This window comes from Diadema antillarum, unplaced genomic scaffold (genome assembly GCF_040938485.1).
Source record: "Diadema antillarum isolate AM-2024a unplaced genomic scaffold, OU_Dant_1.0 scf00000010, whole genome shotgun sequence".
Classification (NCBI taxonomy): domain Eukaryota; kingdom Metazoa; phylum Echinodermata; class Echinoidea; order Diadematoida; family Diadematidae; genus Diadema; species Diadema antillarum.
This window is the reverse complement of record NW_027270899.1, coordinates 2827403-2879486: the sequence shown is the minus strand read 5'-3', so window position 1 is coordinate 2879486 and position 52084 is coordinate 2827403. Positions and strand designations below refer to the sequence as shown.

Sequence of the window (52084 nt, the reverse complement as noted above, 5' to 3'; positions counted from 1 at the left end):
CTATGTAGTGCTAACCCACACAATAGTCATTTTGAGATAATCGCTGTTGAATGTTTGGAAAGTCCATACATTGAGCATTAAGAAAACATGAATGCATGCATTTTTTTTACCATCTTATTGGTTGAATTCAAATATGATATTTTCACGGAGGTTAGAGTGAAGGATAAGGATTATGAAAATGCATGTAACTCAATTTTGACAAAAGTGTGGGTTAGCACTATATTGCACTGACCCCCTCAATTGTTGAACACTTGAAATGAATGAAAACTATTGTTGTTCCTTTTTCCTTAGTGATGATAAAACCAATAGCATTCTCCTGCTCTTCTGTTCCCAGTTTGAGATCATAAAAGTTGTTTAGAACTTTGGCATCGATGTAGAAGATATCAGATCCTAGAGATTGGTATGTCCCCCGTCACAGGACCATTATTACTGGTTTCTGGGTCAAAACTCTTGGTGGATACCACCTTGAGAAAATCTCTTGATTTCTTGTGATGTGATGTGAATGAAAATTCTGATTTCATGAGGGGACGTGATTTCATTGAGATGAAGGATTCTGCTCTTCCATTGAAGAGATTGTGATAGTAGATAAAACAAATGGATGGAGTTAAAACTATGCCATCTGAATCATATTGTCGCAGTGAAGCAGAAATGACTTTCAGACATCACATTTGATTTTTGCGCAGACAAAATCAAAGATACATTGTATACTCTAAAATGACCTCTATTGCAGGCTGCACATTAACCCATTTTTTTCTACTGGTCTGACCTGTCTGTCTGATCAGTAGGTACCCAGTTTTTCCATCTTTTACTGGTCTATTCCTGAAAAAGTTACTGGTCTGACAGTGATTTTTACTGGTCCTGGACTGTTGGACCAGTGCCAGTATGCAGCGTTGTCTATTTACACTCAATGTTGACACACTACCAACTTTGCCCCACAACATGTGATTCAGTGGTATCCTGATGATGTTATTTCGATTGCAATGCACTGCATACAGACTTATAAGTACACAATTCTCATCTTAGCTGAGATTTGCATTGCATTAACACTTAATGAGTTTTAACAGGAGTGAATAGAAATGTCAGTAACCATTTGATGTGAAAATTTCTTTCAATCTACGGATATGTAGAGAAGGAGCTCTGGTTATATCATTTCATTCATTTCATTTCCTTTTCTTTTCATTTATCTAATTTCATTTATTTATCAATCATAAAAATATATAGAAAATCAACCTACACTGGCTGAAAATAACCTGAATACCTACGATAGATGATATACATGGACATGCCAGAAATGTAATATCCTCTGACGATGTCATATCTGTAACACCAGTTTTCTTTTTCAAATTCTCGTTTCTCCAGCTTGCAAGAAGAAAGAGGATGATGCGAAGAGTCCGTCACAGAGCAACCACATCAAGAAGCCACGCCTAGTCTTCACCGACCTCCAGCGGAGGACACTCCACGCTATCTTCAAAGAGAACAAGCGGCCGTCCAAAGAGATGCAGATGACGATAGCCCAGCAGCTGGGTCTCGAGCTCAGCACTGTCAGCAATTTCTTCATGAACGCCAGAAGGCGGAGCCAGGACAAGTGGCAAGACGAGATGGGCGGGGCCGGTGGGAACGTGGGCGGAGTCGGAGGCGGGCCAGGAGCAGGGCATCCAAATCAGGGCTCCATCACACCAAAGGCAGAGTACAAGGCCTAGCTGGGAGCTCCTTGAAGGAGACCATTGGACTACCAAAAAAGAGAGGGTGTGACACACCCAGTGGGGGTCATTCTACCAGTCCTTGGAGGTGGAGGATCAAAGAGTGGACTTGAAGAAGCATCGCCCATGGGGGTTTGAAGTGTAACAAGTGCACCCAATCTTAAGGGGTGTGATGCACGAATGTCAGGCTATAACCTCCTCATTCCACTGACATCGCTGTGTCAGGGTGTGGCAAAGCACCAAGGCTGAAGACGTTAATGGACGAGTTAAAATGGTGGAGGTATCTGGTTGCTATGGTTACTGACCCCACCCTTCTGCTCCACAACACTAAATGGACAAATTACACCATCAAATACAAAATGTATGCATCTACTGCTTCTCTTTCAGGAATCTTTAAGGGGCCACGTCAGGGCAAAGTCGTGTTGATGCCCCAGAGTTCATCCGCGTCTCAAAGAGAGCTACTACCAAAATAACGTACAAAACCAATATCCAAGATTCCATCCAGTTCCCTTGCCTACTACGGACTCACAAATAATGCCAGTATTCGCCCGTAAGTGGGCAATACCGTCAAATTTGCCATAATGTATTTCTAGAAGTTTGTCTGTATTTCAAACTGTGCTGCTTATTTGGACAACCATTAAGAAATTTCAGTGTGCAACGTCAATTTTATTTAAAAGCCTTATCTATACCCTTACAGAGTTTTGTTGTCTTCTTTTTGGCTGAAAGTACAATCAGGTTTCCAGTACTGTGTGAAATATCCGGAAGAGGCTGAAATGTTTAAACAGTGGTAATGTGTAACTTACTAAGGTTTAAAAGCGCCATAATAATATTCATTGGAATAGAAAAAAAAAAGAAAAAAGAATAGGGCATGAATCTTTTATATGAATTGACCAAATGTATTATCACCACACAGGTAGCTATTGAATATTAAGGTTATCTGTGTGCCAAACGACTGTATTGTGCTACCATCATCAGAACTTATATTTGTTTTGTTGATGTACTGCTTGCCTGTTTTAAATGTTCGTGAAATTGCATCCATTATTACGAAACTACTATTACATTTGACGGAGTAACCGGCCCAATTACTAGGAGGTTTCTATGACCTGTGCAAACAATGATTATACTGACTCTTGTCAATAGAGGGAGACATTTAAGATTGGTGGTGCAGGGGGACAGCGTGGAATGGGAAACGGGTCTGACTCTTGGGAATGACAGAAAGAGGAAATTGCAATAAATGTCTCGTTTTATCTAATTATTTCTTGTCTACCTCTATACACTGTACTGCTAATGAGATGGTAATGTATTCAAAATAGTTACAATGTCTTCAGAGGCTGAAGTAGAATGCTATTCATTTTTTTAAAACTGTTTTTTTGGTTGTTCATCCAGTTTGTACTAGTGGGCATTCCTTGGCAATGTAGCCACAGAAGAGAAAAGTAGACACACAAGATGAGATTTACAATTCAGGTGTGAACACTCCACATCCCTGTGACATTAAAGTCAGTGATATATGTATGGAGGCCCCATTCACACTCCATATATTGAGAGCATTAAAGCATCTCTGGAAAGTGTGCATTGCCTTCACCCTTTACAAAAAAAAAAAGAGTGGGCTGGTTGGTGATTTGCCATGACATGAGATTCAGGGTGTGAAAGTTTCCAGTTGCTGACATGGCTGCTTGGAGCAAAGAGTCTTCGGAGAAGAATTTTCATGCCTCGTGACTTTGCTAATTTGATGGCAAATTCTTTCTCTTCATTTCATTCAGTTCATACTTATAAATACATAAGATGGCCCAGTGGAATTTGTGCAGCATCTTGAAGGAGATTGATCCCTTGTAAAAACTAATTGGATGCTTAGCACATTAGAATTTGTGGGTGTGTGAATTTACCTCTTGAAAGCATTTGGAGTTGCAAGAGTTTGATTTAAATCTGAGCTCCAAGCAGGTAGTGGAATCATAGTAAATTATGAAAGCTCTCATATAATATTTTGTTACTTATTAATTTGAATGCTTAAGGCATCGCCCAGTTGCCTTAAGAAAAAAAAAATAGCACTTCAGTATTCACTGACATTTCATATCTTCACCTCATGTTAGTTATGTTGAAAGACAGAGTCAACTTATCTCCATTTATGAGAATATCATTTATTGTTAGAAATCACCCAGATTATGTGCCGAAAAAGGTAGAAAAATGTTAATGAAATATGATCACTTGATTTTTTTGAGTGCATTCTCTGTACTTCACATTCCACATTACTAGATGGGTGTAGAGATTTATCGGTTTTGTAAATAATAATTCATATCATTCTCTCTCTTTTTGCTTGACGAGGAGCCACCCGTCATTGAAATATTATTTATATGAATCCACGTACTATTCTTGTGTGCTGTGCAAACTTGTGTTACTGTAACACAAAGCAATGGGCAATCATTATCTTTAGAGAGATGTAGCTTGTGTATAGAATTTGGCCATTTGTTTGTTTTTATTCTTTTTTTGTTACTTCTATGACATTCCAGTCCATGGTATTTCTTGCTGGTTTTTGCCGTGCGTTTGATTATCTTAATGAATTATTGCCCATTGTACTCTTTGACAAAATGGTACTTTATTCAGTTTGTTTTTTCCTGAGTTTTTTTCACCATCATTCCTTTGTGTAGTTTTATGTCACAGCACATGAAATATACAATGTACATTCAGAATTCTCGGTTTTGCAGAATCAAACAAGGGACGACCTCCCACAAACATAACATTCCAAAATTGAAAGCCAAGGCATTTGTCGATACAGTAAATCTTGTAAGTTTGCCTCCTCCTTTTGCTGCAAGAAGGCAGTAAGTCCGTTGAGCCAGATTAAGTCAAGAACCAACCTTTTGAGATTTCCAGTAATTTTTCATCTTATTTACATATTTCCAGCAACTTCTTGCCCCATATACCCTTAAGGACTATGGCTTAAAAGAGGGGAAAAAACTACAGCTATGCCATTGTAACGTTTTGCATTCAATTTTTGTAAAATATGTGCAGGGTGTTAACAGAAATGTTATTGTACTCGGTGAAAACAGAGAAATCTTATCACATTTTTTTTTTCTTCATCCTCCATACTTTATTTTTGATGCTGTTACAAAATTGTTAAGCAGTTGGGAGTTAAGAAGTGTTTGGAATGTGGAGGCTGGCTTGTAAACTCCTCATCACTAAACTGGTCTGTTTCACTTACCTATTTATTGCACAGCGTTGCTTTTGTTTGTTTTTCATTATTTTGTAGAAATTTATTATTCAGAGACATTTTGCCATTGTTTAGAAACACTCTGGCATATTATTTGTAATGATTTGTACACTGTGTTGGAGAGGAGGAGTGTTTTTTGTGTTTGTTTGTCTTTTATACTTTTTTTGATGGATGCCACCCTCAGTTTCATTGAATTTTTGTGAAACTTCAAATTTTTCTTTAATTCTTTGTGCTCCTTGTTTCTTCTTCTGAGGGAAAAAGCAGTGAATTATTGTGCCATAGTTGTAGGATTGGGTAGCGAGTGACGAAACTAGAGCAATTTTAGCTGTCAGGTTGAGTAGAATGAGGTGATCTGGTAGAGTGTGAGGAGGAGAGATGAACACGTTTCCATACTCTGGTCTTTCATTTTTATTTGTTTCATTGAGATTGTTCTCTCAATCTTTATCAATCTCTGTTTTTTTTTCTCTAATAATTATGCAGATGACTGCATGATTTAATTCTATGTTCTTGGTATTTCATGTTTCCATGGGGATTAGATTGAGGATATGTTTGGGGATATCAAGCGCATCACACTGCTTTTTTCTTAAATAAACAAAGATTCCTTCTTGCGAAGAGGAAAAGCAGTGACTTTGAAATAAACCTTTGTGTGCTAATGATAGAAGGTAGACTCAAGAAGGGCATACTAGATAGTTTATCTGTATCAGATTCTCTGCTATTTTATTTTGTCGTGCAGTTTGCCAAGAAAAGAGTTACGTTTTCCGTCCCTGCTTAATCCAGGTATCGCAGATAAAACGACAATTATTTCTAAATAATACATCAGCATATCAAATTGTCAGGGTCAGCAAAAGGTACTACTGTATTACAGAAACAAGACAGGATTGTTAAAATGAAGCATTGCCCTTCTGAATATATTCTCACTTATATTTAAAATACAGAATTTCAAAATTGAGCATTTTCTTGAATTATTTTTCCTGTTAAGGCACATTTTTTTTTTCAAGTCCAGTTTAAACAGGAAATGGGTTTTGTTGATTGTTGAGTTAACTTTCACACTGGCCTATGAATGAAGGCTATGTACCATGCTGAAGTTGGGAATGGTCCCAGGCACTGTAATTTGTGTCAGGACAGCAATTCCCTACCGTTACCGCTCTGTTAACTAATACACAAAAAGTCAAGACCTACATCATTTTCACCACATTGTGAGTGACTGCAAAGTTCTGGTTGCATACTTGTTGCCCCCTCCTCCCAAAAATACAGAAAGCAACATTTACAACTTTTGATATTTCTTGAGGGATAATCGTAACATCTGATTTCTGTCCCATTTATCAGAATATACCTGTACTTGGGAAATACGTCTGTTTCTAGATTGTATTTCGTGCAGTCTTTTAATGCATATTCTAATTATTAGCTTTGTCAAGTGTTAACGTTTCCCCAACAAATCTTGGGCAAAAAACTGTGTCTGTTTCTGCCTGAGGAGTTAGTATGGTGGGAAAAAAAAAGGAGGAGGAGAATTTGAAGACAAAACATGAAGATGCCATATATTCTTAATCTGATGCAGGGTCAAATGAAAAGATATACGATGTTTTGACAATACAGCTTATCTTTTGATGTTGTCGTTCATTTATAAGATATATTGAGCTTTTAGTAAATTGTAAATAGATGTACAGTGGTTTAATGTGACAGGATTTTGTGTGCATCAATTTCTTTCCTTTATGTTTGTGCAATATTAACTGTGTAAATACACAAAATCAGTGCTTTCCCTTGTCTCATGGACTTGGTGTTGTTTGAATCAAAGTTATGTGGAGTCGCACCCAGGTTTAAATATGTATTTAATTTGCTGTTTTTGAGAGCTTTTGTTTCACTTCATTCTACCCAATGTCTGTTTCTTTCTGCTTGCTTTTTTAATCCAGCAGAGCAATGATACAATGAAAATTTGTCAGGACATTTTTGTTTGCAACCTCCCCCCCCTTGTCTCCCCCCCCCCCCCAGCAATATTCCATGAAACTTTATTTATAAGATTCTAAAGTTAGTGTCAGCAGATCTCAATTTACAGTAAAAGGAATGTATGATTGAATAAAGCCGGTGTATGGGTATCAGAACTGTTCTTACTTGATATCCAAATAAGTCACTTTTTTTTTTTTGCGAGTGCGAGTATGTCTGGCATTCTGAACAAGCTAGCAGGTAGTGAATTATAAATATACAAAAAGAACAGAAAATCACAAGCATTTGTGGTACAAGACTTGGTAGTCTGTATGCACAAGATGGATATCTTTGAGCCACTGCCGAAAGACTAGGGCACTGTTTTATGAAGATTTAAAATTGATTTATGATTTCTGTCATAAGTCTATGGCAGGCTGTGTGGTAAGGAAATTTATAATCGATTGTATCCTTTGATAAAACAGGGCCCAAATTTTGATTATTTTCTACATACACATGTAATACCATCAGAGTATTTGGATTGTCTCTTCTTGTCTCCCACATCCCAGCTTAAGTCTCAAACATTTATTGCCATATTCGCAGGAAGCAGATTCAAATTTGCGACCCATTTTTATTCTTGTGCCTTTAGCCACTATATTGCATTTGGTTTGAAATACAGCAAGGGCCATGATTGCATTGTATATCAGAATACTCTCTCTTTTCTTTTCTTGTTTTTTTTTTTCCAATAAAGGAAATGAATCTGTTTCATTCAAAGGGTTGCCATGTTTTAGACTTTGCTCACATTTTGCGAGTTTGCTTGGACAGTAGTCGGTGTGGTATTTGGATCTTTCTTTTCTTACAGTTTTCTTGGTTTTTTGATGAAATACTGTGTGTACTTTTTTTGCCGTTTTATGAAGAACTGATCTGTAAATTTTGAAATTTTTGAAGATGTTAATATATGAATTATGTATACGATACAGAATTTGGAGAGAAAAATACAAATAAATAACAAAAAAATATGTTTTGCTCTCAGGAAACCAGTTACTTCTCGTTTTGTTTTTTTCTTGAATTGATCTTATGTCACAAGTGTGTATGAGGTGAGTGGATAGCATTGTCTGTCTGGCTACCTAAGAAAAACAAAATGGTGTGCCTCATATATTTTCAATGACGTCATGCTTGACATTTTTTTTTTCCTTCGATGGCCCTTTCATCACGCTAATATCATATTTCATTTTTTTTTTTGTGGCCCAACAATGAAATTAGTGCCCCCCCCCCAAAAAAAAAAAAAGAGAGAGAAAAGTATGAGAAATAATTAGAAATGATTTCATAATACATCAAAATAATACAGTAAACCATGTTAAATTTGAAAATTGGCAGGGATAAGAAAATGCTTCTAATATCATGTAGACCTACTGTGACTAATAAGAAAGAAAACTATTAAGAGTTAAATATATCAGTAAAACATGAAAATAATGCAAAACTATGACAATCATGTGAACACATTAATAAATGTGCAGCCTTGAATATCTATACACTTTATGTACATGCATCAATACATGTACATAAAGAAACGGGCCCTTGAGGAAGTGAGAGAGAGAGAGAGAAAGAGAATGAAAGAGAAAATGAGAGTAACAACTTCCAAACTAGAAAAACACTCGGAGAGCACAGACCTCCGCCAAGCTGGTAGCCAGCAACACCACCTCACAGTCACACTACAGGATTTTCCCCCAAAATAGAACCATTTTGTTAAATACATCATTGCACGGCGCCTTGCCCAAGTAAAGCATGCTCTTTAGCGCACATATGTAAACCTCCAGTACTCACAGCTTGAACCCTCAGTTCGTTGACCTCCATCATGCCAAAAGATGAAAAATCCTTCAAAAATCTCTAAAAATTCCTGGATCACCGCCAACATTGAAAGAGATGTTCCTTGTTTCAATATTGACTTTTTACGCAAGTTTCACTTTGATCCGTACTCAACTTTTTGAGTTGTTTTGCAAACAGACAAACCAACGCCGATGAACACTTAACCTCCTCCTTCCTTGGCGGAGGTAATAAAAATCAAGATGATATAGCAACAACAGAAAAAGGAAGGAGGTAAATAGTTCGACGTACAGGGAGGACACAGCTTTTTCGATTGGTTGTAATCTTCATTAACAAAATATCATACCAGAGTTTGGTTACTTATAGATGTCAGTTTAGAATGTTGATGGACCCCAGAGCTTGACATTAACTTCTTCTTTTTTTCTCTCTCTCTTTCTCTGGTAGGCCATTTCGGCCGCTACCATCTTAAAGGACAAGTCCACCTTCATATACATAAGGATTGAGAGAATGCAGCAATATTAGTGGAACATATCAATGAAAGTTTGAGGAAAATTTGACAATCAGGTCAAAAGTTACGAATATTTTAAGTATCTGCGCAGTCACTGCTGGAAGAGAAGACTACTACAGTGTATGATGTCACATGCGTACAACTATATAAGGAAAATAAAAAGAAAATTTCACAAAACTTTACTCTTCGAATAAAGTGCACAGTTCTTCGACTTGCTACTGACGTATGTTAAGGGTAATATTATTCCCCCTGCCTTCTGAAAGAGAGAAGTCGAGTGTTCTTTTGTTATGCGAGAAAAATGGAAATATGTTGAATTTTCTTTATTCTTTCTTTGTATCGTTGTACTCATGTGACATCACAAGCTATAGTAGTCTTTTCATCCAGCCGTGACTGAGCAGAAACTTCATAACTTTTTAACGGATTGTCCGATTTTCCTGATGTGTTCTCCTAATATTGCTGCATTTACTCAACCCACATGTCTATGAAGGTGAACCTGTCCTTTAATTTAGTAATTAATTTGATAAAGTATAATAATATTGGTCCAAAACAGAAAGACATATACAAATCAATTTTAAATTTTAGCTGCCCAATCAGGCAATCAAAGCATACTGTAAAAGTGGAAATTTTGGCGGTGTCGAAATTTTTCGCACATTTCGCCCAATCAGAAGCTCGCGCGAAAATAAAAGCACGCAAATATTTTTGCGAGCCATATGTTCCAGTAGTTGATGTCTTGATTCCGCGGAATCAAAAACACGCGAAACTCTTCTACTCTGGCCAGGCGCGAAAAATTAGTCGCACGAAAATATCCACTTTTACAGTAACCCTTTTTGGAAAATTGGTGACTTGACGTCAAGTTTTTGTGGCCCTAGGCCACTGCTAATATCATGTTGCAGGTCTGCAAATGCCGCGGTCTCACAGAGTGGGGGTGGGAGTTGTCACTGGGTATGTCCTACTTGCTACGTGTACAATGACTACATGTTTTGAATGAGGCTACTACAGGGGATACTAGATAAGACACTGGATTTGTTGTTACAAGAACATTTTAATGGAGCAAATAAAAATGGAATCAAAATACAAATCAGCACAGCAAATATGATATTCACTAAACCGTCATAAAAGCTGAGGTGGAATTATGATAAGTTGTGCATAAAATCAAAATCTTAATCTGCTAGTATATTTGCTAAAGTTCTTTAAGCTTGGGGTTAGAAAAAAAAAATACAAGCAGAGGTTCCAGGACCAATTTCATGATTTTTAGAGTAACGCAATCAAAAATAGTAAATAAGAATGAGAGTAAATAAGAATGAGAGTGGTTAACAAAGAGCTTTTTTCTTCATTTTTTTGTTCTTTTTGAAATTTCATCAAAAGCCAATCTTATGTCAATGGTAAATGAATGGTACTAGTAAGTAATGAAATATAGCTTTATATTTCCAATATACCAAAAGGATATGAAACAGATGCTTTGCTAGCAATATGTTTAATTTCTTTCATTCATCAAACACACAAAACTGTGCAAAAAACAATTGAATTAAACACACTGATTTTAATCCTTGTTGGGTGTTGATCAGCAAATCTCTGGGATCACTGTCATCATTATGTCTTTAAATGTTTGAATTATTTTTGTTACACAAACATGGCACCATACAAATGCCGTGAATCATTATCACCATCACCACACATCATCACAAATAACCCAATTCATTTCTAAGCAAGCTCCCTAAAAACCTTTCTCTAGACTTAGATCTCCACTAGGAACTGTCGCATTTTCATACCTGTGTAAAGTTGTCTACATCACATTATGCTACATATCTGAGGAGATTAACTCTGAATGTGCCACGTTTGCATGCCTGCCTCAGTCGACGGCTTGCTAAGTATGCATATTTTGCTCATGAACACTACCCCGTCCAAAACCATCTATAAACTTGTACAAAACTGGCCAAATGGACAGTAAGACTGAAGCTTCACAGGTGATTTCATTCTTCGTGTTGGTAGCTTGCGTTGCCTGGTGATTGAATAGCAGTATTCTGTAGAGGTTTTTTAAGTAAATTCCAATTTTCTGTCACAGTCGTATATGCAAAAGCCATGCCTCCCTCCTGGACAATAAGGTAGGTTGCAAGAAAAATAATCATAGCTTAGTCATAAATGTTACATCACAGCAAAGCTTGGAATTTTCTCTACAACTCTATCCACATCATGTTTAGCATGAACCCTTCTGTAAAAAAAAAAGAAGAAAAAAAAAAGACAGTTCCATGACTCAGTAGAACAGAATGTTTTCTCCAAAGCACGAGTGCGTGGTGGTCTCAGGTAATGTGGCACATAGAGGGCTTACACCATGGCACACACAGAGCTAACCAAATACCTTGAAATCTCTTTGTAAGTTACAGGATGAAGATTGAACACATACAATGCAAGGCGATAAGGTTACTTTAGATGGAGGTGACATTTTCTTCATGTGGTCTAAAGAGGGCGCTACACTTACTTTGCAAACAAACCCTCAACACTCTACTTAAGCTAAACCTCTGAAGGCTTCATGGTGATAAACAATAATGATGACTGTACATGTATACTAGGAATGAGAAATACATTGTAGGTAAATGTGATTACACACGTCTTTACTTCTTAAAATACCATTTCATGACGAACAATAATTCTTCTTTCCTTTCTACCTGCTCTAAAACCAAATGTAAAAGCATTTTGAAATCCAGCTATACAGGGCTCTAAACTGAATAAATGATGTCTAGGCTTGCAATGGCAAACAATCTCGTCAAAAAGCAGTAAAGTAAATCAATGAATCGGAATGAAACTAACGACCCTTTGCAAGTCGTCCACTCCTCCGACGCTCAGTCCCCCGTCTGCTGCCCTCTTGTGTCCCTTGTTCCGCGACACCTCTCATCTCTTCTGGCTGCTGCTGACGAGGCCGCACCGTCTGTCGACTGGCTCGTTTCTGGCTCGCGCTGGGGGACGTGATGTTCCACACTCTTGGCTTGGGTGCCCTAATGATGGAAAGAAAGTAACGTTGACATTGGTACAAATTTGAAATCACGCTGGCAAGAGGAGCATGTGGTAATACAAGGAAACCTAGTTACAAGAAGGACGTATAAACCATGACAACTGACTTGTTGTATCTGGTTTTTCATTAACTGTTGTAAAATGAGCAATGATTGCATGCATTTTAATTTAACAAATTTCGCGAGAACCAAGATTTGCAAAATCAAAATGCATTTGAAAATTCTTATCTACACTGTACACATGGAATGTTAGAGGCAACTTCGGAAAATTTCATGCTGCAAAAATATCATGTTTTACAGTATATTTGGGTAACAAAACAGAAGTAGAAAGAGCTGGGACTTGCAAAGTCATCATATTATTTAAAAGGGTGTTGTTCTATTCTACATCTTTATGGCATTGTTCCACTGTAGCAGTAAACACAACAGACTTTGAATTGAACAGGTTTTATTAAAAATCATGTCTGGCAGCCAAAGGCTGAATTGCACATGTTTTACAATCATAGTTATAAAAACAGACAGATTATTACTTGGGCAGAAATAACAAACTGAAGCAGTAGCACAGCAGACAAGTGGTCCTTAAGTAAGTTTAACTCATCAGGGATGAGCCAATGTATCACATAGACACCTGAATGAATACACTTCGGACTAGTCTTTGACGCTAGCAGACCAAAAGTCTAGAACTCTATCCCACTGTGTACAAATAAAGTCAGCTAGTCATTCAAATGATGAAATGACGTATGACTTTTGCCACTTTTATAATGTTTCTATTGGAAAGAAATTCACTCAGGAAATTATGATATCTACTTGTGACAGTTATCATCTTTGCACAAAAGCATCCTTGAAAGATGGTGACAGATGCATAATCAAAATACACTCATGCAGATTTATTCCATAAACACAGAGAGATTTCAAAAGTTGTATTCTAGGCCAGCATACATGAGATTCAAGTAGGAAATCTTGCCGACAAAAAGAAGACAGAAGAAAAATGACTGACGCTGAACAACATTCCGCAGCAAACAGACCGCGAAGTATAGTATTACAGAACCTCGTTAACACAAGGTCAGGTAATGCCAGACACCTGATAAAGCAAAGCAATGTTGCAGGTCCCATTCCTTTTACACTCTTTTGTCTTTTTATCCCTGATACAACCAAAGGTACCTGGCATGATGAGAACATTACAGTGGTCCAAAGCGGCTCATTATAATGAGGCTCCCCTGTTGAACGCGCAGAACGCTGAATAAGAAAACAATACAAACTGACGAGCTGAGGAAATCACAAACAGAGACAAGACGATGATGGATGAGACAGACACACAAACACACGGACAGACAAACACACACATACAAACACACACACAAGTAGTCAAGGAGACAGACTGAAGTCTCAAACTCAAACCGACAAGCTGAGGAAATAACAAGCAGAGACAAGAAGACGATGAGGCAGACACATGCTCACAAAGACAGACAAACACACACACATGGAGTCAAAGAGATGTATCAAAGTTTCAAACTCACGGTTCGTCTGGGGAGAACATGAGGATCAGATTTTCTTTCTTGACTCGAACCTCACAATTGGACATCACCCGGGGTGTCCAGCTTTTGGTTCCTGGACCTAGAAAAACAAGACCAGGCCTTCTTTGTCATAAACTTGGTAAATAGCTCTAATTATTCAAATTCATGAAATTCTTCCATCAGAGTTCTTTGTTGTTGTCGTTTGTCATGGTTACTACTAAAACACTGATCAATTCAGTGCATATTTGCATCAATGTAGGGCAATTTTTTAATCAGTTGCAATAGCTCTAATTATCATACTAGAGATTATTAATCAATTATGACTGTTTGGCTGGCATAGTCCAACACTTTTCAACCTTTTTTTAACCCGAGGCCCACTTTGGCTTTTAAAATTTTTTCGAGGCCCAGTTACATGTAGATACCGTAGGCAACAGATGCTTTTTATTTATTTTTTGGTCACAATAGCTGCCCATCTGATAGAGTTTCATGGCCCACTGGTAGGCCGCAGCCCAACAGTTGAGAAGCTGGGGTTTAGTCTACAATATTACACTTCAGTAAAAGGCAACTCTGGTACTAAGTAATGTTTTATCATGAGAATTCATGGTAAACAAATAATGATGTTGTCAGGCAACATATCATAATAATAACTGAAATTAAAACTTCATTTCTTTTTCGTAAAACACAAACGAAGCAAATAAGAAGCGACGGTGAAAGTGAAGAAGAAAAAGAAGAAAATAGAGGAAGGAAAATATGATGAAAAAAGATAGAGAAGATAAAAATAAAGAAGATTAAGGAGAAGAAAAAAGATAGAGAAGATAAAAATAAAGAAGATTAAGGAGAAGAAAAAATGAAAACAAGGAAAAAGAAACAAAAAAATGAAAAAAGAGAAAGAAGAAGAAGAAGAAAAAGAAGAAGGGGGTAGGAGAAGAAATCCCTTCAACTCTTTATGTGCCACGTTCGCACATTCAACTCAGTAGACGGCGTGCCATCTTCGCATATTCTGCTCAAACGCACAAAGCCTCCCAAAACGATTGATAAATCGCCAACTACCACAGTACAATTACTCCTTTTCTCACTCTTCTGTTTGTCTCATATATAGCTTGTATTTCATTTGGTGATTGACTATCAGGCAGTGTTCCCTAATAGATCTGCATGTAAATTCTAAGTTTCTGTCACTGTGTTGAGTGCAAAAGTCATGCCTTTACAGTAATGTAGCTACTGGTCATTTCAAAGAAAAACAATCATCGATTTGTCATACAATTTTCATCAAAGCAAAGCATGGCATTTTCTCTACAATTTTGCTCACTACATGTTCAGGGTAACCAAAATCTATAAAAGTTACACAGACTTGAAAAAATAGAACATTTTCCCCAAAGCATGACTATACGTTGCTGTCTCTGTATAATGTGGAACACAGGGGGTTTACACCATGGCACATAAAGAGTTAAAATTGGAGATGAGGAGTATGTGTGACACGTACCAGACCCGGGGTCCTGTTCACCATAGACCCTGATCGGTAGGGAGGATGGTATGGGAGAGGGTGGGGGTATGGCACTGACATCCATGGGGGCGTGGAAGGTGATGTTTGCGATAGTTTTATCCGGGGTGCTGATGGCACGCTGGAGATCTGCAATGCTGTCCTGTGGATTCAAACACAGCATAAAGAATGACACCCTCACTGTTGATCAGTACTACTAATTATCCTGTTTTAACCCCTTGAGGACGAGTCACTACTAACAAGTGTATTCGGGCTAGTGTCTATGGGAAATGAGTATTGTAGCAAAATCAGCCCGTCCTCAACGGGTTAGAATTTATGCACAATCAGTCCATGCAGTGAGAGGATTATTTCTCCACTTCTGAGCTGACAACAGAAAGGTTGTCCTGTACATGTTCTTAGGTAACAAGGTATACCGCTACTACTGGTGTTCTCTTACCCCATCGAGGACTCCAGTATACATTCCAACATAGAACAAAGCTTAGTAAGCTTTGTTCTATGTTGGAAAGGGTATGGATACTGGAGTGCTTTCCCTTGCCAAGTGGCACGGATGTCTCACATTGTAACAACTTGTCAATGAATAGAGATGACCTCCCTAAATCCACCCCCACCCCCTACGAGATAAACTTTAATCTAGAACAGGGAAAACAAAACAGAAAGCATTACTCTCATACTCAGAAAATAAGTAAACTTAAGGGTTACATGTTCCTTTGAATAAAACAAAACACAGACAAATACGAGACTAAATATGACCAAACAAATTATCAAGACACCTTTTGACAAATTTTCAAAGAAGAAAACTACCGTAGATGTGAGTGACCTACTGACCTTTGAACTGTTGTCTTCATTGACCTCTACCAGCGGTGACCTGACCTTTGACCCCTCAGTCCTCTCTGAGCTCAACCTCACCCGACGCACTCGCTCCTCAATCAGTGGCATACCGCCCTCTGTTGGTAGAGGGCTGCCATTCTTGGGACTGCTGGGTCTGGGCTGCTGGGCACTGGCTGGGGTGCCCGGAGCCCCAGGACTGGCTGGGACCCTTTGGGGAGTTCGGCCGGTGGCCGATGCCAGTGCCTTGCGGGCCGAGTTCACTATGGCTTGAGCGGCAAGAAGCCTCTCTCTGTACAATGGACAAATACATGCAAAACATACAGTTACTGTACATAAGGGATATAAAAAGAATGCCCTGATAACATTAAAAAACCTGAGTCAGAAATTGAGAAGATAAATTTAAAAACAGAAACCTCATGCATCAAATGCTTTCAAACACAAACTATAATGTAATGTGGACATTTTTGCGGTGTTGAAACTTTTGCGCATCTCACGTAACCAGAAGCTAGCATGAAGATAAAAGCATGCCAATATTTCTGCTTGCCATATGTCCCAGTAGTTGTGATTTTGATTCCGCGGAATTAAAAAAACTTGAAACTCTTCTTATCCCACTGAGTGCGAAAATATCAACTTTTACAGTACATATAACAATTCACTGCAGACATACCACTACCTGCAAAGTAATTAGGGCTTATATATCTGTGCTTTGACTTGAAATACTTGAATGATGTTTACAATATAACAGAGAGCAATCATGTTGAGCCTTGGAATTCCACATTTGGAGATCAGCCTTGCTTCTACAGATATAGGATGGAGATATCACACTGTGGTTGAGCAGATGTTTAATGGGGCGTTTCTTCCGCCGATGACTAGGTGTCATGTTTGAGGTGTATGTTAAAGGGGTGATACAGCTTTCGTTGAGATGGGGTTTGAAGTTTCCAACGTCTTTTTATGATGATTTTTTTTGACATACTCTTAAATCTCTCATGAAATATGAAAGATCTAGAGCATATAATCATTAGAAGAATTCAAAGCTTATTTGATGAAATTGGTTTTGAAATGGCTGAAATATCCAAAACAAAGCAATCCTAATAAAAGGTGGGACCTAACTTCTATTAGGATCGCTTTGTTTTATTAATTTTTTTCTATTTCAGCCATTTCAAAATCGATTTTGATCAAATTTTGAATTGCTCCTAGAACGTTATGCATTTCAACATTTTAAAAAGTGCTTTTTAAGTGCATTGTATCTCACAAAAAGTTAAAAGCTGAATTCTCACCTCAACCAACACTATACCATCCCTTTAAACACTGTTTCAAACTCCAGTCCCAACTTACTTGGTGGGAGCGGTGCTGACTGCCGGGGTCCTTGGTGTGCGACGGACAACCCTCGGGGAGCAGCCGGCAACAGCCTTGGGAGACAGGAGGATGGGGGTCTGTAGGACCAGAGGTTGGAGGAGACAAGAGAGACAGTGAGCTAAGCTTGCTAGAATGACTGACTTATCAATAAATTAGTTATAGATAAAACTACAGTACTATGACATATACATACAAACATGTTCATTTTCTTTAATTATGCATATTTTTTTGTACATCAATATTAATGCAAGGTTGATGATATAATGCTTGTTGGTCATTTAGTGATTTAGGATAAACAAAATATAAAATCTCCTCATCATGATAATCCACACATTACATTACTGATTAAAGAAGTAACAGGTTTGGAAAGGGTAGTAGTTCATGATAATCAGAAAAGTCTAACGAAAAATAATAATACCTTCTCCCAAACGATACTACATACAGTACTTGTGATAAAAGAGAGAATGGAACATGGAGTGATAATGATTCTGTGAAAACTTTGATCCTAAAAAGCTCCAAAGATAAGCCTGGTATGACTGAAAAGAAGTGAGAAGATGAAGCTTTAACCCTAAAAAGACTGGCCCCTCGACATTTCGCGCGATTACTCTGCAACGCGCAATGCTCTCGCCGCGATGCTCTATGACTTTTGTCTTTCGAGTTTCCCGCACATTTTGACACCAAATTTGTGATGCCCGGGGTACGGTTCTGAAGTTACATAACTTTTTGTACATGCACGTGAGGCCGAAAATGGCTCAAAAATGTGATTTTGTGTACAAAGTCAATGCAAATTGAGTTTTTTCACAAGGTTCATATAAATATGCTTATTTTTACTCTCAATGGCTAAAATTTATTTGTTTTAGGAGTATTATGCTTCAAAAAGTGTCTGCCACAAATTTTGTTAAAAAAAACAAGAAAAACAAAAGGTCGAAAAAACAAAGAAATACATAAGAAATTCATAAAACAATAAAATAAATAAGAAATTAATTTTGATACCGAATTTTTTTTCAAGTGCATTTGCTAAGAATGCCACAAAGAATAATTAGACCAAAAATGAGCACTTTTCGAGCTTTATTTACTGATTTAGATCAAAGAGTCTGATTTCTTACATAAATTAGCATAATTAATCAAAATAAAATAAAAGAAGACTATTTTGTAAAATTTAAATATACGATCTTGTAGATTACATCGCACACTACCATTGTGCAAATTTCCGCGGCGATCGCGCGATCCACGGCCGAGATCTTAAGGGGGGGCCCTTTAGGGCCCCCCCCCCCCCCCCCAGTCTTTCGAGCTACCAAAATAGCCCAGTCTTTTTAGGGTTAAGTCCACAATCACAAACTACACAGACTTATATCTACATTCAACAAGCACAATATTTAGTGAATTTGGACTTGTAAGAAAAATTGTCACAGTGACTCAATTTGCAATACAGAACAACTATGGAGTTAGAAATAAGTATCATACTCATCCAGGAAAAAAGTTAGCAATCTCCCATGTTTGAGACAATAAACACTGCCATTTCTGTAATACAGAGGACAATATATTTCGCAGTTGATTATTTTGTGGATATAAGCTGACTGGTGAAAACTCAAAACACCTCATGAAGCATAGTGTATACGGTATTATATACCTCATATGTAGATTCCTCTCATCTGATTGGCTAAAAGTGGAGTCATGAAAATAGCTGTGCCCCATTTTTTATCAAAATGACGTCATGATTTACTGTGCCTGGGGCATAGAATCAACTGTGCCCTGTAAATAGGTTTGGAGACAGTTGCAACCTCGTACACATAGATCACTCATATGTACGCACCGATGATACGACCGCCGCGGTGTCGATCAGCATTGATTACGAGTGCTGTAAAAGAGACTAGAATCTATATTTTCAATATCCATATTTCAGAATCTATATTTTCGGTATATAAAACAAATAATGACTGCTTGATATTCGGGGCACAGTTAAAATTATGTAGGCCCTCGGTGATGTGAAAACCATAACCATGCCCTCAGCTTTGCTTCTGGCATAGTTACGGTTTTCACATCACCTGGGGCCCATAATTTTAACTGTGCCCCTCATAGCAGTCATTATATGTATACTGTAAAATCAGATTCATTCACAGCATGAAACTTTCGCAAATTGCCACTAGCATTCAATGCATTGTGTAGACATGAATTTTCACATGCATATTATTTTTGCAAATCTTGGCTCCTCTTGAAATCCCTAAAAAGTTTTGAGCATGAAAATTTTCTGGTTTTACAGCATATCACAAAGTGGCTGTAATTTGAAACCCTCCAAGACCTCCATAAAGCTCCACATACCATGACTCGGCCGGGCGTGGCTGGTTTCCCAGCACCCGGAGTACCCCCTGCCACGCCCGGAGAACCCCCTTGCGGCTGGTTACCCTCCGAGGACACAGGGTCTTTTGCTGCTTCCTCCCGCCGAGCTGCCTCCGCCTGCTGCTGTTCGTCAAACTTGCGCAGGTCGAATTCGATCTCAGACGCCAGCTGCCGATCAGCTGATAAGATGTCTAATAGACGTGAGGTAAGATTGTGAAGATCTTGAAAGATTGTGTGTCCCTTTTGCAACTATTAACATTAGTTTCCTTTCATATTACAGCTGGTATATTGTAGCGGGAGGTAATTAACCCGTTGAGGACAAGTCCTGAGTATACTCGGGCAAGTGTCTATTGGAAATGCGTGTTGTAGCAAAATCAAACCGTCCTCAACGGGTTAAGACCTTCCTTCAGAATGATAAACTGCAAACTTCTTTATGATGGAGGAGAAAATAATACTATTTATTTCCAATTCTTTTATTCAGACCTCTCTGTACAAAAAGTGCAGCATATTCTCTCTTACCAACTACCCCAGTTACTCCATAGTAACTGAGCATTAACTACTACACTACTACACCATCACATTGCTGTCTTCAAATCTTTGTTGAAGACTTCCCTTTTTTCAGAAGTCTTTGATTAATGTGTTACCTATTTTTTGTGCATCTAATCAGTAACAATGTTACGAGCTCTGTTACATCACAGCACAGTAGACTATATGTATATAGTAGCTGCGCTATACGAATTCGTCTAATTATTATTATCATTTAGTGTAACTTCATAGTACGAGGATAACATAAGAATGCCCGATCTTCAATAACAGATGATAATAAGAGACATATAACCCTGGGAATACAGTCTTCTAATTTTCAATCTCACCTTTGACCTCATTGCGATAATCCTTCATCAGCTCCTTCAGGTAAAGCATCAGGTCACCTAGCAACGGAGAATGTTCTTTCTCAAGCTGCACAAGGATAACAAAAGAGAATCACAATCACATGATATTTCAGATTTCCATGCATGCAGATGCTTTGATGTGAAAGTGTCATAATATTTCAGAATCTTTGCAAAAGCGTTTCTACTTTGCGAATGTTTGGCAGTTTGATAAAGCCAGTGGGTATAGCGACATGAACCGATTAGAACAACATAAACTTACAACAACAGCAGCAAAACATCTACGGCAATGTTGTTTCTGATACTGCAACACCAGAAAACATTTGTGGCATCAAACTTTTGCGATTTTTAGGCAACTGTCTTTTCTCGCAGCACGGAAATTTCTGAAATTGACAACAGGTACTTAAAGGACAAGTTCACCTTCATAAACATAAGGATTGAGAGAATGCAACAATGTTAGTAGAACACATCAGTGAAGGTTTGAGGAAAATTGGACAATCGATGCAAAAGTTATGAATTTTTAAAATTTTTGTGTTGGAACCGCTGGATGAAGAGACTACTACAGCTTGTGAGTCATATGCGTACAACAGTGTAAAGAAAATATAAAGAAAATTCAACATATTTTCACTTTTTTCACATAATAAAAGAGCACTTGACTTGGCTCTTTCTAAAGGCAGGGGGAATAATATTACCCATAACATTTGTCGGTAACGAGTCGGGGCAATGCGAACTTTTTTCATAAGATGAAATTTTGTGAAATTCTCTTTATATTTTCCTTATATTGTTGTACGCATGTAACATCTAAGTTAGTCACACACTGCAGTAGTCTTCTCATCCAGCGGTTACTGCACAAAAACTTCAAAAATTCATAACTTTTGAACGGATTGTCCGATTTTCCTCAAACTTTCAATGATGTGTTCTACTAATATTGCTACATTCTCTCAATCCTTATGTTTATGAAGGTGAACTTGTCCTTTAATGTATTGTGTATAAACAAAGCCTTTCGGGTGCATCATACGGTCGGAAATCTTGGCTCAGACTTGCAAAATTTGCAAATTTCATGCATGCAAAAACATCTGGCTTTAAAGTAATCTTTTTGCGGAGTAATCCAATGCTGTACACTGGCACTGGTCCAACGGTCCCTGATCAGTAAAAATCACTCTTGGAACACTAATTTTTTTTTTAGAAATAGACCAGTAAAAGATGGACAAAAACTGGGTACGTCCTGGTCCGACAGACAGGTTGGACCAGTTGAAAAAATGGGTTTGTGTGCAGCCCTGAGTACTGTATACGTCACATATTTCGCGAGTCTAAATTTTCGCGAATCGGGACTTCCCGACAATTTCGTGAGTGGTTAAATTCGCGATCATGGAGTCCTGTCCTGAATGGGGAACTGTATACGTGTACGTCACATTCATATTGGCATCACATTCCATATTTTTGCGTATTTTTAATTTCGTGAATAGCAGCTGACTCGCGAAATTCACTAAAATAAAAACCTCGCGAAATATTCGGCATATACAGTATTCTAACACTGACCATGTGCTTGAGGGCGATGATGACGGGGACGACGTTCTCGATGACGTTCTTCTTGACGACCTGGGAGATGATCTTAGACTTGGCCTGGGCCATGACAGCCTCAGCCATCTGCATCTCCTCAACGATGTCGTCTGGGTTGGTCTGCTTGGCGTGGAGCGAGGCGAGCTTGATCTCCTGCATGACGAGAGAGAGAGAGAGAGAGAGAGAGAGAGCAGTTTGAGATTGACTCACCTAAAGAAACTCCTGGTCATAAGAGACTAGTGTAAAAGAGGACATTTTTGTGGTGTTGAAATTTTCGTGCATTTCGCACAACTAGAAACTAGCGCAAAAATAAAAGCATGCAAATATCTTTGCTTGTTATATGTTCCAGTTCTTGGTGTCTTGATTCCGCTGAATTAAAAACACATGAAACTCTTCTTACCCGGCCGAGCACGAATTAGTTGTGCAAAAATATCCACTTTTACAGTACTACATGTCTATTCACTGATGCACATCTTTGCACTCTATGCACTATGCACTTGGAAAAATATTAGTTCATGACTGCTACAACCAGTAAATCAATGACAACAGTAGCAGCAGCAACAATAACAACTTAATAAACTTTACTACAAAGTCTTTACATCAACATCAACAAAACTTCTAATATCAAATCTGGCAAGTGATAAACTATACCCATGACTTATTCGTACCTGACCATTCCTGTTCTAATCATATGCGAATATCATAATCTAGTAGGACAGAGCTTAACCCGTTGAGGACGGACTGATTTTGCTACAACACGCATTTCCTATAGACATCTGCCCGAGCATACTCGGGACTCGTCCTCAACGGGTTAAAGAAAAAAATCACAGGAGATTTCATGAAGCATTTTGTCATACATTTTTCCTGAAAAACTGTTACAAGCTACTGACATCCACACATCTGATTGGCTGAGAGCAAATTTGTTAGAAAAAATATCCGCCAAAACCCGTCAGGAAATGTCCCCCTGGTATTGCAAAGCTCTTTGCAGTGAATAAAATGGAGATAAAATGGAAAAAAAAAAGCCTGCAAGCAAGACTAACAAGGAACACCTTACCTTGCTACACAGAATGTGTAGAGTGTCCTTGAGGAGGGAACTGGTCTCTTCATTGAGGGGGAGCACACCGTCTACAAACGCTCCAAGAACCTGTGGGCAGAAAGACAACATTCACAGATCAAAATCATGGAGATTATAAGACAGCAATTTGGAAGATACCAGCCAGTTTACAATATTGGATAGCAAGAAATTTTCACAGAATTAAATTTCACAAATTGGAGCCAATGGCTGTTTTTTTGTGGTATGAAATTTTTGCGAAGTGCCACTGGCATTCGATGTATACAGTGTAGACAACAACTTTCGCGAACATTTTAATTTCGCAAATCTTGGCTCTTGATGGCATCACAGATCTTTTCTACTAATCACTGATCTTGGTTCAATGGATCAGATTCCGTCAACACAAATATATGAAATATGAAGTATTTATATATTAGAAAATACATAGAGAATTCCATAAAACCTCATTTTTGTGAAAAGTACACATCCCCTTTTCTTGATACTGACATGCTAGGAGTAATATGATATAATCCCCCCCCCCCCCCATACACACACACACACACCATTACCTGAGATCGAAGAGAGGTAATCTACGTGCTATATCTTTATGCTAGAAGAATTAAAATTATGTTGTAATCATCTTCATATTTTCTTTAGTCATTGTCCAAGTGCGCCATCATAAAATGTTGAGGTCTTTTCATCCAGCAATGGTGCCAGACAAATTTCGAATACTGCTAACATTTGATCTGATTGTCCTATTTTCCTCAAATTTCATTCGAAAATAAATCCAAAACTCAATCAATCTCCCAGTTGAGCTTGAACAAAGTGCGATCCTACCTCCTGAATCAGTTTGGCCGTCAGTTTGAAGCGATGCTCGTCGGTCATGTGACTCAGCATGAAGCGGTAGATCGTCATCCTCTTCTCGGCATCGTCTGGGCCCTCCAGGGTGAAGAGCTCCCTCTCTCGGTCCGACTGGGAGAACTGGTTAAATACTGTCAAAGGAGAGACAGAAAAAAAAAGAAATATCTATGCCATATTGGATGACACATTGATCGGCTTACGGTACTGGATATGCGCTACAGAAAACACTATATTATTATACTATGATGCAACTATTATTATTATGGCAATGAATGGGACACCAGGCAATATTGGTTCTAAGTGCTGTACAAAGCCATCCGATAGAATCCTTATTACATACCTGCCAACCCTGAGACTTAATAAATCTGAACAAACAAAGAAATATTATTCAAAAATCTGAACTTTCATGAATTTCATATACTTTACTATTAACAGTTATTTCCAGAATACAGAACACACTGAAATTAATGCATTTTCTTTCAATGAAAAATATGAATATTCAGATTAAAACTGAACAGTTGGCAGGTATGTTATTGGCAGGTATGTTATTACCTATAGATATTCAATCTACAGAGGGCATACAGGAAACTGCAAATAGAACTCTAAGAATTTCAAGAATAGTACTGTTTTCAAGGGAGTAACTTTCTGTGTTCAATTGGTTAGATGAATTTCATTTGTTTCCAACTTTGCTGTTTGTAACCTGATTGAGTGAACACTTCAAACAGTTCACAGTTGCCCCAATCGTTTACCCGTTGAGAACGGACTGATTTTCCATTTCCACACATTTCCCATAGACACCTGCCAGAGTATACTCAGGACTCGTCTTCAACGGGATATAAGGGCTATGGCGGCACATAGGTACTATATAGTAAAAGGTAGCTGACCACCATTATTAATACAGATTCATGCACGCTAGACTAGCAAACGTGAAGAAAGCTACAAACAGCTCAGTAGTTCTAACCCTACAATGAACATACTCTGAAATTACATACACAAAATAATATGCAGACTACAATGTAGTAATGAGCAAAGATGTTGCACACTTTTATTTTCACGTTTAACAAAATGCAAAAAATGTTTACTCTTACAATAATTGAAAACATCTATGGCATAGAACCTAAAAAATCAAACTTTGGAGATAGAAAAACTCTGTTAATGGTGGACAGCTTTACCTGCGTGGTGACGGTAGTTGTTAAAGTGGAAGACGCCCTCAACGAATTGCTGCAGTAACATGCCAGGGTGGCGCTGTAACAGCAGCTCCACAAGACAGTACTCGCCTGAGGGTCGATCAATTTGGTCAATTTGGGGAACACGAGACAAAAATAAAATATTTCTTGTGAATTGATTGCAAAAAAAAAAATACTTGAAAGTAAACATGACACCAGAAATAGAAATATAATATATTATTCACCAATGTTTACACACAAACAAAAACTGTTATAGGTAAACATAATCTTATCAAACATCATTATCCTACAACTGATTGGCATTTGACAAACTCAGTTCTTGTAGAAGAACACCAAGTAAAAACTGGGTTTGTAAAGAGAATTCTCTCCTGTTCAAATCAATGAGTTCGAATTTAAAAAAAAAAAATGTACAATTTATGAGCGTTATACAAGGTTAGGAACTTCTTGATTGTAAGCAACAATTGTGAGAAGTAAAATTTGCGGTATTCAAATCTAACTAAAATAGATGTTTTGCCTATTGGATGAAATGCAACATTCAAATCATGTGAACACTTTTGTCAATCGACTTACAATCAATTTACTATCAACAGCTCTTGCAACAATATAGGTTACAGCACGATCACCTGTATCTTATTCTTATCAACCCTTTATCTGCTCAGACGCTTAGCTTACGGTAACTTCCCAAGCTTTCTCATCAGCACTCAGTATAAACCCCTCCAGACTTGATCTAGCTGAATAGTGCAGCAATGTGCCTCAGTACAATAGGGAGGCCTTACTGACATTAGAAAAAAGGGGATTAGGGGGATTAGGTAATCTCAATTCATTCATGGTTAGTTTCCAAACATCTGCCCAATCAGTGGACAATGCACAGAGAGGACTTTCAAGAATAGCAACTTTACCCTTAAAGCGATTTCTTCACTTGCCTGTGAAGTGCTTGCTTCACCAACTGGAACACATATCAGGCATCTGACCACCAATGAATGGAGATCATGTAATCCCCTTAATCCCTTCCTTTGGCAATGGCCTGCCTACTAGACTGAGGCATCATTATGCTTGAGTGGGTTGTCTTCTAACAATAAGGTCACATTTGGAGGATCAATGCATTGCTACTGAAGGAGACTGTCCAGGTAGGTAGATGTAATTCTAGCTATTGGTGAAGTGCCTGCCCTATAGAGCCCCTGGACAAAGAAAGGACCATTCGACTGGGTAAGTGACCAGTCCAGCACACTGATCTCTACAGAAAGTAACTGGATATCTCATTGGTCTCATCAGGCTGAATAAACAATTGAAGCCACCGCACTGCCATGTTACCACTCAAACTCTATGGTGACCTGTACACATTTTCCAATGGAGAGTGTCATCGAGATCATGTGATGCCGTGAGCTCTGTACACCAGTTTATCAGAGATGTGCTTGATAAGATGGCGGCATGGTGGCTTCAAAGCAATTGGCCAATGAGAGATCCAGATATTTCCTACAGAGATCAGTGGTCTAGCATCACTCTGGATAGTCTTTTACTCCAGTCCTCATTTTTTCATCTCCCTTCCCCTCCTCCTCATCGTCCTCCTCCTCCTCACCGAACTCTCTGACGGTGTCGACCTCATCGACGATGACCGAAATGAAGCGGAAGAAGAGAGGACCTCTCCATTTGATGTAATCCTCCTGCAGAATGGACAATAACAAAAAAATAATCCAAATATCTCAACAGAATATACAAAAGTACATACATACCCTACTGTACTTGTGTAAAATGAAATAAATATACATTTATACCTCTTTAATCTTTTCATTAATTTTCCTTCAGAGAACTGTTTGACTGAATGCAACAATTTTCCACACAATTTGGGTCACGATAATGAATTTTGTGTTTTGTGATAATAGTAATTACTGTTTTTCTAAACAAAGCCAGAAATATATAGCACAGATAACCTATATTTCACTTTTGTTTCTGTCCATTTTTACATGCAGGAGGTGAATAATCAAATCATGCATTTCCTATTTCTGTTTACGTCAATGTTTCTCATATCGCTACAGCATTAGTAACAGGCAAAACAATTTAAAAATGCACAAATCTCATACTTCATGTAGTACATTAGTATAGTCCAGGAAAAGTCTGAACACAATAACTTTCATTTTGACATTAATGCTTAACTCCTCCTCTTCTTCATATCAAATTTTTACATTACTGCACCTACTCTGACATTTGATCAGTCATTATCAAGCTAATACACTTTTACATACCACACCAAGTTCCAATAAGATGATTAAACAGGAAAATTACATAGGATGACCTAAGCTGTCTGAATCCACTAAAATGTGTGTGTGTGTGTGGGGGGGGGGGGGGGGGGGGGGGGAATCCCTCTAGTCTATCTGAACGTATTACATGTATATCTTAGGCATAGGTTACTGGTGAAGCATGGAACACATCCCCCCACCCCCAATAAATCAAGACTTACGAGGACAAGACGAGTGAGCTGCGTCAGACACTGCTTGCGGACCAGTTTATCCTTGTCTTTCAGACACGCTGCTAGGTTGGGAACATAGCGATCGACAAGGTTGGGATACCTGGGATAAAATGATATGGATTAATATTACTCATTGTTCTCAATTGCCTAAAGGTAAGCAGAGTACTGTAAAAGTGGAAATTTTCGCGGCGTTGAAATTTTGGCGCATTTCGCGCAACAAGAAGATAGCGCGAAAATAAAAGCAAGCGAATAATTTTGTATGTTCCAGTACTTGATGTCTCGATTCCGCAGAATTAAGAACACGCGAAATTCTTCCGACACGGCCAAGCGTGAAAAATTAGTCGCGCGAAAATATCCACTCTTACAATATATGTACATGGAATGGCAATGTTAATTATAGTGCAATATACTGTTGATTCTCCCATTCTATCAAGTTTGATTCTTCCCTGTGAATAGTTGAAACATGCCTTGTCAAATTCATCTTGCAAACATGAACTCAGAGCTGGCTGGTGATTACAGACAGTTTGCACATTTGTCATCCCCCTTCCCCTCTATCAACTCCCTCATAGCAATGATGATATGAATCTCATTTAATAGTTTTTAAAATATTTTCGTATGATCGCTTTAAAAAAAATGATGATTTGAATCGCATTTAATAGTCTTTCAGATATTTTCGTATAATCACTAAATAACGTGAATTGCAAGATTGTCGTTGTAGGTGCCCAAATGCTACAACCTGCACCATTTTCATGAAATACATGTATGCTAGGATGACAACTCTTGCTAGAACAGCACCTTCCTGAAGAAACAGCCAATCAGGAAGCAGGATTCTTGTCAGTACCATAACACCTGCCATTGCAGCAAGAGATGCTATCATAACAACCTCTTTGTTTTTATGAAATGGAGTACTGAATGTACAGACAAACAAAGCCTCTTAAAGTACATACCGGATACAGAGGTCGCACATGACAAGAGCCACATTATTCCTCACTGCGGAGTCCTCAGCGACCTCCAGCTCACGGGCCAGAGCTGCGATGCACTGCTTAGCCAACCCCTCGTGGTGCAGGCACAGCTTGCCCAGCGTGACGAAGGCGTGGGCTCGCAGCGCCATGGAAACGGGCGCAGCGCCCCCAGTGCGGAACTGAGAGAGAGGCGGCTGGGAGAACTGTGTCAGACCCTGGGAGCTGGGCAGCTCTGAACCTAGGAGGGGACAAGAAGAGATAGTCAATCATAAAGAAACATAAAGAGTTGGTACCTGCAGAATCACCTTACTATAAGAGTGTTTGTTACATGTACAGTGTGTCTCTAAAAAAAGTAAACCCAACTTCAACAGCTAATTTTCAGAAAACTATAAAATATTTGCACATTATTTTTTCATGGTTAGATAGTCCAACAAGTCCTCTATCCAATGATACCACATAGGTTATGTAACTCTAATGCGTGACTGAGCATGATTCAACTTAGTGAATGGGTGTGAAATCATCACTGTGGCAAGTTATTTCTTGCTATTGTCATGCATTCAGGGCATATTTGAAGTTAAATTTTTGTCAAATGTTAGGCCTATGATTACATAACAACTTCAGCAAAGGTTGTTCCTGACACATTCACACTTCACATGCTTTCCAAACATGGTACAGTTGACAATTGAGCAGAGAGTATTCCTGGTAACTCGATAACCAGGAAACAAGAAGTTTCGTGGAAGTTCAAGAGGCTTTTCGGGTGCAGTTTCCCGACAGGCAGCCTCCAAGAAAAAGAGCCATCTGGTACAATGTGAGAAAGTATACTGATCACGGAACTTGCCACAGTGATGATTTCACACCCATTCATTACTTTTTTAGAGACACTCTGTATATCCAACCTGTTTACAGTGATGTTCCATTGCAGCAGCAAAGGCAAGAGATCTACGCAGAAATAATAAGCTGAAGCAGTGGCATGACAAATCAGAGGTCCGAAGATAAGTTTAACAGCAAACCGAAAGTTTAGGAATTCTTTCCCAACGAGTATGAATAAAGACAGAAATTAATCATATCTCTTTATCCTTCTCAAGGTATCTTATCTGGAGGTCAACGTTGCCTGTTGAGATGGAGGTGTAGCTCGCCAGGTGGGACTGGACCAATGTGAAAACACGACACTCTGTTTCAAGGGAAGATATTTAACAATTTCTTAATCTTGGGAGGGGGGGTGGACCTCCTAAGGGTCCCTAAAAGGAGTACATGGTACCAACATGAACAAAATGAGATCCTATTTCTCTAGAGATGCTACCTGCCCAGTTTAGTGAAAATCTGTCGCGGAGTTGTCAAGAAGAAAATGAAAATGTAAAAGGTTTAGGCATAATGCATGACACCCAACGGAGTCTCTCTGGAGGGCAAAGTTACCTTCTGAGATGGAGGTAGAGGTGGAGCCAGCCAGGAGGGACTGCACCAACGTGAAGACGCGGCGCGGCATGCGGTAGGGACACAGCTGGGCGATCTCTCCCAGGAGAAAGATCCGTCCAATGAGGAGCTCCTCCGCAGCCTCGTCCGGTCTTGGCCCATCCTCAGAGAGGAGCACGCTGGACAGGTGCGAGTCGCAGGCCTGCAGGATCTTATCACACACCTCATCCAGAGCCGGGTTGGTTGTCTGGGTCTCTGGTACGCCTACACAGCACAGCTGGTGGGATGGATAGATAGATAGAGAGATAGATAGATAGAGAGATAGATAGATAGATAGATAGATAGATAGATAGATAGATAGATAGATAGATAGATAGATAGATAAATAGATAGAGAGATAGATAGATGAGATAGATAGTCACATGGATAGTCAGATGGATAGTTAGGTAGATAGATAGACAGAGAGACAGAAGAGAACAGAAAAATAGATTAGATAGGTAGATTGATAGATAGACAGAGAGACAATAAAAGATTGATACATATGTAAATAAAAATGTACATGTACATAAAGAAAAAGACAGATAGATACAAAATAGATGTATAAATGCAAATAGACAGATATATGGATAGATAGATAGACAAATAGATAAATAGCAAGATAGCAAGATAGATAGATAGATAGATAGAAAGATAGATAGATAGATAGATAGATAGATAGATAGATATATAGATAGATAGATAGAAAGACAGATAGGTTAACATTGAATGACAGAGAGAAAGAGGGTGGCATGAGTGGCGTGCCATTATCTCGCTCTCCCTCCTGCACACTGAAATAAGTTGAGGAAGAGGTTTTCATCTGATAATAGTATTGATCATGTATTACTAACTCTACAAACAAGGAAAGACATGACTGGTGTCTTGATATCATTGTCTTTACACAACCATCTCATCACTGCAGGTCATTAACCCTCGGTCCACTTAGTCTTTTAATCTTCTTTAAAGTTTTACCTTTGCTCTATTGCCATTTATTATACCTACGGGTCCTTCTGGATAAGAGCTTGAAAAACTACTGGTAGCTTCTTTTTTTTGGGGGGGGGGGGGAGGGGGGAGAGAATATCAATGGTAAGACATAATTTGTAAGTTTGTTTTGATATTTGATTTTATAACTGACTACAAATCCCAGCAGCAAAATCTAAACTGATGTGTAATTGGTTTTTCAATACAATGTACGGTATTTTTTTCCAAATCAATATTGCGAAGAGTGTTTTGTTTGCCTTTTCCCCTTACATAACATCATCAGAAAATGCCGATCTCTGTATGTTTGGGCTCAGAGAAAGGTGTTTGTTAAAATCTACTTCCTAAGAAAGTATTCTTGAATGCTTATAAAGGGTTTCACTGTAAATCTTGTTCACATCCCATGCTACGATCACCATCAACCTTGCTACATCAAAGATACCTTGTACAGTGTGTCCACCATAGCTCCAATCATGTTTGGGGAATCCAGCATCTTTATCAACCTCTCGCTGATCTCCATGACAACCCGCCTCCTCTCCTCCTCGGTGAGCTGCCCGGCCAGGCTCCCCATCACCGACAGCAGGCTGGCAAGGATCTCCGAGTCCGGCGACCCCTCGGCCGGGGCAGAGGGCACGGACCGGTCCAAGGGGTCAGAGGTCAAACGAGCCCAGGTTTGGAGGATGAGACCGGTGTCAAGATGCGGGCAGAAGTGACTGACCTCCGACAGGAACATCCAGGCAGCCTGGGGGTGGATCAGGATGAAGAATTGGAGTCAGGTAAGACACAACCATATGTCAATCTAATGATAGGCCAAACCCACATGTCAATCAAATGCTAGACCACACCCACATGTCAACCAAATGCGAGGCCACACCCACCAATATGCCTCAGTCAGACACCCTTGCACTGTACAAGCTGTTTAAAGGAACTGTGCAGTACTGGTTTAGGTGAGGATTCAGCTTGTAACATTTTGCGAGATATTTACAACCACTCTATGAATTTTATTATGATCACTTTTCTGGATATCTCAACCATTTCAAGGCCAATTTTCAACAAATAAACGTTGAATCCTTCTTGAAATTACATGCTCTTTCATATTTCCTAAGAGGTTTCTCATTATCTCACCAAATCAATGTTATATACTTGAATCCTCACCTCAACCAGTACTGTACAGTCTCTTTAACCCCTTGAAGTCTACTGTATACACCACATACTCTGCTGGTTTTCATTTTTGCAAATATTGCAAGTTAGATGCTATTTACAAATTCGACAACACAAGAAAATATCAACTCTCAACATGATCCCAACATGAAAGCATTATGCACGCATAAATTTCTCCATTCATATTCATGATTGTGGAGCACAGTAATGTACAGGAGAAATTCTCTTGCATATCAAGAATAAAAATCTTACCGTCGCATTGGCACCCTCTGTGTGAGTGGAGAGCCCTCTGACAAGCGAGGGCGTGAGGAGCTTCTGTCTGGCCCACAGCCGACAAACTCGCTGGAAGTATACCCTGGATTGATGAGATCAACATGATGAGTTTACAACACTTCTTCAGGAGATATCACAAGTCAAAATAAACCTCCGTCAACCATGAAGAAAATATTGCAGTCAAATCGGACGCAACTTTTCTATTCTCTTGTAAGAAATGAGAAAATATTTTAATTTTCAGAGAGCGTGCTGCACAATCATACAGTGTAGACTTGGTAGATCTGTGTCGATAAATCTCTGCACTACAGTGACATTTGGTGGGTGTGAATACAATGAGAAAAGTTCAAGGAAACACGGGCAGTACTGGATTTAAAGACCTAGCAGCATGGACAAACCGTAAGAACTCAGCTGCCTTGACTCGGATATAACTGGTATTCGGAAATCCCCGTAACAAATTGTGTTCAGTTATATACGAAGCACACACGCAACACAGGAATCTTGGACTGGAGTTTAGCTTTACAGATGAGCATATGTGTCAGAGCATATAAGGTAACTGTATCCGCTGATGAACAATACTATTCTAGCAGGTTAATTTTTGAAATATATCCCGTTGGCAGTGAATGAAGATTGACTCTATTGGATTACTGTATACGCCATATATTTCGCAGGTCTAAATTTTCGCGAATCGGGAATTCCCGACAATTTTGCAAGTGTTTAAATTCGCGATCGTATAGTCTGTACTGAACAGAGAAATGTACATGCATACGTCACATTCACATCGGGATCAGAGTCAATATTTTCGCGTGTCTTTAATTTCGCAAATAGCACCCGACTTGCGAAATTCGCGAAAATAAAAACCTCGCGAAATATTCGGCGTATACAGTAACCTTCTCGCCTCACACTACCTGGTCTTTAACCCTGTCTGTGCCAGGAACTTTAGACAGTCTGTACAATGCTACAGGGTTTACTGTGTCAATCAGCACGCAAAGCATACAGAGGGTTAAAGAGAAAAAAAAGAGACCCTTCTCTTTGTGAAGAGCATATCCTCAAAAAGGGTAGTCTAGTTCTGGATCCTTTTTATCAATTCTTTTTTCGCAGACTATGCACAGTAAGGCGAGTGATAGCTCGATTCCAAGAGCTGCTGCCCCTGAGAGAAAAGGGTTCAGTGTAACTGCTCAATGCTGATGACTTTCTCTGAGAATTTTGTTTTGTTTTGTTTTGTATGTTTGTTTGTTTCTTTGTTTTTTTCAGGGAGAAAGGCATGAAGCACTTGTGTGTGAACTTTTGACCTCAACGTCAGCACATTGAGTCATTGCAGTGGACCCTTTTTTTCTTGGGGCAGAAGTTCTCAGGATCATACCATCACTAGGCTTAACGTGTGTAGTTGGCGTAAAAAGCATCGATGAAAAGGGTCCAGAACTAGACTACAACTAGAAATGTCGCTATGGCGACTGGTATGCCTCCGCCATAATGCATGATTCTCCTAATAGGTCTAGATAGTACATGTGGACAATGTGTGATTACATTTTCACAAAACTGGCAAAATACTGAAATGACAAGTTTGTCACAAATGTGTTGAATGTTCACCTTCCTTGACCTTGGTTTCATTGGATGAATAGGAGAGCATGTATTTGGGGATTTAAGGACTTTAACTTGACTTTGACCCATTCATACATTTATGCATTGAGTAATTTTCATGGTACTGGTATGGGGAGAAAAAGTGCAATTTCTGTACTGAATAGTAAATTGTTACCATGTTCATCTGGCCTTTGACCCTAAAATTCATAAGATAATCACTTTCAGGTAGAACGTGCATAAATATGCAGTAAGTTTCACGATAAATTGAGCCACTTCCGAGATATGGAGGAAAAAGTTAGTTCAGCGCTTTCACTTGATCTTTGACCTTTTGACCTTTGAGGCAAAAAACAAAAGAAAAAAAAAACTTTCCAGAGAATCTCTATTAGGTTATACATGCATACACCTAGTGTAAAAAAAGATAATAATCCTGCTGGCATTGCATAAACATGAAGGAAATAGTAAAATTTTGAAGTGTTGCCCTTGACCTTTGACCCCTGACCTTTGACCCAATGAACCCTACATTCTCTAGATAATCACTGCCAGTCAGTACATGTATATACTATGTTCCATGAAGATACCTTGAACAATTTTCCAATTTACAGAGAAAAAAAAAGTTTTAATACTTTTACTCCACCTTTTGACCTTTGACCTTTGACCTCATGACCCAAGCTTTCACCAGAAATTCTAAATTGGGTAATACATGTATACACTAAGTTTCAAGAAAATATCTTCAGGCATTGCATAGATATGGTGGAAATAGTGAAATTTCATGTATTTGACCTTGACCTTTTGACCTTTGACCATGAGCTAGTGCACCCAAAAGTTGATAGGCACAACTTCACCCCCTAATACACATACATGCCAAGTTTCATTAGGATACCTCAACAGCTTTTGATAGTTACCTTGTCCACAAAATTCATTACGGACGGACGGAAAGACGGACGGACGGACGGACGGAAGGAAGGACGAACGGACGGACGGACGGACGGACGGACGGACGGACGGACGGACGGAAGGACGGACGGACGGACAACCCGAAAACATAATGCCTCCGGCACCACTTCGTGGCGGAGGCATAAAAAGGGTTACCCTGTCCCCATGACTCTCCTTTCTTACCTCAGACTACAAAGTTCTGGCTGCATGAGCTGGGCCAGTAGACTCCACGCCAGGAGTTTTCTAGCCTCGGTGGCTCCTGGCCGACAGACTCCATCAAGGACCAGCTCCTGTAGCAGCTGGAGACACTTCTCAGAGGCGGAGGACTCACGGTCTGACACCACAGGAAGGACACCCTGGAGCCACACCCTGGAAAGGATGATCACGTGATGAGTAGGACGGTCACATGATGTATGGGATAGTCAAATGATGTGCGGGGTAGTCACATGATGTGTGGGATGGTCACATGATCAGCCCACATAAACATGACTGAAGTGAAGCAATACTTATGAACTTCAGTCCTTTCGCTGATTTCATTTTTTTTTTAAAGAACACATTCCCTCGACTTATCTATACTGATTGAAAGATATATCAGTTATTCCTCCTGCTTTCTGAATGACTTAAGTCAAGTACTGTTTCATGAAGCTAAAAAAAAAGAGAAAATATATTTGATTTTTAAGAATATGTTTTAATATTGTTTTCTATACATCTGAGTACAAAGTGCTGTAGTCTTTTCATCCAGTCACAACTGCACCAAAACTTTAAAATCTAAAGATTTTGAATGAATTATCCAATTCTCCTCACCCTTCACTGATGTGTTGTACTGAAATGGCTGCATTTTCTTCACTAACATTATTCATATTTGAGTTGCATTCTCCTCTAATATAAGATAAATGTGACTGAAGAGCATTCAGAAAATAACAATCCATCCCAACCTCTGCACCCTTTCATCTCTGGGGTTTTCTTTCAACAGGCTGGTGAGGGAGTCTAAGGCCTGCTTGCGGACAGACAGGGCAGTGTCGTGGCAACGCTCCCGCAGGATCTCCAGAAGCTGCAGGTCAAAGGTCATGCACTGCAGCTTGAAGACGTTCTCCAAGGCCTGATAATGAGGACAGAAATGATCACATGGCTTGAGAGATACACAGACATAGATGTACTCTCAAAATAGATTGCCTTGCTAACATAATCTATTGAAGACTGCCTTTTCTGAACACCCACTTTGTTTCTTAAAAATTTTGTAAACTCAGAGGCCCGAATTCACGAAGGTGGTACAGATGAAACCATGGTTTGAACCATGGACAAAAACCATGGAGCGCCAAATGTCGCATGGAATATTTCATTACGAAATCAGTCATAATGAAAATCAGACATTTCGTCGATGAAATTATTATTTTGTAACAAAATGAACATTTTGTGCACAAAATGATAATTTCGTTAACGAAACAATCATTTTGTCGACGAAATGACCAATGTCGCAATGAAATATTCGGTGCGACACTTGGCGCTCCATGGTTTTTGTCTATGGTTTAAACCATGGTTTAATTTGTACCGCCTTCGTGAATTCGGGCCAGAGTGGCAATTCAATGATGAAAGGATAATTTTGAAGCAAGTTCCTACTATAAACTTGATGTGTGAACAAGAAAACTGCAATGGCACTGTGATCTTCTTGCACCAGCTAAGCTAGGTGCCAGCTTCCTATTGGGTACTGGATCGCATGCTCTACGATGTGTGAATATGTGCATGAGTGCACACACACACATTATGAGCCTTATATTACGTACACATCATGTAAATCTGTCATGCTTTCACACTTTGAGTTACAGACCTTTTAAGCACAATATAATCCAAGTCCTGATATTGATGTATGTGTACCATCATTTGTACATAGACAAAGTTTTAAACTTCAAAGGCTCTTAGATGGATGATCCCTCTCGCAGCTTAGAACATGCACACACCCCAAAACAGCAGCCCCGGCCCCCCACATTCTTGGTTCAACTCTTTGATGGACGCCACCTCTGACAACCTACACACCCCTCTGCACATTGGTAGATTTCAAGTTTGGTGCTAGTGCTAGTGCTAGTGCTAGCTCCAAAATAACTGCCTTAAATTAAGCTCCAATACCGATCAACGAAGCAATACCGATCAAAATTATCAATCACCAGCACTAGGTGTGGGAATCGGGATGCCGCTAGACGATCTTGAGGTATCTAAGATGACTTACCTGCAGGGCTGCTTTCCTCACGCCAACCTTGTCATCACAGACTCTCTGCTTGAGACAGGACAGTAAGCTGCTGCTACCTGCAAAACCTACAGAAGTAATGACGCCTGTATCAAAGACTCTGATCTTGAACGGACAAGTGTCTTTCCATTCAGGTGTATGTCACTATCATAGGTATCACAAAATAATTCAACCTGCCTGTATTAGGTGTAATCCAGTAGTAAGCAAAACCTTACAGTAGAATCGCACGACGATTGTAGCTAAGACTTTAATCTTGAACAGACGAATGTCTTTAAATTTAGGTGTACAAGTCACTATTATAGGCATCACAAAATAATTCAACCTGCATGTATTACCTTTAATCTACAGGTAGCAGCAAATGATAATGTATTTGCTCACGCTGGAGAAAAAAAAAAGTCAATACTGGAAAAGGGTATAATACAATTTCTCTAGAATAACACAAGTTTAGATTGCTGCATTGTGTACTTTGACAGAGAGAGAGAGAGGGCAAATACTCCCCACCTATGTTGTATTTTAAACACGCCTCATAAATTACATGTTCAAAAGAGTCAAGAAAACTATAACTCAGATGTCCATCAGTAGTTTATTCTAATGTTTCTTTCAATGCTTACGGAATAATGTCAAGCATTTTCTTCTTTTCTTTTCTTTTTTTTAATTGGAATGATAACATATAGTGTAAATATACATGATTACACGAAGCAACAATATAAATGCGGCCTGTATCAAGTAAGTTAAGACAAGCAAATAAAGTTTTTTTTCTCTCTAACAAGTTTTTTCTAAGCTTTGAAAGCCCATTACTAAGATTCTGTGATTACATGACTCCGCCCCTTAGTTACCTTCTCCATTCTCTTCTCCAAAGAAGAGAGCTGGGGACCCTCCCATCAGGTTTCCGGGGGTGGCCCCCTTCTTTGGTTCGGAGGGACGTTCCTCTGGTTCGGCCTCCTGTGCGGTCTCAATGCTCATCTCTTGCTGTCCTTCCTCACCGGCTGCCTTCCCACAATCCATTGCTGCCTTCCCAGCATCCTCTGCAGCATCCTGGCCACTTTCAGAGGTCTTCTCTGGTTGCACAGTAGCAGGCCCCTATCAAACATCAGAAATGATTTGGTTATTAGATACAGGAAACAACGCATCCACACAAGAAATATCTCTGGTTGGACGCATTCAAATTTCACCTATTTACATATATTTTTAAGCTACCATCTAAGCTCTTCTACATATCATTATGTGCTTGTCAGAACAAAGGGCGCATGCAATTTAAGAAAGGTGTGCCTGATAAAACGATGTGAGCTCATGGCAGGTGCGCGTTATACTTACTCACCTCACATGCGTTTGTGCCGTTCTGCTGGGCACACAATGATAAATGACAACTTTAACTGCAATTACATTAAAAGTAATCAGTGCAAACAGAGAACATCCACTTTGTCTTTGCCTAAGCTCCCCGGATAAACAGAAAAAAAAAAAATTGAATTGGGATTGACATTTGATCTCATTAATTAGAGCTCCTTAATATTTCATCTTGTTCGAAATCTTGTATCATTGCACTCAGGACCATTCCTTATTTGCAACACTACACACTGCCACTGGTCCGACGGTCCCTGACCAGTAAAAATCACTGTCGGACCAGTAACTTCTTCAGGAATTGACCAGCAAAAAAATTGAAAAACTGGGTACCTACTGGTCCGACAGAAGGGTTGAACCAGTAGAAAAAAAGATAGGTTAGTGTGCAGTCCTGCTATTTGTATACCAGGATCTCCACAGCAGGAGGCCTCACTCCCACCCACCTTATTCTGGACCGCCTCTGTGAGCACCATGATGGGAGTGACACCAGTCTTGGCCGTCGGAGCGGACAGCATGCTTCCAATGGACTGACCGGCTCCCTGGCCAGCGAGGGCGGTAAACTGGGCAAAGCAGGAGAGGGCCTTGGCTCGGACGCTGTTTGGAATCAATTTAAACGAGATGGCAGCTGGTATCAACTTTTAGAGAAAAATGTCCCTCTGGTGTCTTGAAGGGTAGCTGTCAATTTGGGGAAAGACTGGCGATAAATGCAGGAGGCTACAAAACACAACTTACCTTCTTGCTTAGAGCAACTGTTGAGGTCTAAAACTTATTCAAATTTATAATGCTTGCATTAGGATTTTTTTTTCAACTGATTGTCAAAATTGCCTTCATCGGCATAAATACACACAAATTGTTCAGCGTTTGGGAGGTAGCCATGATAAAAAAAGAGAAAAAGAATCATGGGCATAACCAGCATAAATACCCAAGTATGTACATGTATGCTTATGATTCTTTTTTTTAATCATACATGTAGCTTTTCACAAATATCCCATACCCTTCATGAATATAAGATATTCCCAAACTGTAGAACAAGGTTGAAAGCATTCTTGTTTCCCAAGAAAAACTAAACATCAAGAGGCTGGTTGCACTCTGTCTAAAATTCTAGAAAGTTTTCACATCACTATAATGTTTCATCTTCACACTACATATTGAGCTAAGAATTGTCCAGTCAACTGTACACGTCATTTACGAAATGGAGTCTGTCCTGACAATTTTTATGTGGCTGAATGCACGATAAAGAACCAAAGAAATATGATTACTGTAAAAGTGGATATTTTCGTGCGACTAATTTTTCGCGCTTGGCGGGGTCAGAAGAGTTTCGCGTGTTTTTAATTCCGCGGAATCAAGACATCACGCACAGGAACATATGGCAAGGAAAATATTCGCGTGCTTTTATTTTCGTGCTAGTTTCTGGTTGCGCGAAATGCGCGAAAATTTCAACACCGCAAAAATTTCCACTTTTACAGTACCCTCTATAAAGATGATATACAGCCATACCTGACACAAAAGCTCATATTTTTGCAGATGTAAATTTAAAAATATCAGTCAGCTCACAAAATTGACAGGTTAAAATCATGTCAAGAAAAAAAAAAAAATTATGAAAAATAATTTACAAATAAAAACACTACGAAACATACTGCATATGATTATCTATATTCTAAGTCTCAGTCAATTCCACTGAAATTTATAATAATTGATTGAAGTTTAACCTGTTAAGGATGGACTGATTTTGCTACAACATGCATTTCCCATAGACAACTGCCCGAGTATACTTAGGACTCGTCCTCAACGGGTTAATTGTGAGAAGATGTGAGGAGACAATGATACTCACGTGGGAGCCTTATCGGAGCAGCGTGATATCATGATATCTAGGAGGAATCGGTGGGATAAAAACTGCTGCTGCTCCGTTCCAGCTTCACCTAACAGAAAGAAAGAACATCATAGAGAAAGTAAGAAAGAAAGAGAGAGAAAAAAAGGCCAGACAGAGACAAGTACGAAACAAGAGAAAAAAAGACAGAGAGACAGAAAGATGTGGGTGGAGACAAAGAGAACATTGATGAGAGAACAGAGAATAATATTACTGGAAAGAGCTCTTTTAATTTAAACAATGTATTGAAATAAACTTTTAAAATGGTGATGTTCAATGTTGACTGTAAGAACTGTCAGCCTGTCTATGATAAATTTGCAACTCTTGTACATTGTATGAGAAGCAGAACCAGTATAATGTAGCTAATCAGCACAAATGAAAAAAAAAAAGAAGTAAATTGCCCTCATATTTTGAGACAGAAACCTTTATCTTCCAAAATATGTTGCAATTTTAAGGATCAGTAATATATGTTTAGCAGATCCATTTAAGGAGCTTGTGGAAGATTCTATAACCAAAATGAACATTGGTTTATCATCAGAGCTCAAATGAAAGACACAATTTCATTATATGACATACGAAAACAAGCAGTAAAAAGTGTAAAGAGAATCCACAGCACCTCACAACAGAAAAGCGACATCTGGAGCTTAATGTGCTCAAACAAGAAGGTAAGATGAACAATATACCTGAAGTCTGTCTCTCTGGTCTTTCCAACAACGCACTCACCACCTCTAAGGCAAAGACTCGGTAGCTGATCTACACACGGACATAACAAAACTCACATTGATAAACAAAGACAATAATCAATTTAATCTTGGCCTGTGCATATTCATAATGAAGATCAGAGCAGAATAAGGAACCAAAGTGATGATGTTTCAATAGTCTTTAGTCATAGCTTGGATTGGAACCAGGTGTGACAACAAACACTCAGACCAGGTGAGGTTGTTTGGAACCAGTTTCCATGGTGATGAGTGGCTATGACATCACACTTTTGGTACTCTATAAAGTTTGAAGGTTTCAAAGTTGATGTAAGCACAACGCAACTTGACCTTACAGTATCCAACCCCTGACACAAAATACCACACCAGACTAAATCGGATAAAAGAAATGGACAATGTGACACCAACTGATATATAATGCTGAAACATCCATCATACTGCTCATCTTCTCTCAAGGTACATGAGGGACATCTTAACCCATTGAGGACAGGCTGATTTTGCTACAACACACATTCCCCATAGACATTTGCACGAGCATACTCGGGACTCGTCCTCAACGGGTTAATATCTGATGGAAATAAGAAGAATTCAAAGAACATTGTCCTTTTTCAGGAATTAAGGCATTAGGTCTCTGGATTTGGATTAGAAGTGAGTTTCTGTGTGACACAAGAGCTCAGGGGAGAGTAAATCTCATCTGAGCTTCAAATCATTTTAATGAAACTTCCTGCTGTGTTCAACATGGCAATTGCATTCCTTAACTGCAACTGCCATACACTGTATTTCAGGGGGTGTGAAAAACAACCACTATTTTGGGGGGGGGGGGGGGTTTCGTTTAAAAGTACTGACATGAAATACAAACTATATGTACTCATTCTTTAACAGACTTGATGTTGAAGTGTAGTGTTTTGAACCTAAGGAAATCTACCTCCCCTTACATATCTTTTGAATAATTCTGCACAACCTCAGACATCCTAACAAATCTCCAAGTATTCAATATTGAAAATTCAGGATGTGTTCATTCAAATAAAAAAAAAACAACAACATACAATCAGACATATAAAGAGAACACTACTGAGACGAGTCTTTTTAAATCCAAGCAATCAGAATCTGGTAAAATCACGAAACTAATGACTCCAGCTACTTTATATACGATCATACAGATGGCAATATCTGCTTGATTGGTATATCAATACTGGTAATGAATATATATATGACTACTCATAAGGTAGCGGTGCTGGGTGATAAATTAGAGAGAAATAGTGGTGGCAGATTAGGAATAAAAAAGCAAATATTCTATTGCGAACTTATTTGATCTTTTGGTGGTCTGCAATGAAGATAGCCTCACATATCAAATGTGAAGGATAACTATCAATACTGCCAGGAGGGGATCAAAGTGAAAGAAACCCACCTTGGCGTTCTTGGAGTAGAGGTAGAGCCATTTGACGAAGCTGGCCTCAGCCTCGGGGGGAACTCCAGCCAGCAGTCTGGCGATGGTGTGGGACACCCTCGTCCGATACTCCACCTTGTCCGGAACTTTGACGCACATGTGCTGCATGAGAACCCGTATGCAGGGCAGTGCTTTCTCCCCTAGCTGATTGTTCATGTGACTGAAACAAAGCATTGCAAAGCCGAACTAAGTCAAGGGCAACATCTAGAGATTCAAAAGAAACCACAGCCCAAATATAAATGTGGAGTCAGTGAGTACAGCAATATTAGTAGAGCACATTAGTGAAGGTTTGAGAAAAATTGGACACTCCATTCAAAAGATATGAATTGTTAAAAGTTTTGGTACAGTCATCGCTGGATAAGGAGACAACTACACTTTAAATTTCATAACTTCTGAAAGCGATTCTCCAATTTTCTTTGAACTTTCACTGACATGTTCTACTGATATTACTGCTTTCACTCAATCCATATTTACATTTGGGTTTTAGTTTCCTCTAAGTCAGAGTGGTTCAAAGCAGCCTTTGAGAAGATCAAATAATGACACTAAAAGAAAAAAAAAAAGAATAAAAATTTTTTATAAAGTGTCTTTTCATTAAAATACTGATCAAAACACTTTACCAAGTATAACTGTAACAATAACAAGCTCAAGGAGAAAATAGGAACTTTTTTAGAACACATTTATCAGACTTGCATTTAATTTGGTGATAACTAATTGTAAAATAAGGGAGGGTTTGATATTCTCATTCAGGATGTGAGGAAACAGTTGATTTTTCAGGAAGCCTTAAACAGAATCAATGAGATTTAATAGATTTGGCATTGTACAGCATTGCGATTAGCTAAGAGGAGACAGATTTTGTTGTATTTTCCATAGACTTTCTTTGCATGATATTTGATTTTTGGGAATGGGCTGCCATATTGGGAAAACGAATCAAAAAAAAAACAAAGAAAAGGTCAAACCTTGCAAATGCTTCGGCGTGGTCTTTCATCAGCTGGATGTGCTTTGGAATGGTTGCCATGGCAACGGACCGATTCTCACCAATCAGCATCAGGATGTTGGGCAGGAGGTGATTGAAAACCTGGGATGGTAACCAATCAGAGATCAGAATTTGAAAGAAACTAAAGAGCAAAGAAATAATCAAAGGTTGAAAGAAATAATACTGCCATGGCTTGGAGCATCTAACATCTAGTAAATTCTACCAGGTGTAAGATTGTGCTATTCGTAAACTTTTGCTTTGCTCTTCTAGATGAATTCAAAGAGAGAGAGAAAAAAAGTACTACTCTTTCTAAGTTTCATGCATTTTATTGAAAGTTCTAGATTATCAAATGTAAGGTGCAATGAATTATTGGTTGTTTTTTTTTAATGTTTGCTCTTGTGTTTGAATAAGAAACACTTGGTAGAAGAGGGAAAGTGGTTGTTTTGCCATGGTAACAAGACACCGACTACAACAAGATCATTCCAGCTGACCAAAGCCAGCTTGCACTCACCATCCTAAGCATCTGGGAAGGATCGCCATGGGAACCAGAGCAGAGCGCCTCCATGCCAAGGAAGGCGAGATGACTGATGCTGTACACTTCATCCAGGGAACTGTGAGAAGAGAAATTATCAAAAAATGAGAGCAGAGACTTGTTTTGTGTTTTCCTGTTTGTATGAAGGTCTCACTGAAGTCTCTGGTATGGAAGTCGAGGAAACTGCAAAATATATGATTTCATAACACACTTGCAAATTTGACACAGGTTCAAGTATTAAAAAATCTTCACTACCTAATGTCCAACATTAAAAGCTAAAACAATGTTTAAAAAAGTAAAAACTTTTATCACTTTCATTGTACATTTATATGTCTTTACAGTACCAGAATGGAGTTGTTGTTCATTTTTGTTTTGTTTTGCTTTGTTTTTTATTGCAAAAATATACTCACATTCTATACATTTCATGACATTGATGTGATGACCTCTTGGGATTTTCTATCAATGTGATAGATTATCCAACACCTAATTAGAATGTAGCTATCCTATTGGTTGTTTGCCCATCACGTGACATTTAGCTAAAAGTTCCATCGCACGCTGTGGCTGTCAGCCGTGCGATTTTGTTTGAGCAAAAATGGATAGCGCATGGCTGACGTCACCCATTTCAATTCCAATGGGAGTCCCATTTTAACTCACAATTGACTCGAAGTTTTCGTTCCATTGCACGGCTCAAATGTCACAATAAACAAACATTTGCCATGCGTACTCAACAATTACAAGTGCGCTAAAATGCGCATACATTTGTCACTCATTTTTGTAAACAACTTCAACCGATCGGCTTGGCGTTCGTATGTATGTACACGGTGACTGTGACTGTGCGGCTACTCATACGTCTTTCACAGAAAATGGTTCCATTTCTGTGCTAAATTCAAGAATCTGTGTGGACCACATCTGTTGACATTCGAGGTGTTGTATAAAACAAATAGTGTATGGTCTTTACTCGTGCAATGGAACAAAATTTCGCACTCGTGACCATTCACTATTTGTATTCATATAATGCCTAAATAGATCCTTGTCATTTGATTGGTTGTTTGACATTGATCATTCATCCCATTTCACTATGACGTCTCCATTTACCGTGCAATTGTGGCTCCATTTACAGTGCAATTTTGGATAAATACGATTTGCTCCATTGCATGCACACCGGGAGCTAAGTGAAAGATGAAATCTTTGATCCATTCAACTTGGCTGCGCCTCGTTGTATGGATCCTTTCATCTTTCCCCTCATGAAATATTCTGTCCATTGCACTCATAAATATTCATTATTTGTACAATATGAGGAGGCAGAGAAGTCATTTGCCAAGATGGGTCCTCATGTGAGAGTGAAGTCCAGTTCATGATGCACAAAATTGATCACAGATGCTACGAGAGAAGGACTCCAAAGAAATGGAATTCTGTTTCCTTCTCTCCTTCTTTGACTGCATGGCAATAGCTCTGCTGGTTTCAAAAGACTTTGTGCCTAGTGTACTCTGTATCACATCCTGCTACAGATGGAAAAAAGGTTTTGTATATGAGTGGTTTTGCAATGTGAATGTTTGATATATCTTTCCCATCAATCTCTTAACAAAATTTGAAGCAGAATATTTACAGATTCATTTCTATACTTTTAATATTTTGCGATGACTTTAGGATGGTACCGTTTTCTTTCCAGATTCAGACAATAAAAAAGCACACTGTTTGGAGATGAATTTCTGCTAGACAAGGACTGATCAAACTCCTGTTAGAATGAGTGGAATGAAGAGAAAACTTACATGTTGTTGCCAAAAGTGTCATCCCAGGCCTGCTCGGTAGGGGTACGACTGACCTCCGCCAGACGCATCATGACATGGTCGATGATCTGATCTGAGCTCTTCAATGGAACACTTCGCAGCATGTAGACTACCTCCTACGTAGCACAAAAGGCAAGCACAAAATAAGGTGGGGGGGGGGGGAGCTGGAGTAAACTGCATTAACGATAGCTTGTAGAAGATGTGTCTTCACCTCACGCATAAAAACAACTTCACTTTAATACTGAAAAGCAGAACTTTCCACATGAGTAATTTTTCGCCCTCAGCCAGGTAGGATGAATGGCGTGTGATTTTATTTTAACAGATGGTCGCAATTAAGCCAGCACCTCAAACAGCCGAGTGCTACCATGGCAGTTAATGGCTTTGGCAACATATACTACAGTAAAAGGTAACAGGTCCACATTAAAACAGCACACTCATTCAAGCTACAGGACTAGGGAGAGTGCAAAAAACAATATACCTACTGCACCTTGAGATCACATATCAAAGGGATGGTAGAGTATTGGTGGAGATGAGAATTGGGCTTTTAACTTTTTGCGAGATAACAAGAAAACACTTATGAAATAGTACAGAGTATACCATTTTAAGAGAAATTCAAAGTTTATTTGATGAAAATTGGGTTTGGCATTACTGAAAAATCCAAAAACAAAGTAAAACAAAGAGATCATAAAAAAGTGTGGGTCCCACACTTTATAATATCAGAATCGCTCTGTTTTGGATATCTCGGCCATTTCAAAACCAATTTTATCAAATAAACGTTGAATTCCTCACGGAACTACATGCTCTTTAATATTTCACAAGAGGTTTCTCATTATTTCACCAAAAATGTTAGAAATCTGAAATTAGGTCTCAACCAAAACTATACGATCCCTTTAACAGCAAAAAAAAACCTGGTGCGATTGGGTGTTTATGTTCATACCGGTTTCATGTCATGTAAAATGCGCAATGACTTACACACCATGAAATTGTCCACTTTCATAGTGAATGACAGAATGTGCTGTTTATGATTCCATTTGATGGCAGTTGGGGGGAAAAGATTAAAGGCATATGTTGCAACTATCATCAGTTATGTTCTCTGCAATTAACATGACAGTTGTGCCAAGATCTTCTATGCTATGGACATACTGTACAGGATCCTAATGCAATTGCTCCAGTTGCGTTCCATGGCATTTTTAATCAGTAACCACACATGCTCACTATTACCGATAAAATTACATTTTAGGGGTTGGTTCTCTCTTAATGGCTCAAATCCTTAAAATGCAGGGTGACATGAGGGAGCGAGTTTTGTTACTCTTATATTACAACAAATAAAAACTATCTTCTGATGAGTTACATAGTAACAACTCCAACTTACCTTGGTGGCATGAAGAATAGCCCTCTGGATGCGATCCACCTCTTGTGTTGTCAAGGCAACCACCTCTTCCTCTTCATCATCATCATCATCACTTCCCTCCTCCCCCTGCCTCTCACCAGAGGCATTTTGCGAGGCGGCCCCTCCTGTGTTCAGCCTTCGAGATTTCGCACCCTGACCCTTTGACCCCTGACCCTGCCTGCTAGCTGGACGCTGCTGACCGCCCTTCTTAGTCTCCGCCCTCTTTCTCTTGTTGCTCTCTGATTTGGGCCACAGCTTGAAGGTGTTGAGAGCCTTCTCAAACAGCATGGGCTGTTGCACACGGTACGCACCACTGCCTGAATGGGAGAAAATGTATATTCCTAAGTTCCACTTAATGAAATATGTGCTGGATTTAAAGGTATCAGGAACGGTCTAATAACTGCTGGAAGAGCTAGATTCAGGAAGTCATATTTGAACAGAAGCATTATATGATGACCCACAATGCCTGTCAACATCAAATACTTGCTATAAAATTCTAATCCCTTGTGATGTATTTTAAATCAAATAATTATGCTACCAGTACCAATTTTTCATACACACAGACAAAGCACAACAATTGCATCATAACAGGAATCATACCTCTGATTTCGTAAAGAAACAGCAAAGTAAGATTATTGCTAACCTGGAATTTCCAACAGCAGGATGTAGAGATGCCCTGCTGTAATTGCCTGCTCTCTTTCTAACGCCGTTGAGGTCAGGCTGTCAACCCCGTCGATGAAATAGTACAGTCCAGCCAGCAGGGACCGAGGTACAATGCCATTCTCACAGAGCACATTCCAAAATCCTGGGGGGGGGGGGGGGGGGGGATCAGATGAATTTAAAGAGATAAATGTGAACTCAATTAGCAGCTCGAAAAAATATTACCTCTTGCAAGCCAAGTACCGTACATTGCACATAATGAATACTTCCCAGGTTTCCAACACTTTTTGTGAGAAAATGAAAAACTTCCTGTGAAATATGAATATGTGAATATGAAAGTGCACTAATTCTAAGAGGGATTTAAAGCATATTTCATGAAAATTGGTTTTGAAATCCTAACAAAACGTACCCTGGGACCTACCTTTTATTGAGATTGCTTTGTTTTGCTTTGTTTCACTTTGTTTTTTGATTTCTCAGCCATTCCAAAACTATTTTTCATTAGATAAGCTTTGAATTTTTTATTAAGTTGTTCCTAAGTACCGTACTTCATAAAAAATCAAAAGCTCAATCTTCATCTCAACCAATGTACAATGTACTATACCATTCCTTTTACCGGTACTAATGATCATCCTTGTTCAGTGTAGGTTTTGGGTTTGTCATTTTATTGGTTTAGCTACTGAAGGACCACAATAAATTTCCACATATACTATGGTACAATGGATTCATGTTCTACATGAAGTAGAATTAAAATTGTCTGGAATATATCCCATTAAGCGAGCCCATCAATTTGATTCTCTGTAATGAAACTAGAAGAGCACTTGGAGAGCACAGACCTCTGTCAAGCAGCTCATTTACTCCAATACCATGCTGAAAATTGCTCTATTTCCCAATTAAAAAGAGGCATGCTAACCTCATCAGCTTCCTGCTGCACAGAGCATTGAGCAGAGCATGTGCTTTAGAGCGCATATATGCAAAACCTCAAATATGCTCAGTTTGAACTCTCAAATTCATTGACCTAAAGTATTGGCCAGAAGATAAAAAAAAATAAACTTTAAAAATGCAAAAAAGAAAACCCTCCGAAAATGCAAAAAAAAAGAAAAATTCTCCCAGATCAGTAGGGTCAACATTTAATCATCTGTTCCTTGTGTCATTATCAAGTTTGCCTGTATCCAAATTCGTTCACAACTTCTTGAGTCATATTTTGCAGACAGACAAACAAACAAACAAACAAACAAACTTTTTTTAAGGCAATGCAGGCAAAGACATTTAACCTCTCTGGCACCTGGTGGAGGTAGGTGCTTGGGCAAGAGCACTGAAAATACAAAAAGAAAAGAAATGGGAGATGACATCAAGGAAAACAAACTCCCTGATCAATCCGTTGAGGACAAGTCCCAAGTATTCACTCAGGCAAGTGTCTATGGGAAATGCGTGTTGTAGCAAAATCAGTCCTTCCTCAACGGGACAAAGGGTGTGTATAGTTCTGGTTGGGGTGGGGATTTAGCTTTGAACGTTTTGCGAGATATTCAGAAACCACTCTATGAGATGTCACGGAGCATGCGGTTCTGGGGGGTATCAAAAGTTTATTTGATGGGGATCGGTTTTGGGATGGCTGAGATATCCCAGAACAAGGTGAAACAAAGAGATCCTAATAAGGGGCGTGGCCTGTCGCCTTTTATTATTATCACTTTTTTGGATATCTCAGCCATTTGACAACCAGTTTCTATCAAGTGAACATTGAATCCTTCTTGGAATTGCATACTCTTTCATATTTCATGGGAGGTTTCTCATTATCTCACTTAGGAATGTTCAAAACATGAATCCCACCTCGGCCAGTGCTGTACAGTCCCTTTAAGGTATGAGAACATTCCTCAAGGGGGCGTGTCTCGGCATGGGACCTGCCTGGCTTTCACAAGTAAAGTGCAGTGAACCTACCCTGAGGAAGAGTGGCAAAGTCAATCCTTGCCCACGGCGTGCAGACTTCAGTGGCATCTCGGAGGGAGGAAAGAATCTGCCGGTGATTGCTAAACAGCTCTTCCGCCCCTGTTGGGAGGTCAGGACTCTCTGTGAAGTCGCTGTTCCAAACAGCATTCACCCACCCTGTGGAGAGCAATGAAGAAAGAGGGTAAAATTGTTTTACAATATAATAATGACATTTTTATAGCGCATATAAGTGAATGTTCCCTATGCGCTTTACAATATCACAAAACATAATTTAAATCTTTACTTTCAAAATGCACATACATTACCGGTATACTAAGAAAAAATCAGTTCACAAATAAAGTGTATTAAAGTCTTACAATTTCCCCTTAATAGGGGATGGCTAGTAGTACCTGATTAGTGGGAATCAGCGGGAATGCTGGGGGGATGATTGTTCCAATCCTTGTGCCTTGTGGATTCATTTAAGAGTAGGCCTACATTTATTATATTACTGTTGTGTGAAAATTATTTGCTTCAGAATGGTCTCATATTCAAGTGACTAATGTGCAGTTCAGTGTTTCCAGGTTAGCATGCCTGTAGTGCTGTACAGTGACGGGGCAATCGATAACGGGCCGTTAACGATCGCCCTGACATGCCCCGGCTGATGTGTGCCCCGAATATGCCCCGACTCCCCGATTACATTACAAGATAGGTAATTTAAAGTTTACAGTGCTACACAGACTGATCTTTCGCTCAGCCAACATTGATTGATGATATGGATAATGTTAATGAAGAAGAAATTAGAACTGCATCCATATGATATCTTATGATAGTCTTGTTCGTTTGAGAAGCTCCTTTTGGCTTTATTTAATGTTACTTGTTACTTGTTGCAGCAATCCCATTCGCAGCTCCAAAGTACTCCAAGGAAGCTATACCGGGATGCAAATCGTGTCATGTGCCAGTGCGTGGAGGTGCCAAAGTGACAAGGTTGTGCATGTCTCTCTTATGACGTACAATAAAAGTGAGAGTGTCTGTGCAAGTAAAAACATTGGTCCCTTTTTACAGCATGTGGAACCCAGCAGGTTAGAATAGGAGGTAACTGCGACCAGCAGCCCCAACGTACAACGTAAGCGGCAATAGCGGGTCTCCGGGGCTAGTTAGGAGGTTGACCGAAAGATCGGTCTGTATCTGTCCGTCGGGGAATGTTCCGCGGAGACTGCGTCTGGCTTCACGGATCCCCTCGGAGGACAGCGTTAATGGCAAAATATAAAAGAGTCCTCCGGACAGACGGATCTTTCTGTCTAGTTAGGAGGTTGCATCTTGTTGATGAAGGGCAGTGCAACCTCTCTGAACATTTGCATTTTGGCACTGGATGGTTATGAGTATGGATGCCATGCCACTCCTACTTAACTAGCACTACAGTATACACCCATTCATACAAATATTCTGTTCAGTGTTTTATGTTAGGCCTGCTGTTGAGTGCTGTGTTGCCGAAATAACGAACGTCCACCAGACAGACGCCGCCGTGCGAAGCGTGTGTAACGTTTGGCCTACTGCTACTGGGACAGACTGCTTCGACAGGGCGGCCAGCCAGGGCAGCCGCCGGCTGGTGTGTTACTAATACTACGCTCTACGGACACGGTGTTACTGTCAGGTGATGTGTTTAGTAGGCCTAATGCGTACCTTCGTCTAAATCCTGAATTCCTATGCTCTTCAGGCACTCGGCTGTTTCCTTGTTACTGACCATTTCGTAACCTGTCTGTAGCACAGTACTCCTGATACTGCACAATATTGTAGAATTCCTGACTGTTTATCCGTTAGAATCTGAAAATCTTACGACGTGCTACACGTCGATTACTAGTATGCACACACAGTATACACACACAGAGCTAGAGAGACAGGCAGCGCAGCATGCAGGGTCGGTGCCGGTGGGCCACCATGTATTATTGTATACGTATGCGTAGCGCATCGCATCGTTACGGCATCGGAAACCGCCATCTGAATTCGTTCTTGCCGCGCTTGGCGCCGCGCTCTACTGTCAGATGCCTTTAGGCTTTCTTTCAGCGTTTACTCTTCTTAGGCAATTCAAATCATTTGATCCTAACATAATGGTGCTGTATTTACAAAACAAAATTTAAATTGCGTCCAAATATTATCTTTCACTTGTAAATATGATAATAAAAGCATTTTATTT

General features: G+C 39.3%; 1 protein-coding gene across 1 annotated transcript; it reads right to left on the bottom strand.

Moving 5' to 3' along the window:
• Positions 1-11863: 11863 nt before the first annotated feature.
• On the bottom strand, positions 11864-51739 carry LOC139720089 (condensin-2 complex subunit D3-L-like). The gene is made up of 32 exons (XM_071631461.1): positions 51574-51739; positions 49906-50070; positions 47957-48118; positions 47296-47630; positions 45906-46039; positions 44116-44215; positions 43588-43706; positions 42593-42791; positions 41152-41221; positions 40433-40520; positions 39045-39195; positions 38100-38316; positions 37246-37331; positions 35960-36123; positions 35208-35393; positions 32493-32595; positions 31522-31821; positions 30069-30342; positions 28641-28893; positions 27685-27793; positions 26806-26890; positions 25215-25319; positions 24019-24173; positions 23185-23274; positions 22110-22283; positions 20556-20640; positions 19666-19874; positions 17326-17423; positions 15988-16279; positions 15145-15304; positions 13668-13758; positions 11864-12138 (listed from the first exon to the last, which is right to left on the bottom strand). Exons 1-32 carry the CDS (start codon positions 51635-51637, stop codon positions 11949-11951), a joined length of 5013 nt encoding a protein of 1670 aa, XP_071487562.1. The 5' UTR covers positions 51638-51739; the 3' UTR covers positions 11864-11948.
• Positions 51740-52084: the final 345 nt, after the last annotated feature.

Excerpts from the sequence above, each read along its gene's own strand:
- LOC139720089 (XM_071631461.1), bottom strand. The coding sequence starts at position 51,637 with ATGGTCAGTAACAAGGAAACAGCCGAGTGCCTGAAGAGCATAGGAATT. Across the intron at positions 35,394-35,959 it reads AGAGATGAAAGGGTGCAGAG|GGTGTGGCTCCAGGGTGTCC; the intron begins GTTGGGATGGAT and ends CATCCTTTCCAG. Across the intron at positions 25,320-26,805 it reads CGACACCGTCAGAGAGTTCG|GCGAGTACTGTCTTGTGGAG; the intron begins GTGAGGAGGAGG and ends ATCGACCCTCAG.